Source organism: Taudactylus pleione, unplaced genomic scaffold (assembly GCF_031769625.1).
Source record: "Taudactylus pleione unplaced genomic scaffold, aTauple2 ptg001916l, whole genome shotgun sequence".
Classification (NCBI taxonomy): domain Eukaryota; kingdom Metazoa; phylum Chordata; class Amphibia; order Anura; family Myobatrachidae; genus Taudactylus; species Taudactylus pleione.
In genome coordinates this window covers 53,848-125,936 of record NW_028286313.1, presented here as the reverse complement: position 1 = coordinate 125,936, position 72,089 = coordinate 53,848, and the positions used below count along the sequence as shown (strand labels likewise).

Below are 72,089 nucleotides of genomic sequence, written 5' to 3'. Positions count from 1 at the left end.
ATGTACAAATGTTGCACACCAGTGGTCAGTGGTCCTGATCCACTACGGATCGATATTGTGATCGCAGCTGCGATTACGCACGCAGACCTGCTGTGAAATTATGCTATTGTTTGTAGTCGCAAAGCCAGCATAGAGTCACCGACTACCGCTATCTCACATCCGTAATACCCAGCAGTCCTGCATATACATCGGCTCCTCATGCACAATTAAAGCAGGTCTGACCATGCTCAGAAATTGTTACCTCGTCGCACGCAGTGAGTACTCCAGCTGCGTAAGCCATCGCAGTGGCTGATTTATGCACGGCCATGCAACGGCGTTCAAACAGACAGGCACGCCTGCTTTTCTCCGACCACTCACCCGACACCACCCCCAAACGCTGTCATCCCGTTTCTTGATCTGCGATGGCTTTGTGTCTGCATAGGTGATTGCAATGCGATTGTAATGCTAACTCACGCATGTACACTGCGGTGCATACCCGTGCGCAGTACGCACCATCACCTGATCTGCGTTCGATGTTGCGATCCGGAATGAATCAGGCCCAGTGTATGCTAGCAATGCAGTCTCATCGCTTCCAGTTGTTTTATTTATGCAAATGAGATGCACATTTTCAGTTAAAGACTCAGCGGCGCCGAGTCACACGGGATCTGGTGCGCCAAGAGGGGCTATTTGGCACGACAGAAACCACAGTATATAAAGGACACATCTGTAGGACATTATAACATCTACTATTCCAAACATCTGCATCATATAGGAGATGACAGATGCATATTGATAACTTACATTATCTCTCATATATAGAATAGGATTAGTCCTAAACCAATATTTTATTCTGACCTGTTCCTTTCGGATCTGCAGATAAAGAACAAGGTTTATGTTTATTAATCAATTTCTTAGACTTTTACAGAAAAATAACAGTGTTTTATGATAAAAGATTGTTATTACGTTCTATGGTTCCCAGTAATACCACATGTGTCGCTCTCCTATTTAGGGGGGTATTCAATTAGGCTGCGAAAAAGCGCAATTGGTGATAATTTATCGCCGATGACGTCATTTTCGCCTATCTCAATTATCCCCGTATTCAATTTCAAAGACTTTTCGTAGGTTCGAAAAGTCTTTTTAAAAAAACGGGGATAACTTTTCCCCATGTTTTACATGTTGAAAAAAAGTGCAGAATTAAGGTTTAGGGGTGCAGGCTTTATAAAAATAGCCAGCACACCTGGGATTAGCACCTAAAAACGAACTGTGTCAAAAAATAAAATAAAAATAGGGACACCCCAAAAAAATTATTTTAGTTTTAGGGTAAAAAAAAAATAAAAAAAATGGGGAACAGTGTTTAAAAATAGCGGAATAGGTTCAGGGGTGTTCTGTAAGTATGTGTGTATTGTATTCTAGAATAGATTATTAGCAGCAGGTGCGTTTTTGCAGAATTTTTAAAAAATTAGTTTAGGGACTTAAAAATGTGCTAGTACCCATTTTCATGTACCCCAAATTTCATGGGACCACTTTTAAAAATGAAAAAAAAAAAACCTAAGTGCTCTTCTGCATCACTTCTTCAATGTCGGTAAAAAACACCTGCCGCGGCTATTTAAAAATGCAGAACACATTCTGCAGGGCTAAACTGGAGTACCCACAGTGATCCCCATGTCTGGACTTCATTAGGGGGGTCCCAGTATGAATTCCCAAAAATTCCCCTATTTTTCCCGATTCTTACCTTTCCGCAGGCTCCTGTTTTCGCGGGCTCCAAATTAAATATGGGGATAAAGCAGGCAGGCGCCCGATGCTTTATCCCCAGAAAAGCTCCGATGTGGAGCGAAAAGTCCAGCACGGATTTTTCGCTCCAATATTGAATATGGGCCTTAGTAGCGCAGTGATTTGTGTCACTGCCTTTTGTGCTCTGAGATGAAATCTGATCAGGGCACAATCTGTCTGTAATCAGAACATGATCTGCAGCCGGAACACTCAAAGGACAAGGAGGAAGCAAACAATATATAATGTAGAAACCTTTATTATGCTCCTTGAATTCATGGGTTTATTATGTACTTACAGTGTTTGGAAGTCACTGCAGTACATTTCTCTTACACAGCCGCAATCAAGTTATTAAAAACAGTGGATTTCCCTATGTTAGTGATATCTTCTATCATTCATTTGTGTAGTCACAGGGGTGCTGCTCCCAACACATACAGTGACTGGGTGTACAAGAACAATATGATTGGGTGTCTTTAAAGGGGCACTTATATCCCTTACAGGCTATACGATTATTTATTATATTATTTATAAAATATTTTATCATTGGTTGTAATATTATGTGGCTGCTGCACTATACAAAGTATATAAACAGAATCAGTATTAACACAACAGGAAAAACACAGCACAATACACTGCAGAAAATGGGATACAATGTATATAAACACTGCAGAACATGGGATACAATGTATATAAACACTGCAGAACATGGGGTACAATGTATATAAACACTGCAGAACATGGGATACAATGTATATAAACACTGCAGAACATGGTATACAATGTATATAAACACTGCAGAACATGGGATACAATGTACAGTATATAAACACTGCAGAACATGGGATACAATGTATATAAACACTGCAGAACATGGGATACAATGTATATAAACACTGCAGAACATGGGGTACAATGTATATAAACACTGCAGAATATGGGATACAATGTATATATCCGCCCCTTGCGTGTTTTGTTTTTGGATCTGTATTTTTTATAAAAAAATTCTAAAGACAGCTAAAATCACATAATTTGGGCTTTTGTTTGTTCGTACAGTATTATTAACCTCAATAACATTTATTTCCACTAGTTTCCAGTCAATTTTGACCACCTCAGAGCTCACAATATTGTTTTCATACAGCTTCGGCCCAAAATTTGCACCAAGCTAGCTGGCTGACTAAGCTAAGCAGCAGCAGTGGGCAGCACAAACACGTGGCAGTGCAGTTCAACTTCCAACACAGCACATCAGGAAGCAAATGTTTTTATTATTGAAGAGGCCTAAGGGAGTTGCACTATGTATGTAGTTAAATGCAGGGACAGGTAGGGTTGATTGGTAGTAAATTTAATTTAATTTTTGATTCCGAACTAAATTTATGAGGGGGGGGAGGAGGGGAGGCATTTATAAAAAATATTTTACTCACATCAGTCCTTGCCCCAGAAGAATCCTTGAGTGCCATGCCTGCTTCTGCTATGAGTGGATTTTCATCCCAGAAGGAGACCAGGAAGACTTCTAGTAGTGCTTTCCAAAACAATTGACTGTTAAATAATCCTTTGCAAAGATTCAACTTGAAAAGCATTTTCCAACCTATACAGGGACATTAAAAAAACAGTTAGTTAGTGGCCTCCAAACTGCCATTGTACCCACTGTCCACTTAACCTGCACAGATATATGGACAAGTAGAACAGAGCAAATGCAAGATGTAAGTTCTAAGGTTTAAGTCTTCATTGTGTCTTTCTTTAGAATCCTTTAGCGCCATGCCTGCTTCTGCTGCTGGGAGTGGATCTTCATCCCAGAAGGGGACCAGGATAATTTTTTCCCAAATCAATTGACTGTTAAATAATCATTTGAAAAGATTCTTGAAAAGCATTTTCCAACCTGTAGAGGGACATTAAAAAAACCCATAGTTGTGGCCTCCAAACTGCCATTGTACCCACTGTCCACTTAACCAGCACAGATATGTGGACAAGAGGAACTGAGCAAATGCAAGATTTAAGGTCTTACTTTGTGTCTTTCTTGAGAATCCTTGAGCTCCATGCCTGCTGCAACTGGGAGTGTATTTTCATCCTAGAAGAGATGAAGACATTGTGTCTTCTTCCCAATGGACACATATCTGAAGAGATGTAAAGTGCTGTTGATAAGCAAATTGTTAGCTCAAGTGGCACGTGATGCAACAATGGCTTCTCCTTCAGTTTCTCCAGCAAGTGCATCTGCCGAAACCCCCCCCGATACTTTCAAAACACCCACTGGCGATGCAGATGAGTCAACACAACCAAGTTTTAACTTTTGACATCTGGTCAGGTCAGAATTGCCTACAATTAATTACACCTCTACCGTGACTTCATCTGATATGGTCACCATTCAAAGAATGGTTGAGGACTATTTAAAAAATTTAATGATAGCATCCAAATAGGCATGTCAGACAGTCCATTTGACTACTGGCAGGAAAAAAGGTACTTTGGAGGCCCTTGCACAAACTGGCTTTGCTTTACTTGAGCTGCCCACCCTCTAGTGTGTACTAAGAAAGAGTTTTCACCACAGCTGGGAACCTTGTCAGTGATCAGCCTGTGAGTGATCAGCCTGTGAGTTTACTTACCCAAAATGTGGAAAAGATGATGTCCCTCAAAATTAAATACAAATTCTATGAGATAGACCTTTACCATCAGTTAAGTGCAAAGTTTACAAAGGCACCTGTAATGGTGGATTCCAGTGGGGACAAATTAATATTGTGCGAAGATGATGTATACACTGATGAGGGTGACAACATCTTGCCTCTGTAATGCCAGTTTGTGCACATAGAGATCATTACCAGCAATGTCAGCTGCCCATTGGTAGCTTGTTTTGTGGGGACCCAAACAAACCAATCACTTCATGATTGAGGATATTGTTGATGAAGGTGTTGGTGGTAAAGATGGCAGGTGCTTGGATCTAGCAGAGACATCGGAGCTAGCTGACGCTGGACTGCTTGTTACTTTTTTAGCCAAAGTTTCTGAATTTTGCTAAACTGTTTTTGATGGATGCGCTGCAGATAGCTTAACAGGGTGGAGGTTCCTAGATGGTTAAGATCCCTATCTACTAATTTTGGCTTTACAAATGATACAGATGCCTTCACAACTGTTGTCAAGATTTGGGTTAAAATAATTCCACACCCAAGATGTGGCTTTTCTGGTATCACCCTAGCCTATAACCCTAGATTATATTGTTACCCCAGCCTATACCAACACCCCAGAATATACCAGCACCCAAGCCAATATTGTCATCCCATCCTGTGTTGTGTATAAATTACAGAAGTACTCCCTGTTAGATTGGGGATTCATTGTCCACTTTAGTGGATGTGATCAACATTTTAGTCCATATCATCACATCCCCTACACATCTTCTGACCTGGGCTACAGGAGGAGCAGCTGCCCTCTGGAATACGGTTGCATGGAGTTGCCCCTCTGACTCGCTGAAATTCAGGTAGTGGGGCCATGGGTAGGGAGTAAGAACATTATATCCGAGAACGCAGTTTTAGCTGCTTTATTAAATTTTTTAAACCATACTATGAAAATGTTTATGTGAATCTCAGCTGAGGCGTTTGTAATGTCATTTTGTTTAATATATTATGCACGTTATTTAGCACTTTGTGGTGGTCGTGTAGTCGACGTGTTAGACTACTCTTTATGTCATGATTCAGGAAAGAAGTGCATTTTTTTATTGCTAAATTTGTGTTATTAAATTGTAAAATTGTGAAGTTTCCACTTACAATGTATCATTATTTTTTATGAATAAAAAAGGAATAATACACTGCGCTACCATTTACATTGTCACCAGATTTTTTATGAATAATTAAAGAGCAACACACTGCACTACCACTAACAGTGTCACAATATTTTTTATGAATACACTGCATTTTCCACTTAGTGTGACAATATTATTTACGAATACACTGCGTTTTCCACTTGCAGAATCACAATATTTATTATACGGTACACTGCACTACCACTTACAGTGTCACAAACAATGGCCGTCATTCAGAGCCGCTCGCTAGCGGCCGTACGCTTGTTCTGAGCGATGTTCGCACATCTGCGCATGCGTACGGTTTTTAGTACGCATGCGCGAACCAGTCAGTGCGGACGAAAATCGTTTGTACGCTATATAGCGAGTGCCTGCTATTTTGAGTGACAGAATGAGGCGTATGTGGGTGGTAACAGGGGAAGGTGCTTGTAAACGGGGGAGTGGAATTCGAACGCAGGCGTGCTTAAAGGTCAAAACGGGCGTTTTAAGGGAGTGCATAATTAATACAGCAGCGTCATTGACCACGTCACTTGTTTTTTTTTAACTCAGAACTGCTCGCAAAATAGCGGTTGTAAAAACCAACCACAAGAATAGCGAGCAGTTCATACGCTGTTCGATGTACTCGATTAATCTAATAAATAGCGGACATGACGTATGGTGCGAGCGGCCAGGGGCGTTTTTAACAAATAAACGAGCGTATGTTTTGCACGCTCGTTCAGACTTAGAGGTGTGAACAGACTGCAATTTGCGAACGGATCATTTGAATAGCCACCCCTTGTTTTTGAACGAACGACCGCAAATAGCGAACGGCTCTGAATCAGGCCCTATATTTGTATGGATATTACACTACGGTCTGACAGGCAGCGTCACAATAAAATATAATGCACTGGGGTACAGCACAAAAAAGATATTATTTTTTTTATTAATTATATTGTTAGCTTTTATTTTTTTATACACTGGGCACACTTGGAGTGTCAGAGCACCCCTGGTTGGACACAGCAGCTCCGGCCCCTGAATGGACACAGAAACCCCTGGATGGGCACAGCAGCCCCTGCCCTGGATTGACACAGCAGCCCTTGGATGGACACAGCAGCCCTTGCCCTAGATGGACACAACAACCCCTCGATGGACATAGCAGCCCCTGGATGGACACATCAGTCCCTGCACTAGATGGATACAAAAAACCCTGGATGGACACAGCAGCCACTGCCCCTGGATGGACACAGCAATCCTTGGATGGACACAGAAGACCCTTGACGGATACAGAATCCCCTACCCTTGATGGACACAGCAACTCCTGGATGGACGCAGCAGACCCTGTATGGACACATAAGTCCCTGCCCTTGATGGACATAGCAGCCCCTGGATGGACACAGCAGCTCCTCTTGGATGAAGCACAGCACTGACAGCCTGGGACTGAGCAAGCAAATGGTGCTGATCACCATGGGGAGGAACTTTTATACAATCCAAAACCCGCGAGAATCTGACAGAGGGATGATGACTTTTTGCCTCTCTTTGAGATCTGAATCAGACGGGAAAACCCGAGCCGGACTCGGTTCTCACCTTGGAACTGGAAGTTTGGGTGGGTCTGGTTCTCAGGGAACTGGACCCGCTCAACTCTAATATATACAGATATATATATAAATATATATATATTGTATATATACACTCTGGGGTTAACTTCACTCTCATGGAGTGAGATTGCTGTCACTCACAAAATGGCAGAGATGCTAACACACAGGTTTGTGTGCCCACTGGAATACATTTTTAAAATGGAAAAAGCAGGGGGCGGAGCGATGATGCAGCCATTTTTATTTTAGAAAATGGCACCTCGGGGCACCAATTTTAAAACTGGAAACTCCTCAAAAGCATGCCATTTTGCTTAATTCAGCATTTATGATGGACAGGGACTGGATCCCTCAGGATCCCCCGCCGTGCACACTGCTGCCTTCACCACCATTCCCTCAGACGCGCCCTCTACTGAAACATCGCAAGCTGGATGCGGGGAAAAGTCAGACCTTTTGCAGATATCAAGTGAAGCCACTCTCAGCACACCCAGGCTGCTACTTGACATAGGAAACAAATTGAAAATTCCTATACTTAAAATTGGATAAGTGTCAGCTAATAGTTTAAAAACTGTAAGTTCTCAAAAACCTTCACCCTAACCTTCTATCTATCAAAACAAACCCCACAGGTCAAATGTAATAGGGTGTGACTTTAGTTAAAATCCACCTTGCACCTTCTCACATTTTATGAATGTACGATTTGGTGCTTGGATTCACAAATGTAATAGCTTTTGAACTTTTGAGCTCAAGGCTACTACACTATGCGAATGTTTGCCAGTATAGGTGCGAGTCATATAGAAGCCTTCACAGATCAGTAAGATCCGTGAAGGCTTCTGTTGGTTAAAAAACAGAAGTGACTCTAATATTTATAGAAAAAATATGTGTCTCCTCCCCCAGAAGCAAAACCAGCCCTGGGCTATGTAAAGCCTTTGTCTTAAAATACAGGGGACAAAATGCATAGGGATCCCCTGTATTTTAAGTACCAGCACAGGGCTATTCTGAGCTGGTGCTGGTTGTGGAAATAAAGGGAACAAAACGAGTTGGGGGTCCCCTGTATTTTCCATAACCAGCACTGTACTCTTTCTAGCGGGGGAGTAATGAAACAGCCAGGGGAATCCATTCACCGGTCCCCCAGCCAAAGCATTAAAATACAGGGGACCCCTATGGTTTTTGTCCCCTGTATTTTAAAAACCAGCATAACCGCTACAGAGCCCGGGGATGGTTACACTTTTGGGGGAGGGGGCACAAATAATAAATATTGGGTTTGCTTCTTTTTTTTAACTGACAGAAACCTGTGAAGGCTTCTGTATAACTCATACCTCTTAATGCTAGTAGCATTAAAAGGTGTGAGGTTACTTAGGAAATACTTGCACACATTCACATAGTGTAGTAGCCTCAAGCAAAAGTTTGCAGGCTATTACATTTGTGACTCCCAGCACCAACTTGCACCTTTAAAAAATGCAAGAAGGTGCGAGTTGGTTTTTAACTAAAACTCGCACCCTATTACATTTGACCCATGGTGTCCACAAGTGCTATGGGTGAGCCTGTCCTTTCTGATACTGTACTCATAGCAAAGCATCCTTCCACCATTTCTGCAACCTCTGCAAATGTGGGGATGAGCAGCACAAGTAAAGATGTTGACATTGAGATAGCTACTGAGGAAGTGCATCAGGTTGAGGGGAATATTTGTGTAACTGATGCTGTTAATAAGAATATTAAAGATAAGGATGTTGTTTGTGTAAGTCAGGCACCAGTGAAAGCAGTTATTTCCTGTGATATGCCTGGACATAAGACCAAAAAATCTACCTCTTATGTGTGGAATAATAATAATTTGGTGAATTAACAGCTCCACCATTTTGTGAGTGACAGAAATCTCACTCTGCAATTAACCACAGGGTGTGATGGCATACCATGTGTGTATTACACAAGGAACACATCCATTAAGGGGTCAGCTTTAATTATTATAATTTCATTGCTTTTTGAAGTTTGAGTGGCAGAAATTCAATAAGTTATGTGAAATTTCAGATCATGTCTAAGAAGCCTTAACAGGGCAAGTGAAACCATAAGGTCTATTGTCTATGGAATTTCATTGCTTTTTTTAAAATGTAACAACTATAAGTGTTTGGAGGAGTAAACTGGGCCACCTGCAGGGCAATAGGTACAACAAAATGGTACACTAGCACAGGTGGAAAAGGGCCTAGCACACAGGAGGTGGTTTGTGAGGTGCAGAGTGAGAGATGGCTGGAGGCATGCGGGGTAGCGGAAGCAGCAGGGGGACGGAGAAGTGGCAGTGGTGCAGTGCGCAGGGACATTAGTGGGCACATCGGTACTGAGCATGCACCTGAGAAAATAAAATCAATAAGTCACATATGCACAGACGCATCAGTGAGATCCATCTATGCATATACAGTATGTTAAAACTTGAATGTGTAAAATAAAAAAAGATGCTCCTCCAAAGCATAACCAGCCCCGGGCTTTTAAGGCCAGTCCCGGTTGTGCTTAAATAAAGGGGAGATATGATGTAAGAGTCCCTGTAATTAAGCACAACCAGTACCGTGCTAGTCAAAACCAGCCCTGGTTACCAAAATACAGGTGACAATGATGTAAGGGGCGCCCATACTTTGTGCAACCAGCAATGGGCTGTGATCCGGTCCTGGTTCTGGAAATACAGGGGAAAAAAATTAATAGGGACCCTCTATATTATCCAGAACCAGCACCAGACTTTTTCTAGCGGGGGGGCTAATGCCACAGCCAGAGGAGCTGTTCACCGATCCCCAGACAAAGCATTAAACCTGCAAACTAATCAGCCCAGGCCTGGGATTCCTGGGGAGATGGGGACCACCCAATAAAGGTGTCCCCCTCTCCATGGCACCCCAGGCCATGGCTGATAGCCTGGGGCTGTCCCCAGCACCCCAGGGCAGTGGGTGCTGGGTTGATTGTTTATAGTGTATTGTTATTTTCCTTTGCAGGTGAACCATAGGTCCCAGCAAGCCTCCCATACATGTTGGTACTTGGAGAACCACAAGTACCAGTATGCTGGGCATTAGGCCCCACTGGAACCTGTAATCAAACTATAACAAAATATTAAAATAAACACAACACATATTGTAATATTTTATGTTACAGGTCTTCACCTGGGGGACAGATGGCCTTTAAGCTCTTTTATGTGGCCGCCGCCACCCCAGGGCTTTCACATTTTTGCACGGTGGGCGCCAACCCGCCAGGGCTTTGGAAACTCCTCCTGGCAGGTGCCAACCTGCCAGGGCTTCAGCATCTTAGCCTGGTGGGTGTCAACCTGCCAGGGCTTTGGCATCTTTGGCTGGTGGATGCAAGGGATTCTGTACCTCCGCCTAGTGGGTGGTAGCCTGTGTCAGCTCTCTTTCTTGGCCGCCGCCCACTAAGGCTTCTGGCTTCTTTGCCTGGTGGACCCCGGCCTGCCAGGGATTTGTCATTTTCACCTGGCAGATGCCAATCTGCCAGGGCTTTGGCATCTTTTCCTAGAGGGCAGCAGCTTGTGTCAGCTCTTTTTCTTAGCCACCACCCACTAGGACTTCTTGCATGTTTGCCTGGCAGGAACCAATGCACCAGGGCTTCGGAGTCTATGCCTGGTGGGTGTCAACCCGCCAGGGTTTTGGTGTCTTTGCTTAGCTGATGGCAGCATGTGTCAGCTCTCTTTCTTTGCTGCCACCCTCTAGGACTTTTGGCATTTTCGCCTTGCCTAAATAGAAGGGCATGACCCTGCCCTTATAAAATATAATATATATCTTTAAGTAAAAACCACACTTTACTCTAGTAACAATGGTGCAGGGTCAATTCAATAGATACAAATTCATTCATAACATGAGGCTCCACCAGGGGCTTGGTACAGACGAGACCAGCATACTTTCTCCAAATAATATGATTCAGTTTAATCTTCACAGTAATGACTTCATAGCAACACACTTTTTTGCAGCATTTTAGATATCTTCAGCATAACATTCATTGCATGTAAGGCATATACCAAGCCTGAACCATCAATGCTGGGGCCAAACATCACACCCAGCACTTAATCCCAACAGCTGATTTGGTGTCTACCATCATCAGGTGATAATCAATTCTAAAGTGCATGTGCAGCCTATATAAGCATATACCCATTAAACCTAATAGTGCTCACCTGTCCTGTCACCAAGGACACATTTTCCCACCACATGATCGAGACACATGCAGCAGCAGCAGACGTGGTTACCCACCGCAAATTATGACAGCAGAACATCAGCAGCATCCACGTTGCACAGCAACCACACAACCAACCCGATGACATGTATATGATGTGGCATTTCCATGGTAACAGCATATACAGCAATAAACACATGTAATCAAATGTAAAACAAATAACAATATTAAATGTAATCATGGCATTGTGCATGCAGAGGGTGCTACAATTCAAACCACACCAGTTAATCATCAACGGTCCACTGTGTACCTCATTGAAACAACAAATGGTGCTGCAGTTTAATATGTCCAAACATAAGCCATACTCTGTGGACCCCCATAATGGTTAAAGGCCACTTTTAAAGGCAAATGTTGAAATATACATTAAAATTAGGGATGTGCAGGCTCGGTTCTACTCGGTTCCGTTCGGTTTTTTTACCGAATCTTATTGGGTTTCAGCTGTCACGAGTTTTGGATAGCCAATAAGATTTGGTAAAAAAAAATGAACGGAACCGAGTAGAACCGAGCCTGCACATCCCTAATTAAAATACACATTCAAATTAAATACCATAATAAAATATACAAACAACACCAGACAGCAAATTAAATTATTTGTCATAGAAGAAAAGGCAAAATGTCAGCATACTACAGTATCTCATTTTAAACATGCAAAATACAAATCATACATAAACAAATTAGCATAAGATTTGGCCATATTACATCCCATCGCTGTACCAATTAATTGTAAATAAAAAGAATTATCAAACAAAAAATTATTTTTGTGTAATATAATGTCAATCAATAATAACAAAAATTCAACTGGTGGACCCGCATACTATGGACTGGTACTGACGGCCCTCCAAACAGACTGTATTTCCTCACTATGTTCAATATTGGTGTATAAACTGGTGACATATAGTGTCACCAGTATACACCCTGCTAGAGATGAGTCAAAACTGGCTAATTTGTTCAATAAAATCAGATGTATGTTTAATTTATTATGGGGTTATCTTTCATCTACCCGGGACTATCCATATGCACAGCAATGCATCAAGTATCAGTGTATGGTTTAAAGAGGTGGACAGCAGAAGCACACAATAATATCTTTCTGCACATGACTTGCAGGCATTAAACGCTCTCATTAGCCTGTTCCCTGACAAGCATATTGCATGGCACATGGGCCAAAAGCAGAAGTGATTTGCCAATCAGGCTTGAACACCTATTGCACACTCTCTGTTATGACTGAAAAATATTTGTTTGTATGCTAAAAGTTATATTTACTTCAGCACATAAGGGAACATTTTATTGTGAATAACTATGTACCTGTCAAATTCCTGTCCTGTTATCTAATCCGGTACTATACAGATTAACTCTTGCCAGGAAGCTACCTGTATATAAACTGCCTACCAAAATTGATACACTTTATGCATAAAATTACAATGTATACTAACCTTTGAAAAACACCAATATATATGAGTAGGTCTCTGTAGGACAATCTAAGTGTGTGAATATTACACCGTTGTTTCCAGTGGCGATTACAGATAAACTGATCATCGTTATGGTATAAAGATCAGGATAACTGATTACATCAATTGCAAGACTATTGGAGTTACATATGGTCTTCAATGTCCTTGTGGACTCAAATACATAGAAATGACAAGTAGACAATTAAAACAGAGAGTACTAGAACACGTGAGGAATATTATCAATGCTAAAACTGATCAACAAAAATTAAGGACAATCACAAGTGTAGCAAAGCACTCTTTGAAGAAACTCAATGGAAAGCTTGATCAATTGAAAGCTTATGGGCTAGAAAGGATTCAAATGGGAATCAGAGGAGAAGACAGTATTAAAGAGTTAGTGGAGAGAGAATTGAGGATGATTTTCCGAATGAACAGCGTTGATCCTTAAAGCATGTACAAGAATAATACTCAGCCTTTCTCTAATCTTGGATTATCCATTGTCAACAATAGACTAAGATCTTAAATCAGGTATGAATTTCAACAGAAGATAGGGACAGTTTGAAAAGCTAAGGAGTAATCACTCTGGAACTAGATTAAAATATAATAATGAGATATCTAAGCAGGGTACTGCTATAATACCTCTACAAGATACATCCCTTCTATGTATATGACTTTAGGAATTATAATCAGTATATTTTGGATGAGATAATCTAATTATGGTTACGTTCACAATACTATAATAAACATCACTATGACTAACTAGAACTATCTATTATAAATAATAGAATATATTCTACATTTACTACATTATAGACTATATTATTATAAATGAGATAATGAATATGTGTTTCTATATTCTACATAGGATTATGTCTAAAGATGGATATATGTCTCTATATTTTACTTAGAATTTACGAGTGTTTCTAAATTTAAAATATTTTACTACAACCAACAATTGGACATAAAAACTCCTTACATCAGACCCAACTACAAACATACTTATGTTATCGACCTACCATTATATCTGTCAATAATTTATTCAATATATTATATTTGGGTTTAATCATATGAATATCTTTATACATTTAAACACAATTCAAATGATTATGCACTACTTGTTGATTATATGTACATTAGTTAGTTAAACTATAGTGGACACTTCTCATAGTTATATAATTTAAAATTTTTTGCAAACACTATTAGAGACCACAATAATGCACTTTTTAACACACTTTTATACTGTACATTCAGATTGTATACACCATAGCAACAATATTTGTATTTTTTTTCTTCTTTTCACCTTTCAGTATTTTTAATTACTACTGCACTTCATGTAATACATTTTTTACATGACATAGGATAGCTGATGCACTTGGAATTAATTTTCATATTCATTTATTAATCATGATATGTTATGTAATTTAATGATACAGAACAAATAACTAAGTGATACATATTGTGTAAAACATACTTGGATATACCTATTTATTAAAATAGATGATTAAGAATTTTATATATAATATCACATCATGGCACATATAATGTACACTGTGGGATTGTTTTAAATATTTATAAATAAATACATATGAGAATATTGCTTAATCATTTTATAGGATGTATAATTAAATTAAAATATCCATTAGAACAATATTAGCATTAGAATAACATTTTTTTATAGCAGTAATGATATTTGATGAAACATTACTAATATTTCAAAACATTTGATCATCTAATGATTTAACAATGTGAAATGACGCCTTTAATCTATAAACTGAATATGCATATAATTATACATAACCCATAAGGAATGAAAGGACTCTAGTGCTACAGGGTTGAGATTATCACAATTCTACATATGTGAATAACTATTATCTGATTCTCCAGATTATGTAATATCTATAACGGACGAGTTTAAACTAAGAATAGGAAAATAATTAAATGGGTGGTAACAAACTCATTTGAGTCTAAGTGAAATTGAGTGGTAAAAACACTTTTGAACTCGCTAATCAGGAATTGACAAGTAGGATAAATGACAGCAGCTAATTATATTTGGGTTTAACAACCTTAATAAAGCTGCCCCTGGTGAAATGCAAGTTGGTATTTCTGAATGCAGTCGCTTTCCACATGCATTGTTAATAATATGTTCATGCTCTTAGGAAACTATGTGCTGATGTACGGGTTGAATAATAACCACCGCCGGTTGCAGTGTGTTATTCGGAAACTATCCTCTGGCAAATCCACTTTCTCTATTGACGGCATTGAGCTGTACCAGGATAGTATCAGGATTTTCTGGTAGCCACCACACTTTTTCTTTACCTTGCAATGATACCTTTTGACTGCTGTAGATAGTTTTCATGTTTGTTGTATGACTATGAATTGATTGCTTATATTTAATTTGCTTCTCAAAGTCTGATACTTTATTTTTTGTGTGCTTTTTTTTTTTTTTCAAACATTTTTTATTGAGACAATGTGCATTTAGAATACAAAACATTTTTTGTTCCAGATCACATTCAATTTACAATCATATGGAACAGATTATGATATAAGAACAAATTCCATCTGTATAAATTACAGCTACACAATTGAAAACATATCTTTAAAATTGAAAAACAAACCTTCAGTTTCGTCTTTTGCATTTATCTATTTACTATAATAAACTAGTAGAAAATGATTGACCCGGAGAGAGAAACAGCCAAACCATCCTTCTAAACAGTATTAATATTAATAGGATGATCATCTACCGCTAATCTTGTGAGATACCATGTGTTATTTTTCAAGCTATGGTGTATTTGTTTTCTTGTGGTAATTGGAAGTGTGTCCATATATGTTTCCCATAATGAAAAGAAACGTTCCACCAGTCCATTTTAAAAATAAAATATAATTTTGTCATAAACAGAGACCATTGGGGGGTGAGCTATCCAACCATCCTTGTAGTATGGTTTTCTTGCCTGCCGCACTCATAATCAACAGTAATTTCTTACTCTCTGAGGTCATACGCTGTTCTAGGTCAAAAACCCCCAATATTGCCCACTCAGGAGTAAAAGGGACATAATTTATAAATGTTGTGTCTGCATATCTACAAATCTGATGACAAAAATTTTTAACTATTGGGCATGCTCAGAGACAATGAAAGTTATCTGCTTCTTCTTGTTGACAACGTGGACATAAATGATTATTAGATGATCCCATTTTAAAACGCCTAATTGGGGATAAATATACATTGTGATAAACATTTATGAATAGTTCAGTGTACGAACTGGCAGGCAAAGTTCTTCTAGAGAACTCCAATGCCTTTTCTAATCTCTGAATCGTCAGATTTGGGAAATGAATGAACCATTTAGCCATACCTCCAGAGATTGTTGAAAGGTCTATTATATCTCTTAAGAAAGTATAATGAACTGAGATAGCTCTACGGTTTGGTACCTGGTGAGACAGAAAGGAGTCTAATGTGTTATCCCAATTCTTATCAGAGAAACGCTGTAAAACATGTGTAAGATAAGAGCGCATTTGCAGAAATGCCAATGGATACGGGGCTATCATTGGGAAATGATTTGATAACTCCGTATATGTATGCATAAATTTTTCCTCTGTTGAAACAAAGGATTTGATATTAGTTATACCTGCCAAACGCCACAGTGTAAAAGGGTGAGCAGCCATGCCATCAAGGAAACTGGGATTACGGAGCAATGGGAGATGAAGAGTGTGATAGGCATTTAATCCAGCCTTATGTCTTAAGAAAAGCCATATCTTTCGAGTTGTCCACAGTAGCGGATTTGATTTATATATCTCAGATATCTCTTGATCATGTTGATGAAGAAAGCTGATCAGATCACTTTCTATTATAAAACTTTGTTCCACTGATTCCGCCTGATTATATATAGCTATATCAGGAAAGTTTATACCTCCATTATTCCTCGGTTGGCAAAGTTTTCATAGGGCTATTCTAGCTTTGCCTCCCCTCCAAATAAATTGATGAATCAACGTATTAATTTTAAATGTATCAGGTTTTGTCAAGAGAACAGGAAGAGATTGCAAGGGATACATTAAACGGGGGATAGCCACCATCTTTAACAAATTAGCTCTTCCCAGAAATGACAAAGGAAGACATTCCCATCCCCTGATATCCACATGCAATATATTTATCACTTTTTTAATATTCAGTCTATAAAGATTGAAAATATTATGTGGTAACAAAATTCCTAAATATGGTATATATTGTTTAGTCCATTGTAAGGGGTATTGACAGGCCCATCTAGGAGATCTAACAGAGCTTTTAAGTGACATAGCCACTGACTTATTCATATTTATATGTAGACCAGAAACTAGACCAAATGTTCCAATTTACGTAACAGAAGGGGCAGGGATTGTTCAGGATTACCTATATAGAGAAGTATATCATCCGCAAATGCGAAATTTTTAGTTCCTATCTACCTACAAAGATACCTCTAAATTCCCGCCAAGTCTGAAGAGTTCTAAGAAGAGGATCTAATGCCAGGTTAAATAATAACGGTGAAAGGGGACAACCCTGGCGGGTGCCCCTTTCCGGATATAAACGGGGGCCTTCTATTCCATTGACCAGTAACGATGATGAAGGATTTAAATAAAAATAACGTATTAGCCCAACAAAATTTGACTCAAAGACTCTTCTCTTCAGCACCTCAAACAAGTATGGCCACAAGACCATATCAAAGGCTCTCTGAATATCTAGGCTCAGCAATATATTTTCACTACCTGACGCACCTGCAGATGCCACCACTGCTGCGATTGCCATTCTTATAGCCTTTACGGCATGTTGCCCTTGAACAAACCCTGTTTGATGTTCTGTCACTATGTGGGGTAAAATCGTTTGGAGTCGTAACACCATAAACTTAGCTAGGATCTTAAAGTCATCATTTAAAAGACTAATAGGTCTATAAGATGACATCAAATTTGGATCCTTATCAGGTTTTGGTAGCAAAATTGTGTGTGTCTCATTGAATGTATCATATGGTGTGTTGTTATCATGTAATGTCTTATATAATTCTAATACTGTTGGGGTTATGTGAGTTTGTAGTATTCGATAATAATCACCAGAAAAGCCATCTGGTCCAGGGGATTTGCCTGCAGGAAGTAAAGTTATGGCTTTATTAATTTCTTCCATAGTAACGCTGCCTGCTAACGCCTCCCTCTGATCCTCTGTTAGCTTAGGTAATACTTCATCGGTGAGCAGGGTGGTTTGAAGTGCGCCATCAACAGGCATGGAACGAAATAATTCTTCAAAATGTGTTTGAAATTGATTAACAATTTCTTTAGAGTCAGTCATTGTTTCTCCTGTAATAGGGTTTGTCAGTGTAGTGATGGTACGGCATTGTCTGTGGGGTTTAGATAGGGTTGCTAAAAGCTTGCCTGCCTTGTTTCCCCAATGATAATATTTGATTTTATTGTAATCCATAGAATGTTTTGCCTATGTTAGCAGATAGGTTTCTAATACCTGCCTGGCTTGTTTGTACAGATTCATATTGTCTGATGACGGATCAATAGTATATTGTTGAAAGGTGTCCTGTACTACATCTTTTAAGGCCTTGTATTCTGCCTTAGCCTCTCGGCGCCTGCGGGACACGTAACTTATTATATGACCCCTCATTACAGCCTTAGAGGCTCTCCAAAAAAGAACAGGATCATCCCAAGAGGACAAACTATTGTCTACGTAGTTTGTCCAGTGGTGAGTAAGGTATGTTTTAAAATCCTCAGATTGAGCCAGGTAATATGGAAAACGCCATGAGAGAGAGCCAGTGAAACAGGGGCATGATCTGAAATAACTATATCGTGTATATCTACCCCCTGTACCTCAGACATCAAACCATCCGAGATCAATATTTTATCAATTCTTGAAAGTGATCCATGTACCATGGATAAATATGTATGTGTTCTATCAGTGGGGTTCAATAGTCGCCACGGATCTGACATATTTAAATTATGCCTAAATATATTGAATATTCGATTATTTGACTTCTGAGATCTCTGTGTCGTTAGCGATTTATCAAGTGAGGAGTCTTCCACCATGTTAAAGTCCCCCCCACTATGAGCGGATGAGTAAGCCTACTTTGGAGAAGATGACCTAAGTCCTGAATATATATATGAGTGTTAATATTTGGGGCATAGACATTTACTAAAGTATATGTGGTCTGATACAGTTCAACATCTAGAATTATATACCTTCCATCCGGGTCAACCGTTTGAGACAATATTGAGACTGGTAAATCAATTTGAAAGAGTATGTCCACTCCACTAGTCTTAGTTTTATAAGAAGCTGAATAACAGGAGCCCAACCAATTAGCTTTCAAGGTATGTTCTGCATATGCAAGCCAATGGGTTTCTTGTAAAAATATTATATCTGGGTTAAATCGTTTAAGGTGGGTAAGGACTCTCTTCCACTTAATAGGGGTATTCAAGCCACCTACATTCCAAGAAATTAACTGTATGGGTTTAGGGGGAAGCGTGGTTACCTGTTCATTTAATAGTGATGGCATGGCTACTCACCCAAATGATACAAGCAGAACCCGGCAAGATTCCCCCCCTATAGAAAATGGCCCCCCTCTCTCTCCAAGCCCCTGACCATCACAATCAAAATACATCGATAAAACAAAAATGTTAGAAAACATGGTCAGGTTTATCTCTTATTCTTTCATCCAGTGTTGAAGACAAAACTTGTTTAATACACAACATCTCAATTCGCCATTTTCTACTTTTTCCACTAAACTCAAACTGATGGTGGACACCATCTATCAATAGAGCTGCGCACACAAATAGAAAAAATATAAACTAAATATGAGTTAATGTGGGCCGTCAGCCCCTAGGAATATAAGAAGCAACACTCCCCTCCAAGTGTAATAACCCCTAATTTTATAACTAGTATTGATCAGTAATAACATTCTCAGCATGGGGATCTGGGCGGTGACCATGGATTCATGAAATGTGACTTTGCCTTTTCTGGATTGGTAAAGAAAATTGTGGTGCCATCCTCCACCACTGTCAACTTAGCTGGATACAGCAGAGCAAATCTTATTTTTTTATTGAACAAAAAAGTGCAAATATCTGAAAATTCCTTACGCTTTTGGGTGACAGTAGTCGAAAAATCTTGAAATATTAAAATTTTATTGTCGTTTATTCGCAGTTCCTTCTTTTTGCAATAGGCAGCCAGAATTTTTTCTTTCGTTCTAAAATCTAGATATCTAGCCAGAACTGGTCGAGATCTCCTTCTTGCTCCCTCCTGCTCAATTCCTAATCTATGAGCTCTTTCAATATAGGGAACTTCTATACTGACATCTAGTTCCAGAGCAGTTGGGAGATCAGTTGTTAGAAAAGACATTAAATCTGCTCCAGATACTGATTCTGGAATGCCTATGAAGCGCAGGTTATTGCGTCTGGAGCGATTCTCAAGGTCATCAATTTTATACTGCATTTGTTGAATTAATCTAGCATGGGAATCTACTCCAGATTGTCAGGCCTGCATGTGATCCTCTGCATCACTTACTCTCATCTCCAGTGCTACAATACGTGATGCATGAGAGTCGATTCTGGCTAGACCAGATTCTAAGCGCATTTGGAAATCCTCAAACCTCTTGTCCATCAAAGGCATCATTAAATCTGATATTTCCTGTGCCGTCAAAGGGGTGGACTTATCGGGCGGGTTTTCTGAGGATCCCGATTCAGAGAGAGAGGGCGAGGGTGGCCCTGATTTCTGGGAAGAACCTTTTGCCTTACCACTTTTATTTGATGCGGTAGGATGTTATGTGTGCTTTTTTATATGTATAGTTTTACACCTGACAACACTAATGACAAACCATAGTAGAAGCAGATATTATAGATTATTGGGTGATAAAAAATACATATTTGCACAAAGTTGGACCGATACTGCATTAACTTCTCTAATTCTTACGGCACACATCCATTTGCCGACATTACTGAGAAATTGCACGATACCGAGATTGTTATCATGCAATCGCTCAGAAATAGTGCTCAAATCATGCACTTTTATGTCGGAAATAACCAGCGATGCGCGCGCCCACTGGTCGTTTCCGACATCAATCATCGCACGAAAATTCCGTACAACCTGATGACATCATCAGGTTCAGCACTGTAGTGGATGATTGATGTGCCTACACTGAATGACTGATCATTCAGCGCAGGCACAGCATTCAGTGTTTGTACACTGACAAACAACTGCACAATTACAATGTCATATTCATTCAGTCGTTTGACTGTCTTCTAGTGGATGTGCCCCATTACCGTTTTCTTATATATTATTTTGATGGTGCACTCATTTTGTATTCTTGTGCATGTGTGAAAAGGTGCAATTTTAATAACTGCGTAATTCATATTAATTTCTTATATTTTTAAGGAATTATTCAAATTTTTTTGTTATCATTTTATTAATTTATATATTTACTCAGTGAAGATATACTGTACCTTTTATAACATTTACATTCTTAAGTCATTGGGGTGAGTGTGATATTAAGGTGTTCTGGTCATCATTATTAGTTTGCAAAACATAAGGGAATGGTATATATATATATCAGGTCATATTATACAGAGTTGTTTTCCCAAGCACACAAGTTCTTTTCTATTCATTTTAGGTCTCATCAGGATAATGTAGCATTTAGGGAAAAATATACAGCCTAGTATCCCAATGCATGAGGCTAATATAGCAAACACCTCTACAATGACCATATGTTTCCCATTACTGCTCAGATAGGCTGGGATGGCACAGACCCACACATTGCAGAACACCAGCATGCTGAATGTGATGTATTTGGCCTCATTATATATGTCAGGTAATGTCCTCACCATGAAAGCAAGAACAAAGCTCACAGCTGCCAGGAACCCCATGTAACCCAACATGAAACAAAAGGCTAACACAGAACCCTCATTACATTGGATGATGATAGTCCCAGGATATGTGTCCATGTTAAACTCCTGAAATGGAGGAGAAACTGACAACCAGATAACACCATTCAGGACCTGGACAGATGAGCAGATCAGCACTAAAGCATTTGGTAATGTAACTCCCAGCCATTTTCTCCAGTAGCTTCCAGGTCTTGTGGCCTTAAAAGCGATGCAAACTGTGATAGTCTTGGCCAGAACTGAGGACACTGCGATAGTAAATATGCTTCCAAAAGACATTTGGCGCAGCATGCAGGTTATATCCACTGGGCGACCAAGGAAAAGAAATACACAGAGTAAACTCAACATAAGAGAGATGAGCAGAATAAAGCTGAGGTTCCTATTATTAGCTCTGACTATTGGTTTGTTCTTATATGAATAAAATAGTCCAATTATGAAGACAATTATCACAGAAAATAATAGAGATGTGACAGAGAACACTGAGGTTATAGGATCCACTTCATATGATAGAAACTCCTGAGCCTTGGCAATACATTTGTTCTTTGTGTCATTAGGCCATTCATTATCAGCACATTTCACACAACTTTCATTATCTGTGGGAAAATGTGATATAAATTAAATATTATACAGTAATGTTACTATCATTGTCCCTTTATCTCACTTTTATATTCATCGCTCCCTAACTTGGGTATTGAATATATTCATTTAGAGGAAAAAGGTAAAACCTATGTTGACAAACTATACATAAGAGATATTTTTTAAATTTTTAATATGAATACACTTTCCACTTATTCATTATGTAAATTCTTGGGGACTGGGTGACCCCCAATAATTAACATTCTATCTTGCCATGTGCACTGGAGAAATTCAACATTGCTCTGGTCACCTATCCTCACAAATCCTTTCACCACTACTTTAGTGATAGTGAAACTTAGCACTCCCAAGACTGTCCTGGCAATGCAACTGCATGATCATGAACCTGTGATTATGAATGTGCAGCTACTGTTGGATGGATCCTAGCAGTGGCAGAGGGATGCAATGGGATCCCTCTTTGCTACTGGGTCTTCTTTCAATAGGACGGAAGATGGCCAATGTTCCCTAAGTCATGTCCCAAATATTTTTGGATATTACCGAGTGTAGTGTAGACTAGTGTATGGGACTGTGGGACACATCAGGACTGAAAGGTAAACACTCATTCATGATTATGATAGATGATCATCCATGATATCTCCTGTGTTCCCTTTATGATGAATGGCCCCAATACTTAATTTATACAAAAGTAAAAAAATAATGTTAATTTTTATCTGATTTTGTATAAAGTGATGAAGAATAGACCCCATGGTCTTAATAAAATCCTTTTTTTGATTATAGTTATTTATAAATTTTTATTTCCATCCACTTCATTATATTTATAGGGCCTGATTCAGAGACATATGCTATGCTGATGTTTTTGGAGCTTTGCAGTTATTGGCAATCTGAACTTATTGTGACTGAAGCCATAGTGTATAAGGACTAGAGATTAGCAGCTCTGGTTCTCTGAGAACCGGACCCACCCAAACATAGGGGATCCAAAGGGAATCCGAGTCCAGATCCCAAAACAAGGCAAAACTTCATCTTCCCATTGTCATATTTTGGGTGTTTTTGCCTGAATATAAAAGTCCCATCCTTCATTCAGTTGCCTTTTCGTAAGTGAGATCCAATGAAATAGGCCGTGTAGGCAGAGCTCACAGTAAAAGTTAGTTAGCAGCAGCTTATGTAGTGCCCAGTCAGTGTCTCTTCAAGTCTGCATAGGCAGGAGCACTGTGGAGGAGGGAGCATTTCATTGTGTATGTGATACTGTGAATACAGCAGTGCATAGTCACAGGCCCCTTACAGTCTGTATAGTACAGACAGGGGCACTGTGTCTGTGTGGAGTGGAGTAAGGAAGCCTGGTGTGTTCAGGGCAGTGGGCACAATATCTGATAAAAAAATGCTGTGTTTGTGCCATTGCGGTTGGCACTACTGGTCAGTGTCACTATCACTGACACTGAGAAAAAAAACTTTTTTTCCAACTTGTGTGCATTCAGCCTATAGAGGAAGAAAGTGTTAACTTGTCTAATGGCCAGTGGATCCACTCAAGTGCAACTGTCATAATATTTGTGCAGTGCAACAGTATTGTCTATTGCATCCACCAAATAATAAAGAAAAAACATATATATTAGAAAGTACCGTGAGTGTGTCTGTTGTCTGTTTCACCCCCCAAAATAAATTAAAATATTTTTTTTTATTAGAAAGTAATGTGTGCATGTGTTTGCACTCAGTAAACACAGGAAGGCTGTGCTACCCTTTTTACTGGCCAGTGGGTCCAGTCAAGTACCAATGCCATAAGATTGCAGCACCTTCAAGAACAGTTTAGCTTTTCCTGCCACCAGCTAAAGCAAGAGGGAGTAACAAGTTGGATTCCACCCATTATATGCCTCAGTGGATTTTGGAACAGCAGAAAGCCATCCAAATCTACAACATAGGGAAATAATACATTATTCCAGCACACATCCTATAATCTGATCAATACAGTTTGGTGACCATGCTCGACCCTAGGTTTAAATCGTTTGTTGTGTATTTTCTACCAATGGACACAGGGCTGTATTCAGCAAGGAAAACAACAAGTGTGCGCATGCACCCGTCGACTATGAGAATATGCTAATGAATGCATATGCACACAAACACAGCACAAGAGGCAGACACCCAGGAAAACAAAATGCCACCCCCTTTACTCTACACAAATGTACGTACTGATGCACAAGGCTGAGTAAACATTGCTAACATCGGAGCTGCATGCAGTCTAAAGGTAGACCTTACCCTGCTTCAGGAGCTGAGAGACTTCCTGCATGCAGAGGGATGCCAGCCTGCATCCATCATCTCAGTGGCTAATTAATGCACACCCCTGGAATGGTGTTGCAATGCACTGGAACACCTGTGTTCACCTGACCACCCCCCATCACCACTCACAAACAGCACTTCCTGTCAATCACTCTGCAATCAGTCTGCATAGCCTTTGCAATCACAGTTACCTTCACAATTGTTGCTACACACTCTGTGATGCATATGCATGCGCAGTGCGAAAACATTGGTCAAGTGCATGCATTCTCTCACTTGTGTTCCTTGTGGAATCAGGCCCACATAACTGAAGAGATGCAAAGAGCTCTTTGTGAGCAAATTATCAGCTCAAGTGGCATGTGACACAGCAACATCTCCTCCTTCAGTTTCTCAACAGTTTGACATCTGGTAGGGTTTAGAATTAATGCTGAAAATTTATGACACCTCTACTGTGACTCCATTTTATACAGTCACCATTAAAAGAATGGTTGAGGATTATTTTAATGATAGCTTGTCTGACTACTGGCAGGAAAAAAAAGGAAATGTGGAGGCCCTTGCACAAACTGGCTTTTCTTTACTTAAGCTGCCCTCCCTTTAGTGTGTACCCAGAAACAGTTTTCAGCACAGCCGGGAACCTTGTCAGCGATCAGATTAAAATGCTATTTCCCCAAAATGTGGACAATATGGTGTTTATCAAAATGAACTACAAATTCCATGAGGAAGACCTTTACTGGCAAATATGTCAAAATCCAGAGGCACCTGTATTTGAGGAATCCAGCAGTGACACATAATATTGTGTGAAGATAATGTACACACTGTTGTGGGTGATGACGATAATGGTGATGACATATTGCCTCTGTTTGTCCATACTGTAGAGATCATTGCAGCAATGTCAGATGCCCATTGGTAGCTTGTTTTGTCAGACCCAAAACAAGCCAATCACTTCAGCCACAAGTTGCAGTCCCTGTCGCTGAAGTGATTGGTTTGTTAAACTATACATGTCCTGTTTAATATATACAACATACAACATAATGGTGGGTGGAAAGGCCAAAGGACAATTCCAACTTGCACTTCTTTTATGTGCATTATGTGACATTTTTATAGCTTATTATGCTGCCTTGCTGTCTGCCACTCTGTTTCCTAGATGTGCCATTTTGGAAGTTGAATTGTCACAGCCGCTGAAATCTTCGACATGCGATTGCTGAATGCTAAAAATGTCCAGAAATGTTTATAGCCATAGAAAGAATTCCTGTAAGCCCCAATAATTGTAAAAAAAATTCTGAACTACCAAGTTTATTTTGTGAGCAAAACATGAGACATGTTCACCCAGTTGTAATTATTAATTAACTTCTGCCCTGGCAGTCAAGTGTGTGCTCACCTTTAGGAGGTCCTGTGTGAAACGGTGTGAAAGGGACTTACTGTATATCAAATTCAAAACCTATGAAATCCAATGATGGGATGATAACTTTTTGCCTCAATTTTTGAATCCAAGCCTGGTGGGAAAACAACAGCCAGGGCTTGGATCTCCCTCCTCTATCATGAATTTTCTTCAGAATCAAAAAAATTATTTATATTTACCAACTTTCCCTGTTTTCCACTACATACATACTCTGCCACACCACCTCCCTCTGGCTACTGATCTAGATCTTCATTAATTCAAATTTACTGCTACTCTTTTTCCTAGATGTGCCATGTTGGTAGTTGAACTGCCACAGCCACTGAAAGCTTTGATATGTGGTTGATACAGTACATGCAGAAAATTATCATATTTTTTTCTGCCAACAGACAGCATCTCCTAGAGGCACCTTTATATTTTTAAAAAAACTTCTGAACCACCAAAGAGCTCCACTGGGGCATGGACTGATGTGAATTAAAAAAATGTCCTTAGATAATAAATGATAATTTAGCTGTGAAGAGTCCTTTGTTCTATTGCACAAAAATTACTACTATTTATAAAGTGATCACAGTTCAATTTGTATGTTTAAAAGTTCTATAGCTGCGTATTGTGCCTGTGACAGTTGATTGGTAAATCAAAAAAGCTTTTTTATCTGGGGGAAAAGAAAGAATGGTGGATTACACTTCAAAAGCATTCCATTCACATAATCCACTGAGAGAAACAGTGACAGTGTGGTCACATGGGCATATCTACCTGCCCCCGCTGCAATCTCATATGTACTCCTGTACTCCCTGCTCCTCAATGATCACTGAAGTGGGGGTAATGTGCATCTCATATATAATTGCACCACCACTCTGGGATAAATGACAAAAAGAGGTTGTTGCCTCATTGAGATACCGGTACATTATTATTCTACCTCCTTAGTTCATAAATGGCATCCATGTAGCGCTGACTCAAAGGTCAGTGTAACTGCAGCAAGTGGTTGGTGGTGGGCAACCAAACAGAGTATGGAGCACAGGAATTACCAGCTGTTTGTATGGTTCAGTGCAAATATTCTCCCAAATGCTTTGCTTCCACTAAGGATTTTTCTGGAGGGGTGTGGTTTGAGGGTAGCATCTCCTCCATCCTTATATAGAGTTAAAATTAGCTAATTTAACTACCTGTTAGAGTTTTTGCATGAGACATATAATAGACAAAGTCATTATTAGTTCTTATTATCATCATGTGGCACATCAATAAAGAACATTTTTTAATATAAATTAATTATTTTTTATAGTGTAGAAAAAAATCAACGATTGATACATGAATACAATTAATACAAATATTCATTATAAATAGCATGTGAGGAAATCTAGAGACAAGGGGGCTTATCTAATACAAAAAAAAATAAATATTGAAATTATTATGAACCACCATTTCATATCAGAACTTACACATTTATTTTGCTATTTTATAGTAGTACTTGTATGTACCAATCAAAATGGAAAATCACAATGTGTATAACATGATGATGCAAGACAATAAAGTGTTAATAATTGTAGGGGACATTGCATAATGCAGTAATATGTAAAAATACAATGACATAAAACAAAGTGTCTATGTATCATGTGTATATCAATATTGAATAGGGTTGAAATAAATATAATATATTATGTTATCACAATAACCTAATATAAGTAAAATTGTTTCCACAGGGACCTGGCATAGATAGAAAACATGATACTAAATAAACATATTTAATATTGGATTGTGGAGACCACTACAAAATGTGGAGAGATAAATAAAGAGAAAACACTAGCAGCTATGTAAAGAAGCACTACCTATAACAAACCAGACACAAACAGCTGTCAAAAGAAACACTGGCTAAGCCTCCTACAGTATGTACTAAGTTATAATGAAGGTATAGTAAATATAAGTTTCTGGCACCTTAGGTCACACAGTTATGGACAGATTCTTCACAAAACTACATTAAAATCAATGATTTCATTAATATCATCTGGATAGAGATAAATAAATTTGTGTTCAGTGCACCACCCTTTTACATAGCTGTCTGTAATGATCATGTCCTCTACACATTAATTTAATGTGTTCCACCATCATGATAATTAAACTACAAGGTTTCCCATTATGTCAAAAAGAAAATGCCAGAAAATGCTGTGTGTTAAGACTCTATTGATGATATTTATTCTATGCTCCCTGAATCTAATTTTAAGTTTTCTAGTGGTCCTACCAATATAGATTAAGTTGCAGTTGTAAAAGATAGATTACATACTGAGTTTTACAATTGATGAATTATTTAAGTTTATATACTTTTTTTGATAAGCATAGATGAACTCCCTTGGACTTATTCTTATGACACACCACATACTACCACATTTATAAGGATGTGGATTGAAAGATCTACAGTAAAAAGGTAGACAATGTCTAGAAAGACAACAGATGTTAGACAGTCAATAGGTCGAAAGGGATAAAAGGTGGCCCCACTAAAGTTGTAAGAAGGCTGATAGGGTCAAAAGGTCACTGTGAAAATGGTCAACACAAAAATGGTCAACATATGTGTTTTTTCTAACCCTAATCTTCACTCTAACACAACCCTTGGTGCCTAACTCTAACCCTCCTTCCTGGTGCCTAACCCTAACCATCGTGGTTGGTGCCTTACCCTAACCATCCCTTCTAGTACCTAACCCTCTGGTAAGTGCCTTACCATCCCTCCTACCCATAGGGGTATTGTTCCTCTGGTTATAATTATTATTTCTTAGTTGAAATTTGTATTTAGGTGTACCATAATTGTTATTTTGAGTTTGATATTTACTTCTTAAATATTGGGATCTCCTAGTGGTTTTTACAAATTTGTATTTAGGTGTACCATAATTGTTATTTTGAGTTTGATATTTACTTCTTAAATATTGGGATCTCCTAGTGGTTTTTACAATTCACTTGTCCTTATATGATTTATTTTCCCTCCATTGGAATTGCCTGTTATAGGTATGTACATTATTTGTTCTGTAATACTCTATATCTTTTTTACATTTTTGTTTCTTAATCTCAATATTAGATTTTAAAAATTATTCTACTCTTTGATTAACCAGAGAGTCTCTCTCCCAAAACAAGCTAAGATTCTAAAAATGAAAAGGAATATTTAACCACAGGGTCTTGAAAACCACAAACTTATATTCATCACTTTGAGAAGACCTCAATCTCATTCCTGGATCTCAATTTACATATAAAAATAATGTGATAGATCTCCTGAAACTCTCACAAGCTACTAAGTAGAAAACATTTTCAATACACATACTAAACAAAGATAAGAAGGTAGCACTCATACCTTATGTATGTAAATATAAGAGATAAGTTTATTTGATAAAAAAAATTTAATGAATAAAAGCTATCCCTTATTAAAGAGAGACCCCATTCTGAAGGATATCATTGCAGATAATCCAGCAGTGATGTTTAGGAATAATTATAATCTTAAAACCATACTAGCCCCAAGTTTTCTTAAACCCACTGACATATCAACTAATGAATTCACCATTTCCTTTATCCCTTCGAAACCTTTAGGTTTTTATAAATGTGGTAGTATGCGGTGTATCATAAGCCCATATGCTAAGAATAAGACCAATGAAGTTCGTCTATGCTTCTAAAAATAAGTAACTCGACTTAAAGAATTCATCAATTTTAAAACTCAGTATTTCATTTATCTTTTACAATGCAGCCGCAAATGAATCTATATTGGTAGGACCACTAGAAACCATAAAATTAGATTTGCAGAGTATAGAAGAAATATCATTAACAGAGTCATGACACACAGCATCTTGTGGCATTTTTTCTGTGACTTAATGGGAACCCTGATAGTTTAACCATCATGGGGGTGGAACACATAAAATTAATGTGTAGAGGAGGGGATCGTTACAGACAGCTATGTAATAGGGTGGTGCTCTGAATACATGAATTTAATACTCTCCATCCAGATAATGTTAATGAAACCATTGATTTAATGAAGTTTTTTGTGAAGAATCTGTCCAGAACTGTGTGACCTAAGGTGACGGAAACTGGGAGATCTTCACTATACCTTCATTGTAACTTAGTACATAGCTGGTTTAGCCAGTGTTCCTCTTTACAGCTGTGTGAGTCTGGTGTGTTACACCTAGTGCTTTTTTCCACAGCTGATTTTGTTTTCTTTTTAGTAATCTCTCCACAGTTTCTAGTGGTCTCCACAATCCATTACTAAATATATTTATTTAGTATCATGTTTCCTCCGCTTGTTTTCTATCTATGCCAGGTCCATATGGAGATACTTGTACTTATATTAGGTTATTGTGATAAATAATGTATTATATTTGGTTCATACCTGTTCAATATTGATATTATAATATACATGATACATAGACACTTCTGTTGTATTTTTATATATTACTGCATTATGCTTTGTCCCCTAGAATTATTAACACTTGAAATGCATTGTTATTTTCCATTTTAAAAGGTGCATAGTATAAAATAAATTTGTAAGTTCTGATAGGAAATGTTAGTTCATAATATTTTCAATATTTTTAATAATTAAATTTTTTTGTCTTAGATAAGCACCTCATATTTAGATAAGCCTTTCCTATATGCTATTTATAATGTATATTTGTATTATTTGTATTCATGTATTGATCGTTGATTTTTTTTATACACTAAAAAAAATTGTATTCATTTATATTAAAGCATATTCTTTATTGATGTTCCACATGATGCTAATAAGAACTAATTATGACTTTGGCTATTATATGCCTCATGCAAGAATCCTAGCAGGTGGTTAAATTAGCTAATTTAAGCCCTATATAAGAAGAGGGAGATGCTACATTCTAATCATACCCCTGTGAAGAAATTCCTAGTGCAGGAAATGCATTTAGGAGAACATTAGCATTGGACCAAACAACCAGCTGGGACCTCCATGCTCCATTTGGTTGCCCATTGCCCACTACTTGCTGCAGTTACACGGGCCAGCATGGAAGCCTTAATTTATTCAGCACTGCAGCACCTCCAAACTGGATGCCATTAACAGACTGAGGAGGTACAAAAATTATATACCGGCATCTCTAAGAGGTAACAACCTATTTTTGTCATTTATCCCCGAGCAGTGGTGCAGTGTTATATGAGAGGCATGTTACCTGCACTTCAGTGATCATTGAGGAGCAGGGGGTTTCAGCACAGGAGCACATGTGAGATTGCATCAGGGGCAAGTAGATATGCCCCTTTTGGCCACACTGCCACTGTTTCTCTCAGTGGATTATGTGAATGGAATGCTTTTGAAGTGTAATCCACCATTCTTTATAGCCTTGAGACACATGGAATACCAAAACCAATAGAACCCTTAGAGTTACCTCTTTTCAATTTAGCCAAAATATCTGCCGAGGGTAATTTCAAGGAACTGCACACTTTAATGGTACTAACCACCCAATGCCGAATTCGAAAATAGGTGAATAAGAACTCAAGATGTCTGCAATGGATTCTATCACTTGGGAACGCCAAAGCGCTACCAGTAAATCAGGGATTAAATGGGCTATAGTGGCTAAAGATATAGTTTTAGCCGGTAGTTTAATACATTTAGACTGTAGTACCATATCATCCCACCTTTTAAGAGAGTCAATAATAGCTCTAGGGGTATTACTCAATAAAGGGTGCATTTGTTTGGGTGTGAAAATTAAATCCACCAAGGGGTAGTCTTCTAATAATGCCCTTTTTAAGTCAACCCATGGTTTAGTGTTGGGGGGAAGAAACCAATCACTAATTTGTGATACTAAACACGCTGACTGATACAACACTAGGTCTGGAATTTGCAGCCCCCCCCTGATTCGTAGGTTTAGTCAAGCGCTGGTAAGCTAGCTGTGGAGTTTTACCCTTTTAGATGTAAGACAATATTAATTTACGGGCCTTAATTAGGTAATGTTTCGAAACCGAAAAGGGAATGGTGTGGAAAAAGTACATTAACTTTGGCAAATTCATAATTTTGAATGCCGCAAGGCGACCCAGCCAGGAAACCTCGAAACCCAACCAATTATGTAACAGTTCCACTATATGTTTTAGACTTGGATCAAAATTTATCTTAGTGAAGTCATCTGGTCGATTTGGTATATTAATACCAAGATAGAGGAGATAGTCCGTTTTCCAGTTGTATCTGTATTGGGCTTATAAGTGAGACAAAACAAGATCAGATAAGTTAAAAGGCAGAGCCTCGGTCTTGGTGGTATTGAGTCTATATAGGGAAGCTGCACTATATTTGTCTATTAATTTATGAAGTGTTAGCAATGAAGAAACCGGCTGGTTACAAACAAAAGAATATTGTCCGCAAACAGACATAATTTGTGAGTAGTTGAGCCAACTTTCACCCCAGGGAATTATGGTGAATTCTAATTGCTGATGCTGATGGTTTGATAGCTAATATGTACATCAGTGGGGATAGGGAGCAACCCTGTCTTGTACCATTCCTAATGTTAAATGGGAATGATAGAAAGCCATTGCTAAACACCCTAGCTATGGGGTTGCTGTAAGGCGCCTTAATAGACTACAATATAGTGCCCTGAAAACCAAAATACATTAATGATTCATAGAGAAACTGCCAATGAAGGCAATCAAATGCTTTCTTAGCATATAGGGAAAGAAGAATGAACTCCTTGCATCGGCTCAACATCAGCTCTGCTAAATCAATGACTCTGTGTGTGTAGTCCGATACTTGTCTGCTGCTGACAAAGCCCACCTGGTCTGGATGGATCAAATGAGGAATTAAATGGGCCAAACGTGTGGCTAACATTTTGGCATAAATTTTAATATCAGAGTTGAGTAGGACTAGTGGGCAGAAATTCGAATAGGAAGTAGGAGGTTTTCCTAGTTTAGGTAAGGTAATAATTTGAGCTTCCAGCATCTCTGCTGGAAAGCTGCCCTGACCCGAAGCAAAATTAAATAAAGAAGTAGGTATGGGGGAGATAGAATTCGCTAAATATTTGAATGAATTAGTTAACCCATCTGGACCAGGGGACTTCCCCATAGGCAGTGCATTATTAACAGTCAGAGCTTCTTGTTCAGTCCAAGGAGCGTTTAAAGCTGCTAAAGCCTCCTCTCCTAACTGAGGAAAAGTAAGGTCATGTACAAAAGAAGAAATAGAGGCACCAGACGGCTGTGTTGTAGTACTGTCAGTGTGAAGATTGTAAAGTCCAGCATAGTATTCAGCAAAGGCATTAGCGATCTCAGTGGGATCAAGTATTTTCATATTATTGGGTGTGATTAGATATTCAATCCTATTTCTGGCCTGACGTTTACGCAATTTATTTGCTAGGAACTTGCCTGCCTTATTCCCTGAATTATAGAACTTCTGCTGAAGTTTAGTTACAGCGGATTTCATTTGAGCCAAAAACAGCTTCTGAAGTTGGTTTCGAATAGAAACCAGTTCTCTTTTAAGGAGGTGAGAAGGACAGACTCTATTTAAAGATTCAACCTGAGCTAAGCACAATTCCAGTTTAGATTGATTGAGTAAATATTGTATCTTAAGTCGAGAACTTGTTTGAATGGCCACTCCATGAAGAACAGCTTTGAGGGCACACCAGTATATTGTGATGGAGGTGTCTTGTGGAGCATTAGTTGCCAAATATGATTCCAAGGCATCTGCTAAAGGTTTAACACCTTCTGTGGAAGATAGTAAATGGTCGAGTAAGCACAATGGTCTAGGTGGAATTCTAGTATTAGGTCCATCCCAAGTCCACGTACTGAAGCATGGTCAGACCAGACTATAGGAATGATTTTAGATTGGTGAGTGTGTTGGAGCGAATGTCTAGTAAAATCAGATCAATACGCGAGTATGTATTGTGTACATGTGAGAAAAACATATAGTCTTTCACAGAAGGAGAATAGACCCGCCACACATCATATAAGTCAAATTCTGCCATGAGCTTCCGCAGTAAAGCTGATGTATCAGTGTTACTGCCACTCACTCCAGAAGCATGAGATGATGACTTATCTAACCGAATATCAGGGACTAAATTAAAATCACCCATTATAATCATGTGACCACATCTGATCTGGTGGACGTCCTCAAACACTCATCTGAGAAATGAGATTTGGAGTGTATTAGGGGCATAAGGAGAGACTAATGTGACCTCTTTACTATCCGAATGGCCTACTAATATCAAATAATGGCCATTCTTGTCTTCCACCTTATTAGTTAGAGTGAAAGACACTGAATTATGAAATAACATTGCCACATCATTCCTTTTAAGTGGACCATTAGCATAGTATGCAACATTATATCTCACATCTCTCAATAACTGCAGGGCTAAAGATGAAAATGGGTCTCTTGTAATGCTACAACTTTAGCTCTGTCTATGGAAGGTGGACAAAGCTAGCCTTTGTTTGTTAAGGGAGTTTAGACCGTGGACATTTAAGGCAAAAAATTGAACCATGATCTATGTTCCATAAAAAAGGACATCAAATTTGACGTGAACACCCAGAGTATCTAGCGAAAGGATAGTAATATGGACAATGGCACTTAAAATGAAAATAAAACAAAAAAGGAAAGACACAGGGGAAAACAATAAAACTATAAATAAAAAAAGGTGAAAACATTGGGGAAACTGAGATAGCCCAAAAAATTAGGGCTACAATGTTTGCTGTGGGGGTAGAAAAACGGCAAAACCAAAAACATGGTGGAACATGGCCAGAGGCAAAGGCCACCCATGCAGTATATAAATAACAAAATACAAATATAAGTGAACGACATATATATGGAAGTATATTGAAAATGTTACACTCAATAAGGCATAGTGCGCATTAACTATTCAAATCTCTTTAGGGGTCAAAAACGTGCAATAGCCATTTCCAGAAACTAAGTAACACAAAGTCATACACTCAGAAAAGAAAAGAAATGTGTAGTCTCTAAACCTACAAAACAACAAAAGTAATGATATCACAGGAAACTTTGAAAACTGAATTGAAGGCAGCATAGTCAGTGAAAATTAAACAGAGATAAGGAAATAAAAGTGTACCAGAGAGGGGCCCCAGTTTAAGACTTTTGCAATGGTAAAAGGAAAATAACTCTTATAAACCCTCCCCCCATTTCCTAGTAGTAAATAAGTCCCTTAAACTAGCATGTTATACATATAAACAGATTGTTACTACCCAGCATAGTGCAATCAGGTGGAAGATCACAAGGTAAAACATACATAAGAAATAACTATCTCATGTAAAATCTCTGGTTATATAGAGGAAACATCACTGAAATGAATATAACATAATCAACACAGTAGCTGTATGTATGGAGCATTCTCACATGGCTTTAGACCAGTACTGGGTTACTTGACTGCTGGGACCGGGAGCTCGAGTAGACACTGTAATGTCCCATTCCGCCAAGGACTCATAACTAACCAGAAGCTTCACGGGGAACCCCCAGAAATATATGATGTCATTGTCCCTTAGAGCTGTGGTAATGGACTGGAAAGAATGCCTTTTAGACAGAATAGCAGCAGACAGGTCCGGAAAGATTTGAAGACCCCCTAGGGTGTTAGTGCCTTCAGCCCAATGCGCAGCACGCAGAATTTGCTATTTGAAGTGAAAAAAGTGGATACACATTAATGTGTCTCGTGGTAAATTTCCCGATCCTGTTCTCGGTTTGGGGAGATGGTGTACCCAATCAATTAACAGGTCTTGTTGAGAAGCCATAGGAACCAACTTAAGAAACAACTTTGAAACGTAATCTGGCAACTCTGCATTTGACACAGAATCAGGAATACCACGAATCTTCAGATTGTTTCTTCGTGAGCGATCCTCCATATCTGCCATTTTATCTCTCATGGATGATACTTCAGATTGGAGGTCTGCATGGGCTGTGAGAAGATCATTATGAGATGAGACCAGTTCCTGCATCTTCCCCTCTAGATGGTCTGTACAATTTCCTAGCCCCACAAAAAAAGCTCGGATTGTATAGAAGTATTCACACCCTTTAGGACATCAGCCCAAAATGCAGCAAAAACCTGAAACATTGCCTGGGTGGTAAGCGGGGCATTAACATCCAGGTAAAGTCCCAGGTTGGCTGGTGAGACCATATCTCGTGTAGCAGACATAGAGGTCAATCCCGCTGCTGGGGAAGGCAGCTGTCCCACTTTAGATATAGGGGCAGCAGGAAAGCGAATTGGTGTTGGAAGTTTGTGTTGTTTTGTTTTCCTAGACAGCATAGTCAGGGGTAGAAGTAGAAATCTGAATTTCAATTGAACCAGAGAAACGTGCCACAATACATGGGGATAGCGACTCAGGGAGTGGAGGTTACTGCATGGGTGGGTAAGGCATTCCCAGTAAAGGACATCATTCTTTAGACAGGTAGCTTCACATTATTGACACTGGTATGTATCTAGTATGAGGTCATCCAGTTCCACAGTATATGGAAAAACTGGTATCACTCACCGGGAGACAGGTGCTAGGTGTGAAGAGTTTGGGTCTGATTCAGTGATGGCTTTCCAGGAAACCTGCAGTGCAGCTCTGTCTACAGCCTGTGTATGTGACTCTCAGGTTTCCTTATAGTGGACACTTGTCAGAATGGATGGAGTGTCCCACAGGCACAGGGTATCTTCTTCTGCTCAAATAGGAAGCAGCCTGTGACTAGCTTAGGAGAGGGGCTGTGTATCCTGGCACTCCTTCATTCGTGGCTGGGCAGATATCGTGGCACCTATCGGCTGTGTCTTCTGTGAAGGGAGAGTTCTTGCAGGAGCAAGGAGGCCCATAGAACTCTTCTAAAGGTAGGGTAGGGTGAGTGTGTGTTGGGCGACTAGGGCCACATACAGGCAGCACTGAGCCCGTGTTGTGTCCGCACGAACACCAGAAGTGGCCATGCCCTCCGTCAGGCACCAACTTTAGACCGCAGCTTCAGGGACCTAGTAGGCCCAAATATTGGGTCACCGGCTCGGGTGACCAATTTGTCTTGGCTTCAACCCGGGTGTGAGAGGGGGTATCCACAGTCTCAGGAGGATTTAGGGGACAGTAATGCAGATGAAAGGCTCCAATAAGCCCCTATAAAGCAGGAGCCCTTGGAGAGTACGTCTACTTTCAGCAGCAGTCCTGCCACGCCCCCCAACCATCATATGTTTTAGATATTCTTATTATTTATTTTGTTTTTTTATAGCACACAATAATTATACTATTTAATTAGATACATCCAGAGCGCAGTTATCTTTATCTTTTTTTTCCAAATACAAACACAAAATTAATACAGATTCAAAACCAAAACATGAGAGTTGGTGCACATTTATAATAAGGACATATCTGTTTCACTTTTAAATGCCTATCTTCATTTCTGATTTCTCATCACAAAACGGTTGAGTGCTTCAGCCAGTGTGCCTCTCCATGTGGAGGGTGTGGGGCTGTTTCAAACTGAACTGGCTGGTTATCTTGCTGTGGTGTATAGACATCATCATTAGTGGTTACAAGTTTCACAGGTGGTAGTTGCATGGTATTTGATGGAGGTATGGCTAGGGTTGCAATGCTAGTGGGGGACTTAATTATTGTGCAACTAAGCCTGTGTATTGTGATCACTAGATAGTGCAGTTGATCAGTGAATTATTTTGTTGTCACCTTAATTTGATTATCTAAATATTGAATACATTTTTAATAAATTGTGACAAATTTGTTCACCGCAATTCTTATAAAAGCATGACGTAAGGTTTAATGTTAAGTAATTTATTTAAGATTCAGGTTGGTATCATCTATCTAAGGAATAAGACAATTGGCAAGTTGCAGAATCTTCAGCAAATAGTTGGTTTACGGGAATAATTTGACTCCCCAATATACTCTCATTGGGGACACCTGTTTTCCAAACTACTGTATTTAATAGTATTCCCTCTCCTAATCTGTACCAGCCTTGCTTAAATTTAAATGAGGGATATAAAAACACAAAAAAACTATCACTGTTTAGTGTAAATCAATATTTAGCACTTTGTTTAGAATTTTTTTTTCTATTGAAATCCACCAGACTCTACTGAATAATAATATTAGTTGTCAAATTATATATTTCTTTCTTTACTAAATGTAGACTATTGGGGCCATATTTACCAACCCCCACAAATCCCTGATAAAGATCATTTCATATCGCTGCATTTTGTGGCAGTAAGAAATGTATTATTTCAGCAATGTGTGAAAAAAATCCGAAAGGATTCAGCCTCTGATAGGAGGTCTAAAAAGTTAACTGATTGCTAATTATAATTGAGCAGTTTAGTTTCCCTGGAAACCTAACACACCCGAACGTACGGGTTATTAGTGTCTATGAACCCCAGCTCAGGTCTTCCCATCAAGTTTGAATCCCAAAATGGGGCAAAATGTCATCTTCCCAGAGTCAGATCTCACATGTTTTGGATTGTATATAAAAGGTTATCCCTTGTTATTGGGCCAAATTTACACAGGAAAGCAGAGGGAGTGGGTGTGGGACTTTGGGCTAAAACACAATTAGCAAGTCATTAGGGTGTCATTAGGGTGTCATTAGGGTGCCATTAGGGTGTCATTAGGGTGTCATTAGGTTATAATAAGTTAGTTAAGCTTAGTTTTACAGTTTAATGGGTTGATCTGAAGAGAGGAGACGAGTCTGGGAAGTGTGACTGTCTGGAAGGCATCATTGTCACTTGTCAGTGTATGTGTAATTGTAACAAACATTGCACATGCAAACACAAAAATGTGAACCTGCACCTTTTTTGTTCTAGGAAATCTATCACTGCAGCAGGGCTGGATTAACAATGGGGCGGGTGGAGCTCCAGCTCCAGGCCTCCCTTTGAAAATAGGCCCACAGCATGCACAGGCTGCAGTGCAGACAGGGAAGAATATATATATTTTTCTGTCACCAGCAATAGCCCAATTCACTGCACAGTTCCATCACCTCTCGGTGACGTTTAGCCAAACTCACGGTCTCACAGTCACAGGAAGGGAGGAAGGGAATCATCAACCCTGAGCTCACTGAAGACGTTAGCCAGCGGGGACAGGGCACGTGAGCTGGACACTGCTCTGCACTTGGTGTGTAGTCTACTTAAGGGTAAGTTATGATTTATATCATGTTATTTCCCTGATGAAAATTCAAATAACAATTAAAACGTTGGAATCGATCTGCGTGTCTGCAGTTTTTCTGTGTACTTTGATGAAGTCCTGAAAGTGCCACCGATTTGTTGGAGGGGTATATATATATATATATATATATATATATTATCGTAAGTCCGGACTCAAAGCTTCAAATATAAGTCACACACACATATATATATATATATATATATATATATATATATACGGTGCTCCTTAGAGATCCAGCAGAATCCAAAAATACAAAAATAGAAAAAAGGAACTCACCAGGTAGAAAATGAAGATAAAATCACATCTTTAATAGAATCATCTTTAAAAACATCACCATATTGTCGACGTTTTGATCCTCACAGGGACCGTCATCAGGACAATCCAAGCCAGTGTGAACAGAACAACACCACAAAGCATACTGAAATATATATATGTGTGTATTTATATATATATATATGTATGTATGTGTGAGTGTGTTCTATATATATATATATATATACTTACACTCACTCATATATATATATATATATATACATACATATGTGTTAGTGTGTGTATGTGTATATATATATATATATATATAAATATATATTATATATATATATGTGAATTCGGCAATCTAGTCTGCTGTCATCCTAAAGTAAACTTGCTTGGGTGCCATCCAAACGGGTGATCAAACCCTCCACATGCCACAGACAAAAGGCGGCACCTCAAGACTTCAGATGATTAAAAAGGTGTCTATACTTATGTCTGTCCTGATGATGGGTAGCAGTCCCCGAAATGTCGATGAAATAAAATAGACACCTTTTTCACCATTTGAAGTCTTGGAGTGCCGCATTTTGTCTGTGGTATATATACAGTACAGGTTGAGTCTCCCATATCCAAAATGCTTGGGACCAGGGGTATTGTGGATAATGAAATATTCCGTATATTGGAATAATTGCATACCATAATGAGATATCTTGTGAATAGGACACAAATATACACAAAGAATGCATTTATGTGTTATATACACCTTATACAAACAGCCTGCAGGTAACTGTATACAATAGACTCAATAATTTTGTGGCTCGAAAAAAGTTTGTGTACAGAAATGAAATTCATTTATGTTTCATATATACCTTATACACACAGTCTGAAGGTAATTTTATACAATATTTTTAATAATTTGTGCGTTAGACAAAGTTTGTGTACAGTGAACCATCAAAAATTAAAGGTTTCATTATCTTAGTCATGCCAAAAAAAATCCGTATTTCTGAAAGAATTGTAATAATATAACTATATTCCATCAACAGTCGGAAATGCTGAAAGATAGATTTAGAGAAAGAGATTATAAGAAGGAGGAAATAGAAAAAGCAATTCCGAGAGCTCTTGGTTTAGATAGAGATGAGTTGTTAATAGAAAGAACTAAGATCCCTGATGAAAGGTTTTCTAACTATAGACCTTTTATTACTCAGTTTAATCGAGAAAACAAGTCTATAAGAAATGTATTAAATAGGCACTGGAACATACTATTGAAGGATCCAATATTAGGTCCAATTCTTCCACAGAAACCCAAACTTGTGTTCAAAAAGGCTAGAAATATGAAGAGTATTCTGGCACCTAGTAAATTAAGATTTAAAAATAGACAACAAATTAATTCTATTAATTCTGGTTTTCCATCTTTAAGTAGAGGATGCTTTCCATGTAGGAAGTGCATTTGTTGTAAATTTATGGATACATCACCCTTTTATTGGATTGATGATAAAATTAAGATTTAAAAATAGACAACAAATTAATTCTATTAATTCTGGTTTTCCATCTTTAAGTAGAGGATGCTTTCCATGTAGGAAGTGCATTTGTTGTAAATTTATGGATACATCACCCTTTTATTAGATTGATGATAAGGAGAAGTAATACACTATTAAGGATAGAATAACTTGTGATACAGAATTTGTAGTATATAAAATCACATGTGGATGCAATAAAGTTTATATAGGGAAAATGAAGAGATGTCTGAAAATACGCATCCAAGAGCACTTGAGAAATATTAGGAACAAAATCCATATTCACAGTCTACCCAGACATTTTCAAGAAGTACATGGGTCGGAAAGTAGAAGCTTTAAGTTTTCAGCTCTAGAGCATATAAAATTAGACCCTATGGGGAAAAATAGGGAATTAGAACTTTCAAAAAGAGAATCCTTTTGGATTTACTCACTAGATACCCTTGCCCCTAGGCGTCTTAATCAGAGTATAGACATTGTCTCGTTTTTACATAATTAGGGAGAGTTGTTTGTTACTCTATATTTTGGGCAATTTTTATTTGCTGTCTGTGATTTTATTTTATTTTATGATCGATTTGCATATATATGGCTGGATATGGACACTAGGTCTTTGTGGAAGTTACATTGTAGAAAAATTGCATGTTGATTTAGATTGTCTTTGTAAAGCTGTGATTTTGGCTAGAGAGTCTCTTTCTATGTATATTTAAAATGATTTTCTTAGATTATGGGGGATTGGTGTTAGTCTTATGGTCCCATTAGTGTAATTGTTTATGTGCATTATAAAACATTGTGGTCAATTAATATTATTAAATTGATTGCACTTTTGTAGTTCTATATTTAGATACCATGAGGGACCTCCATTAAAGGGTTAAATTTGCCCGGTGGCTGGAATATTGGCGGGGAGGATAGAGAGAGGGTTTATCACATTAAGCTGTGGGGTGGAACGCAAGCTGTGAGGCTTGCGTTCCACAATTATGCAACCCAGCCATTTAGTACCCAAATTGGAGGTGAAGTGTTAGCCTGAGTATGGCAGACTGGAGGATGCAGGGCATCGCTAGCATACCAAGCTGGCATATGGAACACAAGCTATGTTCCACAACACCGGAACCCGGAAGTAAGTGCCCGCAATCGGAGGATGCAGGGCGTTGCTAGTATACCAAGCTGGTAAATGGAATGCAAGCTGCGCTCCACAACACCGGAACCCGGAAGTAAGCGCCCGCAATCAGAGGTGTGTATTACCTTCTGCCAAGTGAAACGCAGGCTTTGAAGCTTGCATTCCATATACCGGAACTCGGAAGTGAAAGTTTATGACATGAGGCGCTAATTAGTATTCCCAGGTGTGGCCTTTTTGAAGGGATTCACTGGATATTGTTGTTCACTTTTAATTAGGTGAAATGTTTATTACACAGGATTTTGTACTGAATCTCAAATTTATTAATCTTTGTGTGGAGGCCGATTTCCATGTTTTTAAGCAAAGTTTAGCTGTTTAATTCATTTAATTGAGGTTAGGGTATCACTTCCTGGGAGGGGGTATAAAAACACACAGCTGTTCTATTAGCAACAGGTACAGCTTGCTGAACCAGCTAATTTTTTAGCTCTTGGTGTGAAGGATTGGAATGTAAGTGAAACTAGCATTTATGTTTATGTTTTGAGACTCTCTATGCAAGATACAGCTAATGGTAACATTGGTATTTATGTTTTGTTTATTAATTATGTCGAATATATGCATTTTTGACTATATTATATTATAGTATATGAAGGGGTTGCTATAGACTGGTATTTTTAATGATGTGTTTATCTAAAGGTCTTCCAGGACAGGTAATATTAATTATCTAAGTTTGCTTGGTAAAAATTGGGGCTATTTGAGTTAGATTCTATTAGAGCATCTTTAATAGCATTTAATGATTAAACTGAGTAGTTGCATCTGGTTCTGCTCATTTTAGCTATATTGTATTAGAATAATTTCTAAATAGCATTAGATTATCAGATGAGTAGATATATTTGTCTCTGCTACTAATTTAGTTTAAGTAGAGACAATTTAAATAGTGTATTATCATTAAATCATCAAATAAATAAATTGCTGTATATGTTATGTCTCTTTATAGGCAAATTTGCTATTTTTTTGCTTCCTGTCCATGAATTGTAAAACAATTTGTCAAGTGAATTGTGACGGCTTAAATCATTTCATCTCCCAATAATTGTAGCGGGATTATTGGGCTGTTGTGGTGAGATCCCGTCTTGTTACAAATAGAACTACAGGTTTATTGCTACAATGGTATGTATAGGAAATTTCCTTTGTATATATTTTTTGTTATGTCTCTAGTTCATGTCTATTAAAAAACTGTTCTAGATACTGTTAAATGTCTTTTACGTGGTATACCCTGCACTTTTACACCCGTTTATCTTTGTTTCTAAAGATGTACCCCTGATGAAGTTCCGTTAAGGAACGAAACGTGTTGGGTTCTCCATTTATTGTATGCTTTCATTGAATGTAAGCTCTTTTTATAGACATAAAAGTTTTTGTTAATAAAATTATGTATCTTTTAAATAAGAAAGCGTCTTCCATTTACTGATAGTGGCCATTGTGGCCCTCTTTTCGGGTGTGTCTTGGTGTGAGGGTGTCTTTCAGTGGAAACTGCAAAGAATTTTTCATGTACCAAAAAAAGAACAATGCATCTATAATCCCTACAAAGGAGAAACAAGAGTTTTATAACAACAGCACTTTAAAGTGAAAAAGGACATTTAATTTCATCTCCTGATATTGGACTGATCACTTTTATGGTTATCTATTATTTTTCAGCAGAGTGTACCAATTGTGGTTTTTTATATAAAAGATCTGTTTTATTCGAATTATAAGCGCCCTTTATTCTCCTTTTGTTTTTTTTGTGTTTATTTACTATATCTTTCTAACAGTGATATAGGAGTAAGGTGCAGCTATTTAATTTTATTTTTAGCTAGTTTGTTACACTTTTTAAAATTAGCGCAAAGGGGGTATATTTGTCTGCTTTATGTATATATATATATATATATATATATATATATATAAATATCCGGTGCCTGTGTGTAATAAGCTGCATACACATTCTCCAAAAAATAACTGTTATTCGTCATTTTGGTAATCCTGATGAAAATGAAGTTCTGAAACTTTGAAAACATAAAAGTATTTTAGTCTGTTTTATTCCAGCCATCCAAAGTGCCGCCCTTTTTGACTATTTCAATTATCATATATTGTGTACCCAGCATAAGAAGTCAGCTAATTAATGTGTCCATTTACATCATTGGCTAGGGTTGTGGGATGTACACATATAGAAATATGCCAATAACTTGTTTGGATTTGTTTTCTTTTTTTAAATCTAAACTATTCTAGCACTCAAAGAAAGGCAGTCAACACAGTTTACATCCTTTCACAAGTTTGAAGGTGACCCAGCTATACCCTCCATGAAACTAAACACACCCACAGCCCTATGTAAACCACACTGGTCATGACCTTACATTATCAGTCTGCAGCACTTGTCACAACCCCTGCAGTGGCACACAATAGGCCCTTCATAAATGTTAGCTCCTGGTCCATGTGGACATTAATCTGGCACTGCACTGCAGTATACTATATTCTTTATCTGTGTAAAAAAGAATCTACTGTGTTTAATGCTGCTTCACCCCAAGAAGACCTCTTTGTTTTATATTTTTCCCAGTTATATATAGAGATGAGTGGGTTTGGATTTCAGAGATCTGAAAATACCCGAACTTAGAGGATCCGAGTCAGATCGGAGTCAACTTGGATTTTCTTGCCTGACTCAGATTTGAAAATGAGGCAAAACATCATCATCCTGCTGTCGGATTCTCACGGGTTTGGATTCTATATAGGTCCCGAGATCAATGCCCTTTTTCATTCCGGCTGTGGAGTGTGAAGAGGGATGGAGCTGGGAGTTGTGCTGTGCTGCTGTGCAAAGGGGTGGCTACAGTTATGTTGCTTAATGTCCATAGGGGCTGGCTGTTGTCCATATAGGGGATGGCTGGCTGTTGTTATGACTAAGGTTGTCCTGTCCATCCATAGGGGCTGTCTGTCTGTTGTCCATACATAGGTGCTTTCTGGCTGTTGTCCTGTCCATAGGGGCTGGCTGGCTGTAGTCCATAGGGGCTGGCTGTTCTGCTGTGTTGTCCAGGGGGTGCTCTGTCCATAAGGGTTGCTGTTCACCCCCAGTGTGAATAAAAAAAACATTTTTTTTGTGTGCATGTTATTTACACCTATCATCAATGTAGGTGCACAGGGGTGCTGTGCTGCTGTCTGTCAAGGGGCTGCTGCCTCTTTCAGGGGTGCTCTTCACCCACCCTCAGTGTGAAAAAAATAAATACATTTTCTGTGTGCATGTTAACCACACCTGTCATCAACATAGGTGTGCAGGGGTGCTGTGCTGCTGTCTGTCAAGGGGCTGCTGCCTCTTTCAGGGGTGCTCTTCACCCACTCCCAGTGTAAAAGAGAAAAAAAAAAACATTTTTTTTCGTGTGTGTGTTAGCATGCCACACTACCAGTGTTCAAATATAACAATTTTTTTTGTGTGTGTTAGCCTGCCACACTACCAGTGTTCAAATATTAACAATTTTTTGTGTGTGCGTGTTAACCTGCCACACACTACCAGTGTTCAAATAATAAAAACAAATTGTGTGTGCATGTTAGCCTGCCACACCACCAGTGTTCAAATTAAAACATTTTTTTGTGTGTGTGTGTGGTTGGTTGTGTGCATTAGCCACAACTTAGCTACACTATAATTGCTTGGTGACACTGCTGTAAGACCGCGGTGAGTATGGAGGACAGTCACATGACAAGAGAGCAGGATCCACATACCAGTCTTGTAGCTGCCAGAAGCAGTTATGATGACAATGCAAGGCCATAAACGTCATCTATGAATGTTGATGCACCAGGGCTTAAATCAGGCCATGTAAAAAAATCAACAGGTTCTCAGCCTTCAAGGCTGCTACATGGCCCAAAGGCCACATCCTGCTTCACGGCCCAAAGGCCACCTGTTGTCACTCCTCACCAGCCCTCAAAGCTGTAACAACCACAACTTGCCAAGAGTTCCAGCCCTCATGGCTGTTGCAGGACTGGTTCCTTCCTAATCATAACTCTGTATTCCACTACTACTCAGCCCGGAGGCAGCATCAACAAGTAACTATCAACTATCACTTCTTCAGCCAGTATCTGCACCAATATCAAGTATCCACTCTTCTTACTTCAGCCAGTGGCTGCGCCAATTATCAATTCTTCAGCCAGTGGCTGCACCAAATATCAAGTATCAATTCTTCTTTCTTCAGCCAGTGGCTGTGCCAACTATCAATTCTTAGTTCAGCCAGTGGCTGTGCCAACTATCAATTCTTAGTTCAGCCAGTGACTGCACCAATTATCAAGTATCAACTCTTCTTACTTCAGCCAGTGTCTGCGCCAACTATCAATTCTTCAGCCAGTGGCTGCACCAATTATCAACTATCAATTCCTTCATCAGTCAGTGACTATCAATTATCAAACAGTAATTTTTCAATACTTAAGGGGTACTCCAACCATCATCTTTGCACAGTCCTCAACTCTATTTATCACTCAGTTTTGAGCTAGCTGGATGCAAACTTTTGTCCCTTAACTAGATGAAAAAAATCAATATTGTGAGCTGTGAGGTGGTCAAAATTTACTGGAATTTTATGTGATTTTAGCTATTTTTATGATTTTTTATGAAAAAATCTATATCCAAATCCAAAACTAAAAAATAAAACACGAAGGTGAGGTTTTGAAAAACCAATCCAGATCCAAAACCAGGGGAGATCCAGGTCCAAAACCAAAACCAAAACACATGGGTAGACACACATCTCTAGTTATATATAAAAATTGCAAAAAAAATATTTTTTTCTGTTGTCCAATACAAAAAACTGCAGTCTTTTCTAATTAAATAAAAAAAATATATTGTATATTTAAAGAAATTGTTTGTTTAGACAAGTGAAAACTGTATATTGCTGTTCTGTGTGAATTGGTGTCTCCCCATCATTTGCACCCCTAAACAATTCGCACAGCAACCTATTCCTCCAAGTGCATGCAAACAGTTGCCAGTGTTGTCTGTGTCTAAAAAAACAAAGACATTATTCCCCAAAAAATGTAAATAGTGAGTTATCCTTCCATTGTTAGTGACTTTGTGTGAGGCAGTATCCCTCCATCATCTGCACCCCAAAACAGATCTCACAAAGACCTGTTCTTCCAAGTGCATACAAACAATTGTCAGTGTTGTCTAGGTCTAAAAAATAAAGCCATTAGTGCAAAAAAATTGCATAGTATGTTATCCTTGCAGTATAAATTACAATGTCAGCAGTGGTGTCTCTCCATTATTTGCACCACAAAACATTTCTAATGAAGATAACCTGACAATATCTCTTGCTTCAATTTTTCTCACAAATGCTTCTGCCAAGAGACCCACTGGTGAGGAGGATGAGTCAACTAAATGCACCAGAGTGAAACACCATTATGATATCTGGCCAGAATTAAAAGAATTGCACAAAATTATTGACATATCTACCATGACCTAATCTGACACAGTAAGCATCAATAGAATGTTGGGTGATTATTTTAATGTGCAAATTAGCATGTAGTGTGTAATCAGAAAGAGTGTTTAGTATAGTAGGGAACCTTGAGTGACCTGTATAGGAGGCTACTCCCTACAAATGTTGAAAAACTGATGTTAAAAATAAACTAAAAATTCTAGGAGGAAGACCTTTGCTGCCAATTACATCAAAGTACATATATTTTTCAATAATGTTTGATTCCAGTGTGGATGAGCTAATATTTTGTGATGATGATATTAACAGTACTGATGAGGGTGAGGGTGAGGATAAGGATGACAATGACATTATTCTACTGTAAATATGATGTATAACATAACAACACTGTTATCACCCTTAAGCTTGTTTTATGGTTGCCAAAACAAACAAAGTGGTAGTTTCTGCTTACTTTGTTAAACTGTGCATGCATTTTTTAATATTTAACATAAGGGAGGGTTGGAGCTTCTCGGCAGATACAGACTAGTATCATCAAATCATATAATTAATATTTAATTTTCAATTTGCCTAGGATCTTCCTTAAATCTGGAGGAATCAATATAATTGGGATTGTGAATGCTTAATTTTTATTTTCTATTTTTCTGGTTTACTTTTTTATAATTAAATTATTAACACTAAAGGTGCATACACACACAGTTATTGTTAACGATATCGTTTATCGTTCAATCGTTGAAAAAATCGTTCACTTTCTAAGTTAAAACGATGAACGATTATCGTTCATGCGCATTCACGTTTGTTGTTTGTAGTTTGTAGTTCAGTCAGACTGACCAACTCAACAATTTTCATTAAGGGAATATGCAAAAATCGTTCGTAGTTCATAAAAATCATTCATTACACTTTAAAATATCTGACAGATAATCTGACAGATAATCATTCATAAAATTGTTCAGAAAATCGTTGGTACCTAAATCATTGTGTGTATGCAGCTTAATTAATCAATCTCATATACAATCGAATTTGTTAATGGTTTGTTCAATATTTAATTTTTTAAATATATATTCTGTAATCAGTCAATGAATCTCATTGTAATTCTAGTTTTTTAATGATTCATTCCATCTATCAAGCTCTTTTTAATTTATAGTTATATTCTGTAATCAATTAATGAAACTATCAATTTATCAATTAATACATCAATCAACCTCATTGGGATTTTGGATGCTTGTTGTATTGAGGTTAATAATATTGTAGTAATTCTTTAGGAACAAATTAGGCCCAAACTACATGAATTTAACAGTTTTTATCAGTTTATATATAAATTCAGATTCAAAACCAAAATCAAAACACTTCAGAGTAGTTTGGGCAAATTCTAAACCTTTGATGGTGGTTTTGGCAAAATCAAAACCAAAATACGGGATCTGTGCACATCTCTCCTGCTTTTGTAATTACTATTCTTCCAGGGTTAGACTCAGCTTAAGATATCATAAGGCAGCTATGAAATAGCTTAGCATCTTAGAGCTGGTTACATTTGCTCATGTCACAGTCCATATAGACTTCTATGAGATTTGTGATAAAAAGGGACCACAGCAGTTACCTCCAATATCTTATGTGATATGCAAAAAATACATAAGAGGAAGCCAAATTAATGCAATAAGTGATTACTACATATACCTCTTGGTGATCTAACACGCAAAAATTACAATAATCTATGTTGAACACCACAAGTTTCTGTGTATCACATTGTCTTTTTGTAAGTGACCACCCATTATTATTGGGAAGAATATAATATAATTCTTCAAGCAGTAACTTGTCAAACAACATATTGCTGGATGCTTACATATGCTAAATGGGATGTAGTTATGTGACCGACTGCGGAATGCCAGCAAAGGGATTATTATAGGCATCAAAATTGTGATGCCTATCATAATCACAACATCGGAATCTAGCAGGACGCGTGCCCAAACTATGTAAGTACGATAGTTTGCAGGGTTAGCATTAGTTTTTTTGTGGGGGAGGTTAGGGTAAGGCACCCCTATGAGGAAGGGATAGGGTGAAGCACCCCAGGGAGAGATTAGGATTAAGCAACCACCAGGAGGGTTAGGTTTAGGGAGCAGTAAGTAAGGGTTAGGGTTAGGCACCACCAGGGGGAGGTTAGGTTTAGGCACTAGTGGGAAGGTTAGGAGTAGGCACAACTAAGGGAGGGTTAGGGTTAGAGGGGGACAGGGGAGGGTTAGAGTACTTATCTGCCCCATTAATTATCTTCATCCTGTTGGACGTCCACTGTTTTGAACTGGAGGCTAAACAGCTGCTGGCATTTCAATCCCATTCTAACTAAATATCTATGTGCATATAATTCTCTGCCCTTCAATTGTACATTCTAATCAGCATAATAACATTTATACAAATACCATTGGATATTTCTCCCTCTGAACACGGCACACAGTCATAGCAGCAGGCATGATGTCCTCCTATTGGAGCTTTTCTGAAACCATTATGACATTCTTCAGAACATCGAGCTTGGGGCATCTATTAAAATCAAAAAGTAAAAGATAACTTTTGATCATTACCACCTTATATATAATAATAACCTTTGATCATGACTACCTTAAATGACTTTGGAACAGTGTAATCAATCTTCCAGAAAATTAGCAGATATATGATATTGACAGGGTGATGTTTGTGGAAATTTGTTTATTCGTAACTTTTTACATTAAAAATTTTGGCAACTAAATCTAGAATGTCATCCAGTAATTGTTGTTCATGAGACTTGGTATGTGGGGGAATGTTATGCTGGACTTTGCGGCAATATCATGTCAGGTGGTGATAGTGAGCCTTATTTTCTGTGTGGGGCTGGAAGGACCCACCCACACAGGGTAGAAAAAGAAATTGTGAGCACACCTAGAGGCCTCCTTGAGGAAAGAGCTCAGATGAGGGCTAACAAGGCAAACCAGTCATTTCACCTTGTAGATTCAGTTCAGGGAGGACTGAGGCAGATACAGTGGCCAGTGTGACTGGAGGCCAGTGGGGCCAGACCTGCAGTTAGGCAGGGAGGACCGCAAATATATGGGACTGTTTGTGTGACTTTCTGGAAGTCATGCCAGGAGGCCAAAGTCCAGACCTGCAAGCTAAGCAGGAAGGACCACAAGAAAAACTGTGTGTGATGGGTAGGAGGCCGTGTTTGTACCTGTAAGAGACAAGACTGGGACTGCAATATACTGTGTAATATTTGCATACTAGCTACCCAATATAATCAGGGTTCAAGCACTGAGGTAGTGCCCTGCATGATGTGCTAGATTGTTTAATATTTTGTTCCTGAAATGCTAAGTAAAACACCATTTATTTTTATTTAATCCTTAAGAACTACATGTGGATCTTTCTTATGCACCTTTTTACTGCTCCACTGACTTCTCTACTGATCTAATTACCCCAGATATATCCCACTTTAAAATACATTTCTATATTGTACCAATGGAGATATTTAAGAGAAAGAATTGCTCAACACTTTGTATATAGCTGATTCTAGGGATTTGTTGCAAACTCTGCATGTGTCCTGGGCTGTATACACAGTTTTGTGCACATGACTCAGCCATTTATTTGTGGATTTAACATCCATTTATGGGCATAATATAATGGCCATTCATGGGTGGTAACTGGGCAGTGACATGGGAATACATGCAAGAGAACCATTATGTTCGTTGTGTCAGGTAACATGTAGCCAGAGTTACTCACTATTCTCAGCTAGGCAGATGCATTGTGGATGCTGAGCACAGTGATCTCCTGTACCTAGTTATGAGTTAGGTGTAACTGGTGATAATAGTGATGACAGCTGCTCTTGCAAATTGAGCAGTGGATGTACTGTAGTACATTTAAAAAATATGCCTACTACTCAGAATATGGGCACTTAGCAAATCACTAATAATATTGTAGAGAACACCAAGTAAGTGTATTACAAAGAAGAAGAAAAAAACAAATCACAAAATAAATGTCTAAAAATTTAAGACTATTATTATTAGAGATGAGCGGGTCTAGTTCTCTGAGAACTTGACCCACCCTAACATAGGGGACCTGAGTCTGGCTCAGGATTTCCCACCCAAATCAGATCCCAAAGTGTGGCAAAACATCATCTTCCTTCCTCTTCACTTTTTCGCGAGTCATGGCTCACATAAACAGTAAAAGTCCCTCCCCGCAATCGGTCACCATTTCACAAGTGAATCTGATGGAGTAGGCAGTGTAGGCAGGACTCTCAGTGAATATTAGTTAGTTAGCAGCTGCTACTGTAGTGCATATTCAGGTCCCTTCAAGTCTGTATAGACAAGGGCACTGTCTATTTGGAAGAGGGAGGATTGCATTGTGTGTGTGACACTGTGAATACAGCAGTGCAAAGTCATAGGTCCCTTCAAAAAATCTTTTCTTTTCTATCTTCTTTGTGTCTTACCAACACAGGAAGGCTATGCTACCTTGTCTACTGGACAGTGGGTCCAGTCAAGGGCCACTGTCGTAACATTTGAGCAGTACAATGGTGTTGTCTGTTGCATCCCCGCAATGGGTGGATGGAACGCAAGCCATGAATAAAGCATGTGTTATACTTGGCACTACAGCAGTGCATAACGGGTACTGTTGCAGCCTCTCCGCCGACCACATTAAAAAACACTGGGCACTTGTTTGGAGGGAGTGTGGGAATTGTCCATCAACTGTCCCACCTGCACAGTTCTGCATAGTCCATCAAGTTGCCCCCTGCTCCCCATTGACAGCTCTCAGACATCAGAGGTAAAGTTGGGCTCTTTGAAAGGGAGTGTGGGGTATGTCCATCCACTGGCCTGCCTGCACAAACCATCCATCAGCCCCCTGCTCCCAATTTACAGCTCTCCACATTTTCATAGAAAACAACAATGCGTTTATTGTGATAGGTATGACTGTTTTAAGAAATGCATTGTTGCTTTTCTATGAAAAATATGGTTATCAGACAGATTTTAATTTTCAGAATAAAATGTGGCTCTTCAAGACATCTAATTTTTCTCAAGTAGCTCCCATCCCAATTAAGGTTGGAGGCCACTGGCCTAGGGGCTTCATCAGGATTGTAAGAGAGCTCATTGCCTCAGGTCTCCTGCTTAAATCCTGTATTTGTAGCCATTACTTCCACCCTCATGAAGGCACAGCTGCCATCTTAAGTCCTGGTAATGTTGCATTGTTAACAAACCAGGCTCAGTAGTAGTGGTCCTCATTAGTTTTATACATCAAATTCTATTTTATTACAATGCTGGTCAGTGGTGGGTATAATAGATGGTTATTTGACGTTTTTGGTGCAATATAGCTGTTTTGCCCTTACAGAGTTACGGTGGCCATCTTACTTGATGGTAAACAAATAGGATACATAAAGGATGAGTGTGCAAATGAGATAAAAACAAACAAACATATAACATGTCTAAATATGTGTAGTCATAAAATATTTTGCTAGGAAAAGGGAAGGGATTCTTCATTTCTAAAATTGCATATATTTAAAATATAAAAAATGTATAAAAATTGGATAGTTTTGCTGTCACGTAGATTCAATAGACATAAGGAGAGGTGTTATGAAGTGTGCAGATGTTCAAGAAGAGTAGAAAAGGATACTGATAATAAAAAGTGTTATAAGGATGATCTTGCTTATTAAAAAGCTAAAAACTAAGAACAGCTTTAAAACTATGAAAAATATATAAAAGCTATATGAGGGGAAAGATAAATAGTATTTAATAATGGTGAATTGTAATAAAACAACTTATTATATAGAAACGGGGTAATCTCGAAATCTATATTTAACTAATAAAAAAAAATATTTGTTTAAAAGGCAAGATAATTCATAAACATATACAACAAGGAGATTCGGGATTAGGTACAAAAAAATAAATAAATAAATAAATAAATAAATGAGATATATAAATAGGTAGAGCAGCTTATCTGAGGTAGCAGCTTATTAGTTCATGTGGCATGTATGGCAACAGCAGGCACCAATACGTTTCGCCAGTTCAAGACTTCATCAAGGGAGTCCCTTGATGAAGTCTTGAACTGACGAAATGCATTGTATTTGTTTATGAATTGCCTTGCCTTTTAAACAAATATTGTTTTTATTCTAAAACTATTAAATAGTTTTTTAACTTTTACTGGTTGCACTTTTTCAATATAAAATCATACTAAATTAGTTTTGAATGTAGTAGTCTACATATACTATCTCCTTGCACTTGGTGGTATGTATTTATACCTATATATGAAATAGGTGAAATCACAATTGGGTATTATTTGCACATCTTGCACTGTCACTTTATAATTTATTCATTTATATACATATGTATATATGTTTTTTCGTGGTTTTTAGTCACACAATTAATTATAGTTATAACCAACTAGCCGGTCACTCTATAATTAATATCTATGTACAACTATATATATAATTATATATATATATATATATATATATATATATAAATATATATATATATATATAATATAGACTTGAAAAAAACTTCAATATATCCCAAAATAACATAGTATACAACCTGTACTATTAATGTAAGCCACCACACAAATTATTACACAATCATCTAGCTACAATACTACAACCCTCGACACAACTCACCCTAAAAAAACTTAGTATGCAACACTCCTGCGATACATTACTACACAACCTAACCAACCTCCCCTAATGGATAAAATAGCTATACACACCCCGATATATTACATCCCTAAACCCATCTCAATTCACAGATATTTTATAAGTATAAACCCCAAGATACATTACTATACCTCTATTTTCCCCTTTCCATCCCTGTTGCATAACTATACACCCACAGATACCCCCTCATACATTACTATACCCCCCAACCCACCTCACCCCCAGACAATATATTAACTCCCCTATACAATACACCCCTCAGCCCACCTCACACTTCAGGTAATAAATGTCAATGCCCCCTCCTCACCCACATAACATGAATAAATACATAGCCACAATAAGGTACTTACCTCTGATTGCAGCATTATGTGTTCTCACACACCGGCTGCTGTCTGCATGGGAGAAGGACAAGCCATGCAGAGCAGGAGGGGGCAGTGCCTTGGGGAGAGGGTGAGGAGTGGACTCTGGAAGAGGCAGGAAGACAGGACCTCACACTCCACCTGCAGGGTAGACAGACAGACCAGGCAGAGCAAGAGAAAAAGAGGAGGGGGTGGAACTCAGGAAGGGGGCAGGGAGAGGGGACTTAACTCATCACTTGCAAGGAAGAATAGGTGGCCGGGCATAGATGCAGATTGTGAATAGAGCAGTGCTGGAGCCTTTGCCCTTCTATGAGAATGGTACCAGCAGCTGCCTGTATGCTGATAGTCACAGGGGCAAGCAGAATGCTGATGATCCTAACAGCAAACTGCTCTGTACTTACAGGCAGTCATCTGCCTATAGCAGTTCACAGGCAGGATCATCTGCACTCTGCTGGGTCCCCTCTGAGCCTGGGCCCAGTACATTAGTACCATTGGTACCCCCCCTGATGGCAGCCCTGGGTACAGGGTGTGTAGTTTACATAAGCCACTGGGTCATGAGGGGCCTCACCGCACACCCTGCACCCATATTATCTAATACTTTCCTCTCTGAGGTCCGCATTGGGTGTCTCAGCCCTGCACAAAAGCCCTTCTCAAAACACCATAATATGGCCACCACAGCCTTTTTTTCCAGCGTTATGTGAATGCTCGGTGAGGAAATCACCAGGAAAATGGCACGTACACCTCTCATTTTGAATTCCTTGTTGTATTGTTGAGAGGTATATGTTTTAATTGATCTTTCTTTTGTTTCTTGGCTTGTTTTTTATATACAGTACATGTATTGCATCTAAAGAATCCTGTATTTTTTGGGTTTAGCCATGTAGTGATTAAGGGTTTTTTGTTTCCTTTTTGGCAAGTGAAATTGAAATTGAAAGGAAACTATATGAAGGAATACACTGAACAAGTTCTACAGCTTTAAGAAAGGGTCTAGAAAAAGGTACTCTTCAGAAAAAGTATGAGTTTCTGTATCCCAAGGATCCTGTCATACCCATACTATAATTATTGCCGAAAATCCACAAGAATTTGAAACGCCTCCCCAGGAAGACCAGTCATATCGGGAATAAGGTATTACAGCCTATAGTCACCAACAAAATGGCTACATTAAGAACACTATTCATATGCTCAATATGTTGAAAGAGATACACTGGGAAAAATATCAAATTTTAGTGATATGTGACAATAAATCATTATACACATGTATAGATTATGACATTGGATGTTTCAATGTAAAAAGTATGCTGGAAAGTGACTCTAATATGTTCCAAGATCAGATAGAATTCATTATGGAGGCCATGATTCTCAGACACAATTATTTCTGGTTCGGAAACAAATTCTACATACAACAACATAGAATGGCGATGGTGACAAAATTTCCACCTTCTTACTCAAATTTATTCCTGGTGGAGTGGGAATGAGAAAATGTCTGGTCAATCATCAAGTATAAGGAAAATTTGAGATTTATAGATGGCGTATTCATCATATGGAAAGGAAACAGAGAGGATTTAGAAACATTCATTGCAGAACTAAACAATAATTCTGTCACCCTATAAATTCACCAATGAAATCAGTTAAAAAATCAACTTTTTAGATTTAATGATTTTTGTGGAAAAGAACAATTAGAGACAAAAACTTATTTGAAACCTACAGATTGCAATAGCTTTTTAGATGCTAGGAGCAATCACCATAGAGCCTAGATATCAAATACACCCAGGGGGGCAAGATGAGATATAAGCAGCAGACCTGAGGTAATAAGCACTCTTACAATCCTGATTAAGCACCTTGGTAAACATATTGATTACAGAGTGCATCAAGTCTGGAAGATCCCTATACAGGACGGACATAATGGACTTGTCTACCAGCAGACCCTCAACACACTGTACAGAGACCGTACAGGTGCAGCCCTAAGACACAACACAAAATGCCCTAAGTCGCAATACTTATTTAAACTGTTGGGACAATATCTGTAAGTGCACAGGAGATTACAAGGTACAAGGTGTATAAAAACCATCTCATTGCTACTTTTTTAGAAGAGTGAGTAATTCACCTCTGTTTGTTTCACTCCTCATTAATTTTGTTTGATCTATCCCACTTATGTGTGTTGTTCTTTCTGTAGTCTGTACTGTTTTGTTTAGTGGTATTAGCCTTACATTTTTATAATTTGTGTACTATGTTTTATGATATATTACTTAATTAATTGATTTTATACTATTTATTGTTAGTGTACTTTTTGGAGGTGACTAACAGGACATGCACTGTCAATTATTGATTTCTTAGGCATCTTCTGCTACGTCTCATGATGATGTATGCCCTTCTCACACAGAGTCTAGAAGAGGTCTGAAAATAATTAAACCCACTAAAGTAGAGGAAACAACTGTGCGTTCAGATTTAGAATTGTCATAATTCCCTTAGGATAACCTAAGGGGTATATTTACAAAAGTGAGAGTTTTAGAATTGGAGATATTGCCCATCACAACCAATCAGATTCTAACTATTATCTTCTAGAAGGTGCTACTTAAATGCTAAGTACTGTATAATCTGTTTGGTTGCTTTGGCCAACATCTCCAATTCTAAAGACACTCACTTTAGTAAATATACCCCTAAGTGTGTAAGCAAGTGCAATGTGTGAGCCTGATCATTTCAACACTGCATTCGAAGAGGAGACTCCTTCCACTATTTCTGCACCCTCTGAAAATCAACAGTCAAGTCAACATGCTCACGAACTTGACATGGAAAAAATTATGCTACTGTGGAAGTGCAACAGGATGAGGGAGATATTTGCGTAGCTGGCACTTGTGTTAATAAGAATATAGATGATAAGGATGTTGTTAATGAGAATATTGTTTGTGTAAGTAAGGTACCAGTGGAAGCATTTCTTGCCCTCGATAAGATAAAGGCCATTGTCATGCCCTGGTATATGACAAAAAAATTCACCTCTTATGTTTGGAATAATTTTTAGAGGTAAGTACCTTAACCATTTATGTTCCTCTTTCCTCTTATGTCATTTGCAGTGCATTCATGAAAAGTTTTTATCAAAAAGTGAAAATTATGCTAAAAAGATAGTATAAACAAGCAGTACAGTGTTAGCTAGGTCCCTTTTCTCAGCTAGATCAAATCACCTGTCATCTCCACCACCAACATCATGGACAACAATATCCTCATTAATGATGAAGAGTAGTCCTTCATCCAATTTGATAAGGCTCACCGATTCCTCCCCTATCCAGGATTCCTAAGAAGAATCCTCGAGCACTTAGCCTGCCGCTGCTGTTGCTAGTGGTTTATGTTTATCCCAAAAAGGGACCAAGAAGAATAGTAGTAGTCTCAAAAAACAATTGATTGTTAAACAAACCTTTGCAAAAGCAAATAAGAATGACAGCTGTCACAGTTCCACAGCAGATCAATGACGGCATGACAGCTATGCTTGTATTAGATCTGCATCCAGTATCTGCCAATAATGCAGTGGGTTTTAGAAAGTTAAAAAAGGTCATCTGTCCCTGCTACCAAATCCCATCTAGTTTCCATAGTACTATAGAAGCAATTTCCCACCATTACATGGACATTAAAAGAAACATTATTATTGGCCTCCAAATTGCTGTTGTACGCACTGTCTACTTAACAACAGATAAGTGAAAAAGCAGAACTGGGAAAACATGACTGTGACAGCCCACTGGGTATGTGGTTTGTCTTTAGCAGCACCAACATCTAACAAATTCCAGCTCATTCAGATGCAGGAAACTCTGTGTACCATAGGCCTCAATGCAAGGCATACTGGTATCAACCCCATAGAAACACAACTAAAGGAAATTCATGGCTTACCCCGCATGGACTCTCCTGAAGAGTTTTTTCATTTCTAACAATGCCACAAATATTGTGAGAGCATTACAGTTGGGTGATTTTGAACATGTCCCATGTTTAGCTCACACATTAAATTTATTACTGCAGATTTTTTTAAAAATTGACAGGGTCATGCAAGAGATGTTGTTTGTTGCCCAAAAAATGTCGGGACATTTTCCTCATACAGCATCTGCATGTAGAAGATTGCAGCACCTACAAGAACATTTCAATTTGCCCTGCCACCAGCTTAAGCAAGAGGTAGTAACAAATTGTAATTACATCCTTTATATGCCTCAGTAGATGAAGTAATACAAAATATCCAATCAAAGCTACCCAATGGGCCATGACATACCTTACTCCAGTGCAGTGGAGAATACTTTGTGTTTAGCAAGGTTCTGAAACCCTTTAAAGTTGTCACCTGTGAAGTGAGTTCAGACACTGCCAGCTTGAGTCAGGTCATTCCCGTCATTAGACTTTTGGAAAATCAGCTCGAGAAAAAGAAGGAGAAGCTGAAATTAAGCAATTCTGCTAAGTATGTTGGACTTGTTAATCAAGTCCTTTATTTGATTCACCAGGATCCAAGGGTTGTCAGCATCTTAAAATCTGATAAATACATTTTGCCAGGAAAAAATAAAATTTGAAGACCCATGTACAAACTGCCTTTGCTTTATTTAAGCTTTCTACCCTCAGAAAGAGTTTTTACCACAGCCAGGAACCTTGTCAGCGATCAGTGTAGGAGGCTATTTCCTCAAAATGTAGAAAAGATTAAGTTCATCAAAATGAACTACAAATTCCATGAGGAAGACCTTTACCAGCAATTACAACAAATCCAGAGACACTTGAAATGGTTGATTATAGCAGGGACAATATTGTGTGAAGATGATGTTCACACTGATGAGGGTGAGGATGATAATAGCAATGACATATTGCCTCTGTAGAGCCAGTTTGTACATAGAGATATTTTCCAACAATATCAGCTGCCCATTCGTAGCTTGCTTTGTGGGGGCACAAACAAACCAATGACTTCAGCAACAAGTGGCAGTCCCTGTTGTTGAAGTGATTGTTTTTTTTTTTAAACTGTGCAAGTCCTGTTTAATATATACAATAAAAGAGTAGGTGGAAGGGCACCAGGACAGATCCATTTTGCACCTCGTTTCTTTGCATTATGTGCTGTTTCAGCATTGCTGACACTTTTATAGCTTATTAAACTGCCATCCTGTCTGCCACTGCAGTGTCATTGTCTACTAGATGTGCCATGTTGGAAGTTGAATTGCCACAGCCACTGAAAACTTCGACATGTGATTGCTGAAAGCCAAAAATGTTCAGATTTTTTTCTTTTCAAGGACAGCATCTCCTACATGCCCTTTTGATTTATAAAAAAATAAATTTAAACCACCAATGAGCTCCACTTAGGCATGGACTGATGTGAATGAGAAAATTGTCTCTGTAAATGCTCCCCTCCTCCCTCATATATTTGTTTTAGAATCCAAAAATTTAATTACATTTATTATAAATCAGTCCTTCCTTTGGCCTATACTGGAGGAAAGCAATATTGTAAGCTGTAAGGTGGTCACAATTTATGGGAAATTACTGGAAATTAAAGTTATTGAGGTTAATAATACTGTAAGGGTCAAAAAAGCCCAAATTATTTGATTTTAGCTTTTTTAATATATTTTATTAAATAAATACAGAACCAAATGCAAAGTTAATAGAGATTCAAAACCAAAACACAGGGGTCATCGCACATTTCTAGTGATTACATACATATAGAGAAAATAAACACACATAAATGATGGAAAAAAAACTCCAGACGATAAAAGAGATGTGTGCCAAAGGACCGATGTGTCCAGATATACATGTTTTATTTATTTTTATGCTAATGTCCACATTTTAAAGTTATTAGAAAGGCAATATATACCTCTGTTATGTAACATGCTTGGGCACAGCCAATCAGTATTCTCTTGCACCTTGACAAAGAAGGATTCCCTTCAAAACATGTTGCATCTATGTATAGGACAGTGTTTCCCTAAGCCAGTCTTTTTGGACCAATTACTGTCCAAACATAAGGGATATCCCTGTTTTAGCAGATGGGTAAATCAAACTGTCTTTTGTAATAATTAAGCACATGTGCTCAATAGAGATGAGTGGTTCAGTTTTCCTGGAAACCAAACACACCCGAATTTAGGGGTTCTTAGTGATTATGAATTCCAGCTTGGGTCTTCCTGCCAAGTTCAGATCCTAGAACACGGAAAAAAGTAATCTTCTTGGTACTCAGGAGCTCATTCAGAGTCAGTCGTGAGCGCTGAGCACTCAAATCTCACTCGATGTTGTCCCACAGCGCATGCGCACGACGGAGCCGGCTCCGTTGTGCGTATGCACGAGACCTGGCTAACGACAGGTGATCCATCGTTAAGGGTCTCGTCGCAGATGGGGCGAGCTGTCGATGTTGAGTGACAGCTCACCCCATTTGCTGGGTGGGCTGGGGGTGTGCCTGGCCAAAAGGAGGCATTCCAGTAGGAATGCTTGCCATTTGGGGGCGGCCCCACTGACATCATAAGTGATGTCAGTGGGGAGCTTCCTGCTCGATCAGAGCAGGAAGCTCCCTGGGGCTTAAGGTTGACGAGATTCTCGTCGTAAGCCCCGATGGTCGCGATGGTCTTGACCATCGTGACCATCACCCTTGTCGGTCGTTAGAGCTGTGGGTGTTAACCCACAGCCTAATGACCGACATGGAGGCGGCCGTTCAGGATGCAAGTGGCCGCCCTGTTTCAGAACGACCGCTTGCATCCTACAACCACCTCCGGATGAGGCCCTCAGTCTTTCTTGTTGTGGATTGCATTTAAGGGTCCTTCCCTCATAATTGGGCATCTTTTCATACAGGAGAGTGGAGGGAGAGGGTGTGTAAATATAATAAATCATACTGGTTTACTTTTTGTACTGCTTATATTAGTTCTGTCAAGCACACACAGGGGAAATCTCTGAAACATTTAACAAAGGATGTTTGGTCTGAGCACTGTCCTTGGGAAGAATTTGCTCATAACCATTACCATGAGTCCACCTCCTTCGCTAAATTCCATATAGTGTATGGACTGCATACTCAGGTACTTTACTTCTCTGCCATGTCCACTTCCTCAATTCCAGCAACAACATCTTTATTTTGAGATTTTGCAAGAAATTTGAGCAGGCTAGGACATCTCTTATAAAGTCCTCTCAATGTTTAAATTATATTAGTACATCAAAAGGAAGAGATTCTAAATGTGAAACCAGGTTATTCACACATAATTTGTGTCTCTGAGTCCCCTCTATGAAATTTGTTCAATGGAACATTAGACCCTTCAGCATAGCTCATGTCATCAATCCAGGTTCTCTTACAAACTTCATCTACCATCTTATCTTTGAGTACCTGACTCATTCCACAACTCCCTCCACAAACCACTTATTATAAATCAATTCTCTCCAAGGCAAGGTACTCAAAGGTAAAGAATTAATATGGGGAGGAATATGAAGTCAAAAGAATCCTTAATTTCCATCATCTTCATGATAAAATTAAATTTCTGATTGGAAGGGATATGATCCTGAGCATAGGTCTTTGATCAATGACTCCAGTGTTCATACTACTTATTTGAAAAATAGGTTCCACCTCCTATTTTCTACTAAACCTTGAGGTACATGTCCAGTGGCCCCTTCTGCAGGGTGAGGTACTGTCACATGATGGCTTCTAGACCCCTAGTATCAGGGGTTTCTCTATACTTTTGTCTTATTCACCTTTACAGCTTTTATCTTCCAATGCAAGCCTGGTGTTCTCCCTGGAAGCTCCCATGTCTTTAGCCCATGTTCACAACCATCTTGGAATGACATCACTTGGATGTCCAACCAATACAAGGAAGGCAGGTCACTGTCACTTGCCTGTCTAGACAAATTACCAGTAGGGGCACCCTATTAATTTTCTCAGATACTACCATGACCCCAAGTACAACTTATTTCCACGAGGCCTCAGTAATTTTGCTTTAGGTTCCTGTATGCTTTCTAGTGTACCCTGATATTCTTCAAATATAGTATGCACTGTACTATCCTGTTGTCCTGCTGGACAGACCTACTAAATCTGCACTGTGCAATCCTGATATCCTGCTAGGTCATCCTGCTAACTGCATATTTTGCTGTATTACTGTATGTGCATTCCTGCAAACTTGCCTGGTACATAACTTTGTTGTTGTTACTTGCATACTGTATTCTATTCTGAGGATCCTGAATTCCTGTACCTCAATAACTAGCCCTAGGGTTCTTGACCTGAATCCCAATCCTCCTAATGTCATGATATTTGGTCAATATCTGGTTCACAGGATGAAATAGGCAACAATTTTAACTTATGATTTGCTAGAATGAATATGCAGTGGCTTATTGTTATTATTTTTCACTTCACATATCACTTAGCATAGGGATCTCCAGAATGTATACACAATGGAAATATTTAATGGTAACAGGCAACGTTTCATCACAAGCTGTTATTAAGTAATTATGTTTAGTTGCCATAATCTGATATTTCTTTCTCTTAATTATTAGTCAGAGGTTTTAAGAAGTGTTAGAAATTATCGGTGCAAATGCCTCATTTAGATGTAGTCTGTGCTTAGCTAATTTAATATGAGTATTGCCCCATGAAACTCTTGGATTTATTCAGTGATCATGTATTTTCCATGCTTGTGATCTTAGGTCTGATTATGAGTGGCTCTGCAGTGGCAGACAGGATGGTAGTTTAAAATAAACTATATTATGCTACAGATTGTTTTTATTAATCAATAACTAGATCAGAGACCTGGGGGTAGTCAAAGAAATGGAGGTGGAGTATGTAGTGGAAGAGAGATTGATTGAGTAATTGATTGATTGAATAATCATTATTTTATTACTGCTATAAAAAAACAAAGCAGAGACGTGGAAAATGCTATTAAAACAAGCACCTAAAATGAATGAAAATGGTGCATGAATTAATTGATTCATTGATTAATTAATTATAATTGATTCATTGATTAAAAAAATAAAATTATAGCCATAAAAAATTGACATGGTTAATAGACAAGTACTCCATATAAGGTTTGTAATCGAAGCCAAGAAAATGAATAGATGCAATACAGAGCATCAAACGCCAAATCAGATTATCTTATACTAACAAGTATTATGAGGCTGACCTAATGACCATACTAACTTTCCCCCAAATTGGGTAGCACACCTCTGTAGTACATTTATGAGTGGTATGAGTATGAGGGATAATACATACAAAAACATGATTTTGCTAAAAGTAAAACAAATAAAATAAAAACCTGGCCACCAGCTGCAACACACTATGCAGATATTAAGGCAGTGATATATTACTGACTGTTATATATCAAAGACACAGTATAACATCCTTAAGTTTTTATCACAAAAAATAATCCAATTTTCATTCATGGTCACCCTTGGACTATCTTCAGGCATTTGTGACATTTCTAAACAAAATTTGTTCTACTGGCTTAGTACTTTTTTCAGCATAGATTTTCCAGGTCTAATTTTTTTGATAACTCTCCTACACTCTCAGTGAGAAGGGCTTGCATCACCATGAGAGGCAGAAGAAGATGGCTCACTGATAGCAGTTGTAGAACCACCAATCATAAATAAAGGCCAAGGCCTGAGCCTTTCCTTGCCACTGCATGTGGTAAATGGAATGTTGCCAATTCAATTCTATGTTTTCCTGCACTAAGCATTCTCATTTTTAGAGGTATTTTTTACTTTACCGCTGTAAAATTTTGATTTATTTATTTCAAATGCCCTGACGCTTTAGATTATGTTGAAGGACTAGTATTGGATTCATCAGACTGGTGGCAGCAGCTGCAGTAGTATTTGGTTGCTGCTACTGCTCTTGTCTTGACTGATCATTATCCATATCAACGAATACACAGACATAGTACAAACAATAGAAAATATATTTTTTCTACTTTTTTAAATTTGCAGTTTTGATCACTTTGTAGAGACACAGCATATTTATATGTACGGATGGAAAAAAATGCACTGGGGTACAGCGCACAGACATAGTACAAATAGAAAATAATATATATTTTTAATTTGTTCTACTAATTTTTAATTCATAGCTCAGCTCACTAAGTGGAGATACAGTGCTTTTTTATGTACACGAAAAAATGCACTGGGGTACAGCACACACATGTTGTTTTAAAAAATATCTTTTTATTATTTTTGTTACTCTTTCCACAAATGTCAACTGTGGAGTCACACATCTTATACTGTAGCACAGTGGGGTATGGCCTGCAGAGTCACAGTGTTTGTGACAGTAAGACTAGTAGGGGAATGGATGGATAATGCAGCAGCCACAGGGCAGAGAGAGTGGATAAACACATCAAAGCAGCAGCAAATGGAGGTGGAGAGGATGGACACAGCACAGCAGCCACTTGACACAGGGAGTCGATGGACACAGAAGCAGCCACTGGACACAGGGACTGGAGTGGACATAGCACAGCAGCATCCACTATATCAGTAGGTGTAGTGAATGGACACAGCACAGTAGCTACTGGACACAATAGCACAGCACAAAACTGGAGTTACTTTAAGATGGCACCTAAATCATCATGAGAGGGACTTATATAGAATCCAGAACCCAAAAGAATCAGATGCAGCGATGATGATGTTTTGCCTTAATTTGGAATCCAAGAAATGTGGTAAAACCTAAGCCAGTGCTCAAATTCACTTGGATCCATGAAGTTTGGGTGGGCTTGGTTTTCAGAAAACTGAGCCTGCACATCTCTATTTATGAGCGTATTAATCTGTTATATATGACCTCTGATAGGTTACATAAAAAATGGGCTTCTATTTTTCTAGTTAATGCGAACATAATTGTGGCCAGGATGGATAATTTTTTTCATGTTTATTGGGCATGCCCAAAGCTTAGACAGTCATTGTATCAGTTTTTTGAGTTAATCTCTAAGGTAATTCCAAAGTATCCAGGACTTCAATAACCCCATACCCTCTAGTATTTTTATTTAACTTCATCAGGGCTTATGGAGACAGGTATGTGATCTGGCAAATTTAATTGCCACTAAAACCCTCATTGCCCAACATTAGTGTGCAGACATCTTACCTAACCTTACTGCTATAGAAAATATAGTACAAACTCATTGTGACTTTAAGATGGTGGGAGTTTCCTATTCTTTTTAAGCTTCTAACCTATTAATAAAGTGGTTTGGGTGAAGTGACTACAGATTAGATTTTAGAGTTGCTGCGGACACAGTGGGTACTTAAATTAGCTTTATTTTGAGTTTATGGGTGTAGATATAGGTTCCAGTTCTAACCTGACTTTATTATTATTATTATTATTATTATTATTATTATTATTATTATTATTATTATCTGATCTGTTTATTATTTGTAACCATTTGCAGTATATTAGCAGTGTCCCAAATTGTTCTTTATATTTGGATTTATCCTGCCCCCCATCTGTTTTTATTATTTTATCTTATTTTTGTTATTTTGTTATATGTTTTTGTTGAATCATTTATATATTGAATGTATCTTATTATATAGCATAATTTCAAATAAAGTTTAATTTTAAAAATAAAAGAAAGGCAGACTTGGGGAGAGAGTGTGTTCCAGATGGTTGCACTGCAGGAAAAATCTTGGAGGCAGTAATGGGAGGTAGTGATCAGTGTAGAAGTGAGGTGGGGTTCAAAGGAGAATGGAAAGGGTGGGAGGGAGTGTGGACAGAGATAAGGTAGGAAGTGTATGTAGGTGAGTGATTAAGGTGTCTATGTCGGTAAGATCTTTTTTGCAGTAACAATGAAACCAGAAAGTATTTACTATCTGTATTGCTGTTTGAGGGGCAGTATAATCACATCGCTGGTAGCAAAAGGCTTCCGTGGATTCTCACTGTGTATTTTGAGCATAAATAAAATATGAAGGTCTGTCCTTATTGAAAATTCTATTTGTTTATTCATGTTTTTATTTCTGTGTATTGGGTCATGTGCACATGTGCTAAAAGTCTGTAACCACTGTAATCAGAAGCAGCTAGGGTTAGGAGGTAGCCAACTACTATGTATAATATTGGTAACCCAAATGTTAAATGCAGGTATTACTAATGTGTGTGACATCTGTCATCTATATTAGTGACATTTTTATTCTAATAACCAGCAGGATTAAGAATATATAAGAACCATTAGCAGATAATGTGTATTTTCAGGTATAGAGGGTTTGGAGAGGTAACCCCCAATACATTGAGGTGAGTAATTTACTAGATAATGATACACCCACATTACCAAAAGCTGCATTCTAGCTCAAGGCCCACACTCTAAGGACTGGGGTACATACCCTATATTTGAAGTGTCCATTTTTCGACTGAGAACATAAATTATACACATGTTACATATCACTTCAAATTCTGTTTTATAATTTGCTTTTAATTAATGTAATAAAGGTTACAGTTTAGGAGATAATGCTTATTTCAGTGCCCCAAATTAGAATACTACTGTACCCCTTTATCTAGTATGTGATAATTATTCTAGGATGCACCTCCTGCATGAAATTATAAATATATCAATTAAACCATATGTAAATATATGAACTGCTCTTGTACAGGTACTAAATTCATTTTTCTTCATAACATAAAAGAGTTTATCACAATAAATAATATTATAATTTATTTTAGTTAGACTAATAATTCATGAATAGTAGGGAAGGTGGTAATATAATATCATACAATGTACATAACAAGGGATGATGCTAAAATCCATATGAAACTAAGTAGTAAGATATGCATTGCCTAATTAACACATGGTGCTAATAATGTCAGACTTGACAGATACAACTAATAGAAATGAGCATGTAGCAATAACACAGGGATGGGGGTAGTGCAGAGGACATAGATAGGGCCAGGTTAGAGCGGGGAGGGAAGATGGAGTGCACCAGAGGATGCAGATAACTGGAGTTTAAGGTGTATATGTGGAACATAGTTGATCTGCAGGTGTAGTACAAGTAGTGTGTGGCCTGGTAGTTGAGGTACAGTCTGCCTATGGGGTCATGTCCAACCCTGGATATGGTTGCTGTCCTTTGGCCATATTATCATCACTCAGGTGGGAAGCTTGTTCTTGAACAGTGGGATGTTGCCAAGTTGTATGTGGAGCATCAATCTAGTCAGACCCAATGCAATTCAGCTGTTGTCCCAGCCTTTTTTAAGAATCAAAGGCTGCTTACACATCTAACCATAAGTCAGAATCTCCTGCCCATCCTGTAACCTTATTAGGATGCAAGAGACTACTTGTACTGTACCTGCAGATTGACAAAGTTCTACATAATGACCTTACATTCTGATATTCAGCCTCCATTGCCCTCCTCTACTCCCTCCTTTTATTAACCTGTCTATGACCTCCCCACTACTCCCATCCCTGTGTCCTGTCTACATGTTTATTTATATTAGTTGTAGCATGGTATGAACATCTTGCAACTTAGTTTTTATATTGATTTTAGAAGAGATTTTTAGAAGAGATGTTGCCCATAGCAACCATTAAGTTTCTACTTAACATTTATCTAGCACCTTCTAAAAGATAATAGCTAGAATCTGATTGGTTGCTATGGGCAACATCTCTTCTAAAACTCGCTGCTAAAAACTCTTAGTAAATTTATCCGTCCCAGTCAGTTGGCTCATATCAGGTGGTTGAAAGGCAATAGGTCAACATGATCAAAAGGTCAATAGGTATAAAAGGTTTTTTGACAAATAGTTGACTGTTCAATGGTCGACATGTACAATATGTCAACAGAGACAAATGGTTGACACACAAATGGTCAACACAAAAATGTTTGACACATTTTTTATTAAATTAACTCTAAACCTCCCCTAGTGCCTGGCCTAACTCTAACACTCCCACAGTGCCTAAACCTAACAGTCCCCTCCAGCAGCCAAACCCAAACCCTCTGCCAAGTGCCTAACCCTAGCCTTCACCCTAACCATTTACAATATGTGTGTCAAACTTTTGCACTGTCAACCAGTTGTGAGCCAGCCTTGTCCCTGTTTACTTATTGTATATATTGGTGTTGAACATTTGACTGTCAACCTATTCATTGAAGATCTTATATCAGGATACCATTCAGATGAACCAGGTATTTAAGAGCCAGTGCAGCCATGGATTTAGCAGCAAATAAATAATTTAACCACAGTCTCTGACCAGTTTTTGCTTAAGTAAAAAAACCTCCATTGTATTAACTGAGTTATCACCTGTATTGATGGGTGTATTTGATGATGTGTTGATGCCCACTTATAATAACAAGTAGCAGAAAGGCATATTTTGCAAAAGCACATATAAAATATACAAATAATTTTCTTACCTTATAGTATTTAAAATGTATAGTATATGTATAGTATATTAAAATGTGTTAAAGGAAAATGTATATGCGGCCAGTGGCTGCTCTTAACACTTCACTTTTCTTATTAGAGCGGTGCCTTGGGGTAGTTTAGCTGGGCTAGTATGGAGGTGTCCTGCGCTCTGGATTTGAGCCCTAGTATGTTAGGGACATGCCCGACAAAAGGTTACCCGGATATGGTGGGCAGGCCCATAACCTTGGCCAAGATTATGCCAAAAACCTCTATTTACTGCAAAATGTATTTATTTATATATATAATCAGTTAATTTGGAGTTGTGCACTTATATCTCTTCTTTGTGTATATATCAATGGTCTTCACAGGTAGCACCTACAATTATATATATATGTCCAGAGTGTGCAGTCTGAGATCCATTTTTCTTTGTAGACATTTGTTTTTAGCAACACATCACTTGGATATGTTTATTTCTGCCAGCTATATATCGATCACCATTCCTATTAAACCTGCTGCATTTCAGTACTGCAAACCCATTCCAGATTCTTCTCCTGCATCCACCTCGGGTTCAAAAAATATTTCAAACCTGACACAGAGGATGGGGCCGCTAAGCCTGACAGCCCTCCCCAGCCAAGTAAGTGTTGTAGAGTATATTCCATTGTGTTTTACTACTGTACTGTACTTTTCTTCCTTTGAAGAATGTATATGTTCCTCCTGTACTATACCTCACATTTTCCAAAGATGACACTGTTCCTTACATCTCCAACCTCATCTCCTAACACACTGCCTCCTGCCCTCTCCAAGTGGCCAATGACCCGTGCTTTGACTCTCCTAAAGAATGCACTAAAAACCCACTGGTGCTTTAAAGCAAACCCTTCCACTACATACTATAACCTTGTCACTAGGCCATCTCTACCTTGCTTACTTTCTGCCATCAGGTCTCTATCTACATGCTCCCACCTCATGACATCTCTCTGTCTGCCATCTCCCCAAGATTTTATTTCCCCAAGAGCAGGGTCCTCCTCTTTAATGTACTTACTGCCCTCTGCTTCATTTACAGCCTTAATCTAATCAGTGGCCATTTACATTAGCCCAGAATTACCCTCACTCATGACCATTTATCTCTCCCAGCAGCTCTACTTCTGCTACTTGTGACATCACTATTGCAGTCAGGTCAACTCATCTCTAAGTACTTCCTCACTTCCACCTTGCTTCCTAGCCCAATTGTGTCCTGAGAATCTACTGTAGGTACTAATTGTTAATAATAGTAGTACAGTCAGAGTTTATTTAATGTACAGTATAAACAGTACATACATGTTAAAATTTATTTTAAGAGAAATTATATATTTCCTCCTCCACCGCCATGAGGTGGAGGAGGCAGAGATGTAAGAACATCACATCTGCTGGAGTGGATGAGCATACAGATGTGTCCTCATACATCTAGCCTCCTTGCGCGCTAAACATCGGTTCTAGTCTCGCTATGATGTGACGAGACTCGTTAGTGTCGAGTAACTTTTCATGTGACTTTTTAACTTCAAATGTGTCTTATTCACACAGCGATGTTAATAGTTAGTGCAAGCAGCTTCTGCTGATTAAAATAATGTGCAGCATGCCTATACTCTGTGAGTGACTGCAAGTGTATCTGCATGTGAAACAATATGTTACAGTGTCAGAGGCTGTAGCACTGTAATGTAGAATTTCATATGCAGATACACCCACAGTCACACACAATATAGGGATGCTACATAATTTTAATCAGCAGAATCTGCTTGTGCTATTTATTTGCACCGCTGTGCGAATAAGATGCATTTGAAGATAAACAGTCACATGAAGCGGCGGTTGGTGCTACTGAATCACGCGGAGCTCCTGCATTATGTTTAGTATGACTTGTAGCGCGCAGAGGATATATGTATGTGTAAGTATCTGTAGCTCCCTGTCATTAACCACCCAGCCCCTCAATAATACAAGGGGGAGAAGCAGTATTAGCACACATAATGTGCGCTGATACCCCTTCTTCACCATATCGCCTTTAATACCCTCTGTTGTAATGTGGGGACAATAAAAGTACTTGAAACAGTAAAACATTAAGCTGGGATGAGTCTTGTAGTTGAGTGATGATTTCAAACACATTGCTGCAAAAATATAATAAAGGGTTTCCCCAAAAGCATAATTAACCCCGGCTCCTATGCCTGTCCTGGTTCTAAAAAATGGGTGGGGGGAATGTTTAGGGTTCTCCTGTATTATATGAACCATCACTAGGCTCTGTGAGCCAGTCTTGGTTTTAAAATAGGGGAACCATTTTGTGGGGTTCCCGCTATTATTAAAACCAGCACTGTACTCAAACTAGCTGGGGTGTAATGGCACAGCAAGGGGACCCTTTCATCAAGCTACCCACCCCAGGATTAGGCTAAAGCCCGGGGCTCTTCCCTGCACCCTCGCTGGTGGGTTAAGGGGCAATAATGGGATTTATATATGTCTACTATTGTTTATTACAGTGGGACTACAGGTGCCACCATGCCTGCCCTTTGGCAATAGTGGAACTACAAGTGCCAGCAGGCAGCCGGCACCCATACCCATGCTGTAAAAAAATAGTAAAATCATCTCAGTATACACACACTGTGGAAAGTTTTATTACAAACAAAACATATTCAGCCATACTTACTTTCTGCCAGGTGATTGGTCCCCTTGTCCAGTAGAATTCCCAAGGAAATCCTACAAAAAAATCTATACTCGCCTATCTGCTGGCGTAGTTACTTGGCACAATAAAAAAGATTAGCTTGGACCCATGAACACTTTAGAGATGCATGTATTTCCACACACATCTCTACCTTGCAAAATTATGTAGACAAGATGATTTCCATCATTTGCCGGGCATACAGCCAGTCAGAGGCCGCTCTAATGTAAGCATCCACTGATTGGCTGTAAGCTGCATGGCTGTCAATCAACAGCAAAGCTTGCTTGCTCTGGGGGAAGGGACCTAGAGGGCACAACACGTTTGTAATGTGATCGCACCACCTGCTCCATAGATTTCAAACTGTGCAGTAGCCCACCCCTCAACAACCACCACCATTCATTCTTAAAGAATACTATTTTATAACAAAAAAGAACACCTCTTCCTTTGCTGATGCTTGTAGTTATGTGATCATTTTATTGAGTGCCCTTCAAACCCCACTGCTCATTTTTCAGGCATGCCATCACAGTGTGAGCACCCCACACCACTTTCTACTGTGCCGCAGTGACTGGCACTTCCAGAGTTTTACTGATTAGTGATATTTTGTGCAAACAACTAGCGACACAGCTGTACTGACATTACCAAAAGTGTGCTGCATAAAATGTTTGTAATTCAAAGATATCTCTTTCTGGGCTGAGATTTGTAGTTCAGTGATGGTTTTATATACCACTGCTCAAAACCCACAACTAATTTCTAAGGCATGCCACCACAGTGCCAATGTCACCAGCACTTACTGATGTGTACAGATTACCATCATACTCTATAAACTCCTAGTGGCACAGCAGTTCTCCTAGTGCCTGGGAGATGGTGTCCTACCATTGGTCACCATTTCTCTCCTTTTAATGGCACATGTACTGTCATTTCAAGGGCAAACCTTGAGCTGACTGCTTAAATTCAC

At 38.5% G+C, this 72,089-nt stretch overlaps 1 protein-coding gene across 1 annotated transcript; it reads right to left on the bottom strand.

Moving 5' to 3' along the window:
* Positions 1-21,296: 21,296 nt before the first annotated feature.
* On the bottom strand, positions 21,297-49,754 carry LOC148436197 (vomeronasal type-2 receptor 26-like; the record flags this gene model as incomplete). Its single annotated transcript, XM_088465219.1, has 2 exons — positions 21,297-22,213; positions 49,637-49,754. Coding segments are annotated over 2 exons (1,035 nt in total), but the record flags the coding sequence as incomplete, so codon positions are not given.
* Positions 49,755-72,089: the final 22,335 nt, after the last annotated feature.